General features: G+C 46.6%; 9 protein-coding genes across 16 annotated transcripts in view; 5 read left to right on the top strand and 4 right to left on the bottom strand.

Annotated features, from left to right (window-relative positions):
• emilin2b (elastin microfibril interfacer 2b) overlaps positions 1-3,237 on the bottom strand; it is a 4,491-nt gene extending 1,254 nt beyond the window's left edge. The window contains exons 1-3 of the mRNA XM_037279541.1: positions 3,001-3,237; positions 2,800-2,925; positions 1,479-2,659 (exon numbers count right to left, since the gene is read on the bottom strand). Coding sequence (XP_037135436.1) covers positions 1,479-2,659; positions 2,800-2,925; positions 3,001-3,125 — 1,432 coding nt within the window. The 5' untranslated portion in view covers positions 3,126-3,237. The remainder of the gene's footprint in view (positions 1-1,478; positions 2,660-2,799; positions 2,926-3,000) is intronic.
• A 607-nt stretch (positions 3,238-3,844) lies between these two features.
• Positions 3,845-7,080, top strand: mettl4 (methyltransferase like 4). 2 transcript variants are annotated; one of them, XM_037279969.1, is made up of 8 exons: positions 3,845-4,224; positions 4,389-4,448; positions 4,570-4,927; positions 4,993-5,062; positions 5,145-5,319; positions 5,543-5,637; positions 5,707-5,807; positions 6,883-7,080. In XM_037279969.1, exons 1-8 carry the CDS (start codon positions 3,961-3,963, stop codon positions 7,053-7,055), a joined length of 1,296 nt encoding a protein of 431 aa, XP_037135864.1. In that variant the 5' UTR covers positions 3,845-3,960; the 3' UTR covers positions 7,056-7,080. The 2 variants fall into 2 exon arrangements, with proteins under 2 accessions (XP_037135864.1, XP_037135863.1); XM_037279968.1 differs by having other exon boundaries at positions 4,383-4,448.
• Positions 7,081-19,652: 12,572 nt separating this feature from the next.
• Positions 19,653-22,635, bottom strand: LOC119139228 (glucagon family neuropeptides-like). Of its 3 annotated transcripts, XM_037279738.1 has the most exons (7): positions 22,402-22,633; positions 22,181-22,285; positions 21,447-21,590; positions 21,260-21,364; positions 21,034-21,165; positions 20,655-20,766; positions 19,653-19,923 (listed from the first exon to the last, which is right to left on the bottom strand). In XM_037279738.1, the coding sequence occupies exons 1-7, from the start codon at positions 22,551-22,553 to the stop codon at positions 19,915-19,917; spliced, it is 759 nt and encodes a 252-aa protein (XP_037135633.1). In that variant the 5' UTR covers positions 22,554-22,633; the 3' UTR covers positions 19,653-19,914. The 3 variants fall into 3 exon arrangements, with proteins under 3 accessions (XP_037135633.1, XP_037135632.1, XP_037135634.1); XM_037279737.1 differs by having other exon boundaries at positions 19,695-20,766; positions 22,402-22,635; XM_037279739.1 differs by lacking the exons at positions 19,653-19,923; positions 20,655-20,766 and having other exon boundaries at positions 20,796-21,165; positions 22,402-22,629.
• Positions 22,636-23,646: 1,011 nt separating this feature from the next.
• On the top strand, positions 23,647-30,243 carry LOC119139226 (tyrosine-protein kinase Yes-like). 3 transcript variants are annotated; one of them, XR_005101329.1, is made up of 13 exons: positions 23,647-24,043; positions 26,192-26,501; positions 26,583-26,682; positions 26,765-26,863; positions 26,960-27,063; positions 27,134-27,283; positions 27,357-27,512; positions 27,609-27,788; positions 28,268-28,344; positions 28,435-28,588; positions 28,766-28,897; positions 29,456-29,723; positions 29,781-30,243. XR_005101329.1 is itself a non-coding variant. In XM_037279735.1 (12 exons), the coding sequence occupies exons 2-12, from the start codon at positions 26,207-26,209 to the stop codon at positions 29,662-29,664; spliced, it is 1,656 nt and encodes a 551-aa protein (XP_037135630.1). In that variant the 5' UTR covers positions 23,647-24,043; positions 26,195-26,206; the 3' UTR covers positions 29,665-30,243. The 3 variants fall into 3 exon arrangements, 2 of the variants coding, with proteins under 2 accessions (XP_037135630.1, XP_037135629.1); XM_037279735.1 differs by having other exon boundaries at positions 26,195-26,501; positions 29,456-30,243; XM_037279734.1 differs by having other exon boundaries at positions 29,456-30,243.
• A 198-nt stretch (positions 30,244-30,441) lies between these two features.
• Positions 30,442-32,755, bottom strand: tyms (thymidylate synthetase). Its single transcript, XM_037279736.1, has 6 exons — positions 32,441-32,755; positions 32,281-32,354; positions 31,778-31,952; positions 31,456-31,557; positions 31,084-31,331; positions 30,442-31,006 (listed from the first exon to the last, which is right to left on the bottom strand). The coding sequence occupies exons 1-6, from the start codon at positions 32,646-32,648 to the stop codon at positions 30,869-30,871; spliced, it is 945 nt and encodes a 314-aa protein (XP_037135631.1). The 5' UTR covers positions 32,649-32,755; the 3' UTR covers positions 30,442-30,868.
• A 1,199-nt stretch (positions 32,756-33,954) lies between these two features.
• Positions 33,955-44,697, top strand: LOC119139311 (collectin-12-like). Of its 2 annotated transcripts, XM_037279877.1 has the most exons (10): positions 33,955-34,240; positions 34,838-34,888; positions 40,189-40,311; positions 41,734-41,820; positions 41,896-42,939; positions 43,005-43,478; positions 43,542-43,678; positions 43,770-43,879; positions 43,991-44,139; positions 44,210-44,697. In XM_037279877.1, exons 1-10 carry the CDS (start codon positions 34,234-34,236, stop codon positions 44,221-44,223), a joined length of 2,196 nt encoding a protein of 731 aa, XP_037135772.1. In that variant the 5' UTR covers positions 33,955-34,233; the 3' UTR covers positions 44,224-44,697. The 2 variants fall into 2 exon arrangements, with proteins under 2 accessions (XP_037135772.1, XP_037135771.1); XM_037279876.1 differs by having other exon boundaries at positions 43,005-43,678.
• Positions 44,698-44,734: 37 nt separating this feature from the next.
• LOC119139312 (ADP-ribosyl cyclase/cyclic ADP-ribose hydrolase 1) lies at positions 44,735-47,519 on the bottom strand. Its single transcript, XM_037279878.1, has 9 exons — positions 47,310-47,519; positions 46,611-46,734; positions 46,391-46,517; positions 46,026-46,161; positions 45,868-45,950; positions 45,363-45,436; positions 45,186-45,278; positions 44,999-45,085; positions 44,735-44,936 (listed from the first exon to the last, which is right to left on the bottom strand). Exons 1-9 carry the CDS (start codon positions 47,389-47,391, stop codon positions 44,855-44,857), a joined length of 888 nt encoding a protein of 295 aa, XP_037135773.1. The 5' UTR covers positions 47,392-47,519; the 3' UTR covers positions 44,735-44,854.
• Positions 47,520-48,207: 688 nt separating this feature from the next.
• Positions 48,208-52,832, top strand: LOC119139167 (inositol monophosphatase 1-like). Of its 2 annotated transcripts, XM_037279611.1 has the most exons (9): positions 48,208-48,341; positions 48,567-48,676; positions 48,824-48,957; positions 49,214-49,318; positions 49,378-49,423; positions 49,508-49,616; positions 49,713-49,821; positions 49,996-50,147; positions 50,896-52,832. In XM_037279611.1, exons 2-9 carry the CDS (start codon positions 48,614-48,616, stop codon positions 51,015-51,017), a joined length of 840 nt encoding a protein of 279 aa, XP_037135506.1. In that variant the 5' UTR covers positions 48,208-48,341; positions 48,567-48,613; the 3' UTR covers positions 51,018-52,832. The 2 variants fall into 2 exon arrangements, with proteins under 2 accessions (XP_037135506.1, XP_037135507.1); XM_037279612.1 differs by lacking the exon at positions 48,208-48,341 and having other exon boundaries at positions 48,635-48,747.
• Positions 52,833-55,645: 2,813 nt separating this feature from the next.
• Positions 55,646-58,691, top strand: LOC119139166 (inositol monophosphatase 1-like). The gene is made up of 9 exons (XM_037279610.1): positions 55,646-55,833; positions 56,127-56,210; positions 56,352-56,491; positions 56,857-56,961; positions 57,386-57,431; positions 57,513-57,621; positions 57,718-57,826; positions 58,186-58,337; positions 58,449-58,691. Exons 2-9 carry the CDS (start codon positions 56,148-56,150, stop codon positions 58,574-58,576), a joined length of 852 nt encoding a protein of 283 aa, XP_037135505.1. The 5' UTR covers positions 55,646-55,833; positions 56,127-56,147; the 3' UTR covers positions 58,577-58,691.
• The last annotated feature ends 6,717 nt before the right edge of the window (positions 58,692-65,408 follow it).

Here is a 65,408-nt window from a genome sequence, read left to right as displayed (position 1 = left end):
TGTGTAAAATCCGAGCAAATTGGTGCCAAGAGGCCATGACTCACTACGATACTGCCTGCGCAAAACAGCAACGGGGTCGTTTATGCGGAGAGGCGTGACGCACGTGTCCGAGCCAAAAGGCGTTGCTCAACACAAGTGGACGCCATTCAAAAGTGCAACATATGTGTTCAATCACGCCGCTTCCTGCGAGCGAGTGAAAAGAAAACCTCCCGCTTGTTTATTTTTCCAAACAAACATCACAGCCGCTTTGGCAAAGTTGCTGTTGTTTACGCCAAGCCGGCTTTCGTAAACGCGAGGGACAATTTTCAGACTAATTGACGTTGAGTTTATCTGCAGAGGCTGGAAAGAACTTCCTTTAAATGTTCTCAGGCAAGCTTTTTTTGTCCCGAATCATAAGGGAGCTTGTTGTTGGAGCAATTTAGCCAAAAGGTCAGCGCCTTGATAAGAAGGACGTCCATTTGCTGCCTGGGTAGCTAAAGTGGAGGCCGCCTTGGAGATAAGGCGGCCGAGCGCGATAACCCCGTCAACCTGTGATGAGACTGGACAGCTCGCAGCTCCTTGGAAGGCCTGAAATGGACCCGACATAAGTGACATCTCCTTCTTAAATGGAATCAGTGCAACCGCCTGAAACTATGGCGAAACAAAGTCTTGACTTGAGGCCCAACTTTTTCAGAAACAAAAAACAAAACAGTATGTCCCCATTTTTGTTTGTTGGAAAAATCGCATCTTATGTGATTCATTTTCTTAATCTTTACAAGCTGATTGTAATTTGCAATTTCTGTCTCATGATTTCCAAAACAAGTAGCATGTTGCGAATTGTCCTTATTTTTCATTAGTTGTGGTGACTTTCATCTTGTTGTCGCTCGTGTGATTTGGTAGAGATAGTTTTTACGGCGGATGCCCTTTTTAATGGCCGACCCATGAAACACGTCGCACATGTTCCATTGATTTGTGTCGTTAACAAGCCTTGGGGGGTGGGAGCGTGCAGAGACATGTAGATGGAACATGTGTGCTCGCCTGGTATGCTGCTAGTATGTCTTTAATGTGCTGCTGCTCTCCTGTTTGGTGTGCCCGGGGGTTAGGGTGTCTTATGTGTTGTTGATTAGTTGATATACTCCAGGGTGCATCTGGCCGCCACATGACGGGAGCTGCGTTCGTGAGTGCCACTACAAAAAGGCATGAACATGCTCCCGCAATTTGGGGGCTTGACTAGGACTCGGCAAAAGCCTGAGTAACTATTTTGCAATTTGTGTTTAACTATTGTTCTGCCCATTTTATTTTCTCGGTGTGTGGGGGGGTGTAACTCCACCGTTAACCACTAGATGGTGACTATTCTAATCGAGACTAATTTTGAAAGAATAAAAATCGGAAGCAGCCTAGATTTTGCTAAAGATTATTGAATGTCAAATTCTCTTCAATCCTGCTTTTTACGCTAACAGAAAACAATTTTATAAAGTACACCTGAAAATAAAAGTTACCCGTCCGGATCTGAAGATCCCTCGCTACGTCCACGATTGGGTTCTGGACCTTCCGGCAGCCCTCGATCTTCAACTGCGTCACATCGCTGACTGCCCGGGCTCCGGCCAGAAACCTGCTGCACTCGAGGTCCTCCAGCACCCCCACGCGGTCTTTGACGGCGATCAGTTCGCCCCGTAGGCTCTCCATGCTCCAAACATGGTTCTCAATGTCTCGAAGCTTCTCCCAAGTGGTCTTTTGACTCTTCTCCAAGATTGTCAGGTTTGCCTTGGAGAGTCCAAAGTCCAAGGAGTTCACTCTGTCCATCACAGAACAGTTCGCTAGGCCTTCGACTTTGTCCACAAGCCAGTCCGGAATCAGTCTGGTTTGCGACTCTTTCAGCTCGTTTTTCAGCTCCTGGATTTGTTGGTGGAGTTGGTTTTCGTTGGAGTCTATGCGCTCGGTCAAACTGAGGAAATGCTCCTCCTGGTCTTCGCACTCGTGGTGCATGGACATGATCTTGTAGTCGCACGAGTTCTTCAGGTCAGCCAGCTTGATATCCATGCCTTCCATCAGCTCTTTCCTCAAAGCGCGGATGTTCTCATCCACGTAGGCCCGCAGGTCACCCTGGGACGGGAGGGAAGGTGGTTCCTCTATTAGATGCTGAATTTGCCCGTCATGTCGGTTGACACGTTCCTCCAGATGGTTCCAGGTGTCAATTCTGCTCTCCAAGAGGCTGATCTTGTTCACAAGATCATCCACTGAGAGCAAGTCCATGGTCCTGGTCTCGGCACCTCTGGCACTGGCGGGCTGGGGGGGCTGTCGCGTCTGTTCCAGTAGCACGGCTAGCATTTTGCTTGCGTCCTCCTGGAAGTCCAGCCTCAGGTTGGAGGACATGTCAGTTATCCTGGCCTGCATGTCCAGAACCATCTGGGAGAGCCGCTGCACCTCATCCTCAAGGCGAGGATCACCACTGGGACCTCGCCACGGATGATTCCCTGGGCGATCCCCCTGCTCCGTAGGCTTGGGTGAAATGCGTCCAGATGATATCGGTAGCAGATTTTCGGTGTTTTGCTCTGGTAGCTTGATGCCAATTTTCACCTCCATGCAGTCGTGGCCTTGGTAGCCCGGGCAGCACCTCCACTGCAGCTCTGTCACCGTCTTGTAGTCCAACTTGTACGTGGGCCTGAAGTGAGTCCGGTATCTAGGGAACATGTGGCAGTTGAGCGGGCATTTAATTCATTTACAATAGTTAACAAACAAAAGCGTCAGCATCATCACTCATCCAGGTCCCATCCAAGCACGTGACCAACACCTTACACAAATCATGGCGTTCAGACTTACATGACGTGAGGTGCACAGTTGATCATCTCCGGTGGACAAGGCAGAAACTCCGGCTGCGCAAAACTCTCCGATCCGGCCACCACGGCACAGCTGACGTTCTTGTGCACGACGTGTGCGCACCAGTTTCTGCGGCGGAAAACGCTCTATTAATCACGCTCGCCTTTTATGCAGCATAAAAACAAGGGAGCAAAGTAGACTTACTTGTTTCTTTGGCGCATTTCGGAGGTCGAGTGCGCGCCCCCATGTCGGAAGGGGGTTCCTTGTGAAACTTGTGCGCTTGTTAAAAGCAGGGCAAGAGGCAGGACGCAGATAAAATAATTCTGCATGGCGGCATGAAGTGTCCCAAAATCTGTTTGGACCAAGTGTCCGACGCTCCAGTGAGCTGTGAAGACAATCTGACAACTCCACTCCAGAGTCCGTATGGGGTGTACCGCTGTACCCCCCCACCACCGGCAATGAATGAAGGACACCCCCACATTACACGCCTTTTTCATGACGTCATTCTCCAATAATTCAGGGTATAAATTTATGCATACCGACCCGAGAGCTGCGTGGAAAAAAGAGTTTACAATGTGTTCATGTGACTGATTAATGACCTTTAACGTGACTGTCAGTCTTGTGCGTAAACTCGCCAAATAGCGAGAAAATATGTTAATATTTTTATTCACTCTCTGCAGGAATGTACAAGCCGCGTACATATTTTTTTGAGTTTACAGTGCAATTTTTGTATTTAATATGGCAATGCATTGTTGATATAAAGGTTTCCAACAAAAAACAAAACAAAAATGAAACAACGCGAAAGCCAATGAGCTTGCTTGGTTCCAATGCTGCATTGCAGTAAAAATGAAAAAGTAAAAAGCTCATAATTTTGATGAGTGGAAAGCAAACAAAAACAAGACCTACGACCAACATAAGTATGCTGTTTATCAACAAATGTATTTAACGTCAAAGGGCTAAAAAGTGGCGAATTTCAGAATCGCAAATAGTGAGTTACTAGAGCGAAGGGATGAAATCTCCAATTTCCGAGTGACATAGAATGCAGCATCCCAATGTTGTGTTTGGGGCTAATGGCGGCGCCCTGTGTGGCCCGAAGCAAACCTTAATAAAAAGAACAAACCGAAGGCCACCTTTGCCCTTTACCTAAAGCCGACTAGCTGGACAATGTCGGTGGTGGTAGAGGACACACACGGGTGGTTGTTGGACGCCTGCTCGCTCATCGACCAGGATTACGTGCGCTGCTTTCGACAGCATGGCGAGCTCAAGTCAGAATTCGAGGCACGCTTTAAAAGGCAATACTTCCGGATTTTAAAACGTCATGGCGATGGCAATCATAACAACAACAATGAAATCAGTAATATTATACATAAGACTTCTGTGCATGCAGAAAACCAGGAAGTTTTTCAGCTGCCCAAGAGCGCTACAAAGGTAGAAACTAATAAACCTGTTGACTAGTTCATGTTGATGTCTTGGGGGAGGCAAATAGCAACATTACAATATTCCAGCACTGGGTTAAAGAAGTATAGATATTACTTTCACAAAAACGGCATCGGTCACTATTCATTGAGATTCAGTGTTTGTTTCAGAAGCGGAAGCGAAAGCGCAGTGAGCTCAACCAAGGAGAGCTCGATTCCAAGGCCTTTCATGAGAAGGTACGTAAGCATTTCTCCTAAAATGCCCAACTTTTTGAGAGTGGCGAGTGTAACAATATCAAAGCTCTGCCTTCATTTTGGGAAGGAGAAAGTCCTTCAAAATGTCGTTTTGTTGATGCAGGTCCGATCTGTCATCCTGGACGGAACCAAGTCCTTAGTGGAGTCTGCCACACTTTTGGGCTACCTGCATAAAGGGGCGGATGCTCAGACGGACTCCCTACTCTGTGCAGAGTGCAACCTGGCGAGTTTGTGCGACATGGCCAAAGAACTTCCTCTGATGGACGATGAGGACCCAGAAAGCTGCGTCCAGTTACTTGACGCCAGTAGCGGCACGTCCCATCTGGACTTGTTCTCCAGCGTGACGGAGAACCCAGCAGAACAGGCGGCGGTGACGATGCTGATGGGGGAGGAGTACGTTATCCCGCCGCGTGCGGCCTTCCTGCTCTCGGATTTCTCCCGGATGCACCCGCTCCTCCGATGTGAGTCCAAAAATCCAAATGATGATAAGAAGTTTTTCAAAAGTGCTTGATTTCCCCCCACGCAGATGGACACAAGTTTGACGTCATCGTCATGGATCCACCATGGGAAAACAAGTCTGCCAAAAGGAGTCGTAGGTACATTTTGGACACCCTACACGTAAAAGCAAAAAAAAAAAAAAAGTCCGCCATTTTGAGTCGATGGTTTGTGTCCTGCAAGGTACGCTTGTCTGCCTTCATCTCAGTTGAAAAGACTCCCCATCCCTCAGTTGGCATCCCTCAATAGTCTGGTGGTCACCTGGGTGACCAACCGACCCAGCCACCTGCGCTTCGTCCGCCACGAGCTGTACCCGCACTGGGGGGTGGAGGCCGTGGCCCAGTGGTTCTGGGTCAAGGTAGGTGGAGAAACACGCAAATTGTCCCGCCACTGTGCTTTGAAGGCACAAGTGTCGTTTACTGCACGTTTTCCAAATAAAAGTAACTGTTGCACAATGTGTCCACTGGAGGTCGCACTGAGCACCACTTAAACGACTTGCTCAAGATTTGGCACTTGATTCTGGTCTACTAACAAGGTTAAAAGTTGCAGGAGCCTCCATTGAGTTTTTCCTCCCCTCCTAGGTGACCGCAGATGGCCAGTTTGTCTTTCCGCTGGATTCACTGCACAAAAAACCGTACGAGGTGCTGATCCTGGGGCGATATCGCGGACATTCAAGGTGACATTTCTTTTTGCGGCTTTGTCGTAAGAATAAAACTTAAACATGAATTTGACTGTTTGAAATCAGCCCCTCAGAGCGTTGCGTCGGCGGCGTCACCCCCGTGCAAGATCAGCGGCTGATTGTCAGCATCCCCTCGATTCTTCACTCCCACAAACCGTCACTGGCAGGTAAACGTCATCGACTTGTTGTTGGACATGACCAATAGAGGGCACTGTAGCAGCATCAATGAGCCCCTCCACTCTTCCTTGCTGCAAAACCGCTTTCCCACTGGCTCAAACTTGCATCTTCTTTTCTTGAGTGATGATCCACTCAGACATTTGTGTAACTAATCTTTCGTTTGGGAAATCACTGATCTGTGCAAAGCGAGGCGAGGCTCCAGATATTGTTGGTGAGAAATGACAAAAAGGGGACTAAAACTGACAAAGAAAACGGGCGTTTGCTTCTCGTTCACTTGCCTGGCTAACGTAGTAATCCAGACTGCATTCTTTTTGTTATTTCATATTTGGTCCTTTCTTTGGCCTTTCCTCAGCAGGCCGGATGAGCTAACGCGTATCGATTTGCCAACTATTCTCGATGAATTAGGCCCAAACGCAGAGCAAAGGGGGCGGTAAAGCACGTCACGGCATGGCCAGCGAACGGATCGATCCCCGTCACGATCGGCTTGACGTCACCTTCTGCGCAGCTCGCAGCCACTGGGGGGCGCAGTTGCACCGTATCGCTCTGTGATGAGACACCATCACTCGCACTCGGTCCTCGAGGGAGTGTCACTTGTTTTTTGATGTTTATGTCGTGCCAGCCTGAAGCGAGCTCCGCCCCCTCCCGCCTGGGGGTTCCTGTCAGTGACGCCTTTGCTCGTCACTGGGGGCCACAGAGGGGGAAACTCCGTTACATGTCTGGCATCAGGTCGTCAAAGCTCGCGCTGACACCAAGAAGACCCCCACAGTCCTCTGGTGTTTATTTGCTCACCGCATGTTGGCGGAGGAGGTGCGATTGTCAGGTGCTGAGGCTCAAGGTCAGCGCCAGGCACTGTCCTATGTATGCGATGGGGGAGGGAGGGGGGGGGCTGTGGTATGGCGTCATTTGTTTTCACTTGGAACCTGTGAAGCACAAAATGGGTTGATCAAAACAAGATCCATTGATTTATATAATCTAGCGCTTTTCTTAAAAAGGAATGCAAATGGCAAGAAGTGATTGAAGCTATTTTTGGGATGCTCTAATGACGCCCGCCCATTTGCTCCGCAGAGGTGCTGAAACCGTACATGAAAGCGGACGGCGAGTGCCTGGAGCTGTTTGCCCGAAGCTTGCGAGCGGGTTGGACCAGCTGGGGCAACGAGGTTCTCCGTTTCCAACACAGCAGCTACTTCACGCTAGCGCCGCCCGAGGGCCGCTCCGGACCAGCGACGCGGGACTTTTAACTTTTTAATAAACATTCGCAAATGATCTCAGTGCTTGTTCCTTTTTGACTCCATTCAATGTTTTTCTTTGCCATTTTGATCTCAATGACATCATCTCTTTGCATTCATACAATTTCTGAGGGAACTGACATTTCTTTTTTTCCATCTTGTGAGCCTGCCCTCTTTTTTTTCTTTTTAAAAGCCTTTTTACATTTCCGAGTGATGTCACCGCCGGTCATCTCCACGGCGCCAGAGAAAGACGAATCACCGGTACCCCCCCCAACCCCACCCGCTTCCCTCCGGCTCGCCTTTTAGGGGATGTTTGATTTTTCTGGAGACTTTTCATGATGACACATCATTGACACAAGTGAGTTAGTCCGTATAATGGCGACCGCAGTATGGGATCGGGAAGCGCTAAGAGCAATAGTTAAACCCACATCCCGGGGCCGCAAATTGACCCCATGTTCAATCAACTGTCTCATTAAATATGCAATTGCCCGGAGGTGGACACCACACACACCAACCGTAATTAGCAATTATCTACAGAGAGGAAAACCCGTCCAACTTCTCGAAAGACTTTAGCATTATGGTTGGCTGCCAGTGAATCCCCAAGGAATGGAGGGGGGAAAATAGCTGGCACTCTAGAATACTGTCCTGTATCAAATTAAATTGGAAAGAATAAACTAGCAGGGCTAAACTTATTAACAAATGTTGATCAGATTTGTCACCTATCGCAGGTGCGCCTGGAACGGCAATAAACGCTGTTTCATTTTTATTCTCTTTGTTTTCTACTCGAGGGAGTCCAAAGGGTTATGAAACATTAAAAATGATCAATTTTCGGCACTGTGATGTAATTGAAGGCTTCAAAGTTCCCAATCAAAGCAAACAGTTCTTTTGAAATGAATTTTTCAAGCGAGCGTCTTCATCTAATCTGATTCAACACAGCGGCACAACACTTTGATGGAAGGTTTGGAAAAGAGACGACACGTATTTCTCTGTGCGTCATGGGATGAACACATTTTGCGAACGTAAACAAGAGTGTGGCGTCACCTAGTGTCCGAAAGTGGAATTACATTACCAGGAGGCAGAAGAAAGTCACGCAATGATTTTTTGTAATAATTTTTTGGGGCACAAAAGAATCAGATATTTTTATGTTCTCATAACTGCACGATTATTTACGATAATCGAATCATTCGATTCGAACGGCGCAGCGCATTACGGTACACGACAAACGCCAAGCTATACTGCCGAGATAATTTGATAACTATAACTACACTTTGACGGGTTCTTATCAGACAGCCAAGCCCGACTTTTGCAGTCGGATGGACGGCGCCATCCATATTCATGAGCCTCAACCTGTCAATCTTCGCCGTCGTGTCGGCGAATCCCTCATAAGTTTGAAAAGAAGTCAGCCCAAGTATCTGGGTGGGAGCTGTGAATGGCAAATATGAGACACGGGCACACATTTTGCAGACAGAGCGACAGTTGAATGGGCGCTGGCAGGAAATTGAGCTTTTCAGACGTTTCTATTAAATGTATTCATGGCAAGGATTCTCTGCTGAATTTTCTCAATGGTCCATTTTGAGACACCGATAAGATGTCTTATGACTTGCCCGTATTTCAAAAGCTGCAGCCTGTTGGCATCTCGCCGACGCTTCGGGGGGGACCCCCGGCTGTTTGACGTACGTGACAGTGGCGGCGGGAGCCGTTCTCATCTGGCGTCATCAGGGGAATACCGTCGGGCCGCCTCCCTCCCGCCGACTCGCAAAGGTCGCAATCAATTCCGCGAACAAGCTCTCGATGGCGCTTTCCGATACTTTCCTAGCTCGCCGACTCGAGTGAAATCTTACACTGCAGTCATGAAACGTTTGTTCATCATTGACTTCCACATTTAATGTTATTTCTGTTATTGTTCTTGGTCTTCTTTGCCAACTTCCTGTCCCCAAAGAACTTTACGTGGCCTTCCCAGTCAAATGTGATTTAACACATGAAAAATCATTTTTTGATGAAGCACGAAAACAATTTCTCTCTTTTGTCCCTTCGGACGTGAAGCAACACGTTGGCAATAATCAAAGTTAATAGCTCAAGTGTTCCACTTGACTGGAGAATGCTCATTTTCAAGCACTTTGACGCCAAAATGGGAGAACGCTAACAGGTGGGGGCAAATCAAATGATAAAATTCTCTCCGACAAAAGAAGCAGTTTGACGTGAGCGGGAATAACAGGAAATAATGCCAAGAACATGTGCTGTCAAGTCATAAATCATCTGAGATGTGGACACAACTTAATGAGAAAGTTGCTCATAAACGTGCACGCCGACGTTTTGAACAAACGAAAACTTTATGACTCTTGGAGCGAACGGCGCAGCACGTGGAAGCGCATTTAACGAGACAATCACTTATCTGAGATTGTATATTATCGTGCCTTGTTTGCAATAAAGAAAATAAACATGAAAAGCTTCCTGTTGTAAACACTTTGTAGGAGCCTCACGGGAAATTGCAAGCAAAGACAATAAAGTACGAGACTTCGTTATTTTTCATTCATATCGTTATTCTGCTCTGCTCAATAAGTACACACAGTTGCCGGGATATATAACAATCGGGAGGTCTGTCCAAATTGAAAGTCTCTCGTGTGTTGCTTTAGTGCAAAGTGTGTGTGGGCGGGTGTTGGCACCTTTGGGGTTGACCGCAACGGGGAGCGCCGGCAGGTCTTCGGTGGGCTCTGACGTAGCAAGACTGTGGCAAAACAAAAACATGGCATGTTAGGGGCTAGCTACACTCAAATGTGGCTAGACTTTTTTTTTCTTACTGTTTCGCCACACTGGCTAAGAGGTTTGATGACCATCGTGACTTGCAGAATATTTTTCAGCTCGTGCATGAAATTCAAATTTGAAAATTTGAAAAATCAAAAATTTAATAATAATAGAGTTAGAAAATTTGACATGCACGCATTAAGAAAGGGAAATCACAGAACGTGATTTAAGAAAATGAATCACATTAGACCATCGTGACTTGCAGAATGTTTTTCAATGACATCAGCTCGTGTATGAAATTAAAATTTGAAAATTCAAAAAATCAAAAATTTAATAATAATAGAGTTAGAAAATTTGACATGCACGCATTAAGAAAGGGAAATCACAGAACGTGATTTAAGAAAATGAATCACATTAGACGCTGCCGTTTTGGATCATATGGAAAAGTAGTGAGTATTTTATTCACATTTAAATGACAATGAAGCAGAATATTTGCAAGCCTCAACGCCGATTCTTGTCTGTCTGAAAGACAATCTGAGCGCGGTGCGGGCCGACTACGTTATGAGTTTTCCAGCTTGGCGTCCGCGCAGCTGTTCTCCGCCGAGGTTTGTTTAGTGGCTCGGAGCCGTCTGTCAAATTTCAATGAATCTGTCAGAGGTTATTGGCTTGTCAAGCGCGCGCTGCATTTTAATCAAATCGAATGGCTTTGATAAGCCTTGGCTTTAATTGACACAGCCGGCGATAGATAAACCCGCCTCGATTCGTTCCCTCTTTTTTCCGTCCTCGCTGTCGAGGGCTCTCGTGGCGTTCTCGGCGGGCCCCCACACAGTGGAAAAAAGAAAATATCGAGTTGGGCACCGGCTCGCTTGAAGTGGTCACCGGGGGTCGTGTGCAAAAGGACAGCAACATCCTGACGTGGCCGCCGAGATGACACGTCTCTTTTCCGTCAAAGTGGCACAAGCGGCGCCCCCCGGAGTCAAAGGTCACGTAATGTGTGTTTGGTGGCACGCTAAAAAAAGAGGCAATTTGATGAGATGTTGTACACTTTTGCATCTGACGGGAAGCCAGTGAGTTCACTTTGAAGTTTTGTCCTGTTCTCTGGTGGCTTCCTCATAAATAATCCCAGTGACATCATTGCCTGGATTTGGGGCTTTGAGTTTAATTAGACGGTGGGAAGCCGCGGACCTTATGATGAAATTAAAAAACATACCACAAAAAGTTTGCTCTCTTTTGTTCTTGTTGTGTATCAATCAATTATTAAAATGTGGATTAAACCCCGGTGTTCTTAATGAGATAATGATGTTGCTGATGTCAGAGTAAATGGATATCGCCTATCAATCTTTGTGTATACAGTAATCCCTCGTTTATCGCGGATAATTGGTTCCAAAAACCACCCGCGATAAGTGAAATCCGCGAAGTACGGTCACCAACAAGAAGTACTGGGCAGGCTAACGAGTTAGCGGAAAGATGCTAATTCGCGATCGCGCTAACACGCGAAAACGGACTTCTAAAGGAATGTAAATGAACATTGGAGCAATACTACATTGTCCTAAAGGTTAGACATATGTTTCCTCAGTTTATTTTGACTTTTAAATTGTTTTTTAATTTGGAAAAAAAATCCGCGATGTAGTGAAGCCGCGATAAACGAAACGCAAAGTAGCGAGGGATCACTGTAGCATGGAAAAATTGTAAAAACAAAAAATATTTTGTAGGCAATTCTTCTTCTATTTATTATTATAATTATAAATATTTTGACGCAAACCTTGCAATGTCCAAAATATTGAATTTTTGTAGTAAAAAACATTTTTGTAGAAAAAGTACAAATAGGTAAATTTGTGAATGGTGAACTGTGAATATGTCGAGATTTTGGCGTAAGTAATCTGCTATTTACTGCACGAGTTTGACTTGCTAAACTGTGACTTTGTTGGTTAAAATCCATTGTGGCGTGTTTGCTCATTGAATGCCACATTTGCTGATATGCGCAAATGGCATTTCCTGTCCGATTACCGTCGAAAGCGCAAGGCGATTTGGAATCAAATATTTGAAATTGTAATGAAGCAAACGAGCGAGTGGTCAACGACGCTTGCTAATCCGCCGTGACGGAATGGGACATGATGTTACCTCCCTCGGGGTTCTAGCCAGACTATCACGTGGCACAATTTTTTTCCCCCCTCTAATTTATTTTAAATTTGTTTACAATGAGTACGATACTTAAAAAAGTATAATCCACTCACAATTGACAATATCAACAAATCCAAATAACGATCTAAATAGATACGAGATTGATTTTGTAATTAGGAGACCAAACAAAGTAGGCGATTCATTAAGTCCGTCGTTATTCCCATTAACGATCCGTTTGCTGTCAAGCCGTCCACCTGTCCCCGGCCTGGGGGTTGCTGGGTAATGTAGTCATCCACCGGGGATGTCATTAGACGAGACGCCACCTGTACTTCATCTTCCCCTTGCTACCCGCAGCCCCGAGACATTCCTCATTAGCGATTGGACCGCCACTCGATGAAAGCACGATCGAAATGTGACACTAATTAGCGCCAGCCACATAGATTTGCCATGTTTTCATTGTCCTCTGTTGAAGCAGCAAAAAACAAAAAAAGTGCAGGTTTTAATTAATTGCGCATCAGCAGGACAAAACTGTCAAAACAGCAAAATGATCACAAGGCAAATCTGGTGACTTACTTGCTCATTTTTAAATCCAGCAGGGATTCAAGCAGATGGTGCCAATGTGAACGCAGACATGATTTTTGTCTCCCATGCGAGGAAAAACAAATCATAGCCATGATATAAAACTGCATCAGGACATAAAACAGATGGAAAATAGCGATTGTTGAGTCAACAAAGTCTGTGTGGAGAAAGGGAACAGCGTAAAATGATGAACTTCTTTCATAAATCAGGCAACCTTTAAAGATGAACAACACACACAAAGTGACAACAAATCTTGCTGATTTACAAACACACGGTGTGAAAATATCAATTCATTATCAAAGTTCTTCATTGCTGGGATTGAACATGACTATTTTTTTCTCATTTTTCTCGCATGTTCAAAAAACAACAACAAAAAAAAAAGCTTTCTGGTAATTAGTCTTTTCCTTTTGTTTATATACGATGTTAGCATCCATTGTTAGCATACAAACTGTAGGGGACTTGGATAGGAGCCCTGTGGCACACCACTTCCAAGTGCTTGTGTCGCCTGTCTCATTTAAGAGTGAGAATCATGGATTTAAATGTCAGGTGAACAAATTTGTTATTCCTGAATAAAGAGGCAACATTTGCCCAAATTCAAGCAGCATGTCAAACGTTTTCTTATACTTTCCCGCTTGACAGATTGAATTACGTAATTAATAGCATCATTCGAACTTATTTCCCCTGTTCCACATTGGCCTTTTTCTGTCATTTTCTCATCTTTTATGTCTTTAGCCTTCAAGCGTTGTTATTTCAGCCATTTTTGTCCCGTGCTTCGGACCAATGAGCTGATTTCTGATGTATGACCTTTAGCTAATTGTTTTATGGCTCACTGTCGACCGGCTGCCCCTTGCCAGGGGATGCTTCGCCCTACCCCGCTAAATAATCGGCGTATAGATTTTAATAAGCTGGACCTCCGTTCTTTTTGTTGAAGCAGTCCCATTTTCACCATCTTACACCTCAAATGTCACAATTAATGACTCCTTTGAGAGATTTTACCTGGATTTCTCAACAAGGAAGTTTGCATGACAAGACTGATAAATGTGTTTGGGGTTTTTTTAATAGGAGAATAAATAGTGAGGGATGGTCGTGTTGGCTCGTCAGACGTAAAAAGTAGGAAAGCGTCATTATCACGATCATCAGGGAGGCTGCAGAATTGGAAAAAGATCTCATCTCGGGGGAGATAAAAAGCTTTTTTGAGAGGTGATGGTACACAGGCTGCTTTTGGGAAATAGTTCATCTTTTCCCCGCAGGAAAAAAGAAAAGCTTCTCTTCCGTTTCTGAGAAAGAAACGCTGATGGGTTCGAGCGCTAGCACGGGATGCGCCGCCTCGGTCGTGTCACACATACCGTCGGACGGCGGAACCTGAGAAAACCGATTCGATGATGTCGCCCTCACGCCTCGTATCCGAGCGAAGCTACGCCAAAACAGCAGAGCTGCAATGTCACCTAAAAAATGAAGCGTCACACATTTAAATGTGCGATTCACTAATTCAATATGTCTTAGATAGGAGCCCTGAGGAACACCTTCTTAACCTCTTATTTGTTAATTATTTGCCATTATTTACCTTGCCGGTGAAAAAAAATGAAATACTTTCCTTTAAAAAGCATTGACTTTCTTTTGGCCTGCCTTTTTTATAATTTGATTATTCTGATGGCTAGAGCGTGCAAGCAATTAAGGACAATAAAAATCTCTCTTTGCAGTCTTCACGACAACAAGACGATTAAAGTGCCGGTGATCATTTATGAGGTGCGGTAAATAAGCGGCTCGATAAGCCGCACGTATTCAAAAGGCTTTAATGAACCGCAATCGCTTCACTTTATGGGCTGGTTCTCCTCCCACTGACCTGCATCCTTTATCCAGTCCACATTGAGTCAATATTGATTGTACGTCTCCTTCTTTGTACACACAGAAGACACACGGGACACTTTATTAGGCACACTTGAACGAGGACTGACACGTCCGCGATATTGGCCGGCGGTGTTCCCGCCCGCCGTCGGAGCCGCGCGTTCTTTTGATATGCAAATCAACTTGCTAATTTGGTCGCAGGTTTTACCCGGGAGATTCGGCGGATCGCTACACGGTGGTCAAAGATGAAAAGTAGTAACCGCTGACATTTCTTTCATCTCCTCCAAAATGCCAGCGGCGACTCGGGCGGCAAAGCGAGTAAACGTTTAATTAATGAGTTGCCAGCGATCCACACGTACGCAGACGTCCTCTAAGTTGACACAAGAAAACAAAACTTGGAAGTTTCTGTCTCGCTGTGATTTGGTCATCGAGGGAATTACACTTGCTAGCCGGGTCGACGAAAACAAGCTAGCTTGATTTGACGACATAGGCGAGGGCTCCTTCTTGTTGCCTCCATCGTACAAACTACCGTATTTTCCGGACTATAAGTCGCAGTTTTTTTCATAGTTTGGTTGGGGGGGCGACTTATACTCAGGAGCGACTTATATGTGAAATTATTAACACATTATTACTTGATGATACTAGTATATCACTTCACATGTTATTTTCACACTAAACCGCATAAAGGCGCTCTAGGCCTGTGGAATAATTGGAACTGCAACTGACGATGAGTCTGACGTCAGCGCCGCATCTACTTCCGGAGTCAGTGGAGTTGTTTATGAGTGACACGGAGGACGAAGATTTCGATGGATTTAATGATTTGGAGTGACACAGATGGTTCGATAAACTTATTTATGTTATAGTTATTTGAATAACTCCTAATATGTTACATCAGGCACATTCTCAGTTCCTCTTTCATGTGTTTATGTAACATTAGCATACCGTACCGTTCAGCCTGTTGCCTATTAATGTCTGTTCTTGGTGTTGGATTTTGCGAATGCGACTTTTTTCCCCTTTTATTGTGCATTTTATGGCTGGTGCGACTTATACTCCGGTGCGACTTATACTCCGGAAAATATGGTAATTAAGAATTTGGAAAAAGTGTTTGCGAAAGCTGTCGTGTGTGCGATATCACAAAGAAAAGCTAATTTATGCGGAAAAGGACGGCTAGCATGTTCCAGAGTCAAGCGCGACTGTCGCTACAACCCACTGATGGACATGCCGGACGTCATTAGCGTCGGCCGGCCGGCGCGCCGATCCTTAACCTTTCGAGTTTCGCAGCAAAAAGTCATTTCCACGTTCTTGCTCATGTCTGCTATGAAATAGATCAGAATTATTCCAAGACCAATTAGCGGCAAAAGCTGCGTAAGGTAAAAGAGTCGACGACGCAGACATTGCAGAGTTTTCTGCATAAAAGCTGCGATGAGTCACCTCGCATATCATTTTGTGTTTATATATATATATATATATATATAATATTTGCACAGCAAAATATAAATGTATATATTATTATTTCATTTTGGCTTCGGGTTACCGGATAACTAATCGCGCATAACTTCGATCTGACGTGTGTGCGTGTCTTACATTTTTTTTCTCACTCCAGAACCTTGAGCTTTTGTTATTAGTTCTTATTTGTACACGTATTGAAATGCTTGCAGTTGAATGGCAGAACGGCGTTGCCACGGAAACACGTCAGTACCTGGAAGCTCGGACTGAACTTTGCTCACGGATTTGCTGTCATTAACACCCAACAATGAACATATTTGCTTTTTTTTTTTTTTTAAGGCCTTCTTGTCCAATCTGGCCAAGTTTGAGCGTGTCACAAAGTCGGCGTACATGTCAGCTCTGCCGCCGTTGCCGTGGCGACGTGAGAAAGAAGGACGCAAACGAGGCTCTTGACACTGGAGAGAGGCGAGGATGGGAGAAGACGTGTTACTTCTTTCTCCCCGAGTCGAGTGTCGACACAACTTTTTCTGTTTTCAAGGACTTATTTTATTTCTGATAAAAAAAATAAAGACTTAACGAATAAAGGCTGAATAAAACTGAAGAAAGGCGGCAGCGTCTTTTACGTATTTTAGTTGACTTCAGGGACAGAATTCGGTCGACTTCTAGAATGTATTTTCTTCTCAATTTTTTGGTTCAATTCCGAAATCCATTCCCTGAAAGTTCTGCTTTTTGGACACTTTTGTAAAATAAATATGCCCCCGACGATGATGAGCACTCAGAAGTCAATCATCTTGCAAATTTTAGGAATTTTCCACAAGACCCGTATCCCCAAAGCTCATAAGTCGGGTCATTCGTAAGTGGACGGGTAGACAACAACGATGTCGCTCGTGAAGGACACGCTGGGGTCGGACCCGAGTGGGTCTTTGAAGCTGACGGGATGCTGGCGACAGACGTGAGATTAAAGGCAGCCATTGTGCGATGGCGCCACACGGGAAGCGTGTCAGCATGCCCTTGCGGCCCCGCCCGCCACGTCTCCTTCAATCGTGTTTCTGACACTGGATTCTCTCCTGATGAATTTCCACAGGAAAGGGAATCCTTTCAGCCCATATGCTTCGATGATAGTAAAATCGGTGTTTTTAAAATATATTAAAATGCTCTTTGATTGGATTCGAAACGTATGTATTAAAAATGATGGTCGACCTCATTTTGTTTGTGATCACGACGGACCGCCTGCAGGAGAAAGCTGGCGAGCGTAGCCGTCGTCAATGTGTGCGATGCCAAAGCGCAATTAGCGTCCTGCGGCTGAGCCGCTTGAGCGCTCGTCAACCCGCTGAGTTTTCATTACAATCAGACGGCAACAACACGACTTTTCTTTTACACAGGGCAATATACTGTATACTGTACTTTTTTTTTTTTCAATGGGCCGGGGGACGTGCTGGCAGGGGAAGAAGAGCCTCACCTGGATGACTAAATAAAGACCAAAAATACATTTAATTAGTTTTGGGATTATTATTTGATAATTCAATTGCTCTTTAATTATGTTTTTTCAATTTGAAGTATTTATTCAATGTTTTATTTATTTCATGAAATTCTATTTTTAATGTAAAAAAAAAGTGTACCAAGGGCATTTCCAAACGCAAGTGAAAGATTTTCTGCGGAACTAAACGAAGCCAGCGTGACCGACGGATTGAATCAGGCGTGTGCATGTGTCGCCCGCCACTCCCACTTTAATGAAGCAGATGAGTGGACACCATCCAATTACAAGCCAAACATAACCTTGACGTTTGCAGTCACGTAGTTGCTCAAAAAAGTGACGGCTGGGAAAAAAAAAAAAGCGTGACTTTATTTCGGGATCAGTCAGCAAAGATGAAGTGCAAATGGCTAAAGATAGCCGCGCTATTTGAGAGCAGCAATTAAAAATAAATGAGAAACCAACGACGGTACCATCGTTCATGCTGCAGAAAAGTGGAGGTTGTGGGCAAGCTAATGTTAGCATGTGTTTACCTTCTGCACTTCAAGCCGTATCCTCTGCTGCATTTTCTGTACTTCTTAACCACGGGCAGCATGGACGCAAATTTGATCCAAGAGGAGACTGTGGGCATCTGTGGCAAAGTAGAGAGTGTGAAAATATAATACAAGTAAATGTCAAACAACAGCAAAAGAGAAATATGAGTGTTGGGGTGTACATGTTGGTTAAGGTGAGTTTTTATTCCAGAGGAGATTGCGGGCACATCCTCCTTGGGATAATGTGTCCCAATATTTTTGCTCAACTGTCGACTACTCCCAATACAGTCTGCGTGTCTAACTACAAGTGACAGAAAATTAATTTCTCCCGAGTGTAATGCTTTTTCTCCAATTAGCACTTCCTCACCCGTGTGTGCGCGTGAGACGCTAGTCCCAGGAAGGCGCTAATGAAGACGAACAAGCGCGGGAGCGAGTGAACTGATTCCGAAGTGAGTGACCTCGTTTAGATGATCTTCGCAAGGAAGGAGCAATCGCCAGAAGGTTCATCGATCTTTTCACTGTGACCGCCATCTTTTCTTCCCCAAAGCTAGCGTCACTTAGCTACGGTACATGAAATTTGGTAGGCGTGTCTATCACACATGGAAACGTCAGCCATTTTGTTTTATTATTCTTGCGTGCTTTTACTGTCCACATTCTTGCTGTAAAACTTGAATTTGTCCAGCGTGGCACCAATAAAATACTCAGAGAAAATAAAGCTTTAATTTAATTTTAATGAGCTTTTCCTGTGCAACAGCTGGTTTTTGATTGTGTTTATCACCTTGTGATGTGTTTCACAAGCATCCTGTCCTTGACGGGAAGCCGTCCGAGCGAGATCAACCGGACGTGATCTTTGGTCATCCAATGGCGAACGCATCCTACTGGGAAGCGGTTGCTAGGCAACACAAGTTGATTGGGTTATGGGGGAAGGAGGGACTCTGGCCGCCAATCGAAGTTTGTCTGAGTCGGGTTTTTCTTTTGCTGCCAAGAACTGTAATTCAGACTGACACTTTAGAGGTGCCACTCGTTGCTGCTCACCCGGGTGGGGGTGGAGTGGGGGGCGCTTCCTGGGGGTCTCCACAGGCGTGCGGGAACCCCCGTCCTACTCCTCACATCTTCTTAGATCAGATTGCTGTTGATTTGATCTCCTACTGGAACAAGCATGCGGCTCATCGTTGGCTCGCAATGTTCCATTTGTTTGCCAGTTAGATTGTGCAAAGAAATTATTTAATTTTGAAAGCAGATCTGGCCTAGAATGCAGAGTTTTGTTTTGGTTGTCTGTCATTTTATTTGGACTATCCCAGCAGTCATTGGGCAGTAGGGGGGGGACACCCTGGACCGGTTGCCAGCCAATCGCAGGGCACACTGCGACGAACAAAATGGATGGATGGAACATTATGAACTGGAGTAATGTTTATGCGGCGTGATGACATCATCATCCTTCAACTGCAGCCTCCGCGTTGAACCGAGATTGTGTACAGTGGTGTTTTTTTATTTTATTTTTTCTGACATGAATGGACAATAATGAATCCAACATGTCCACTTTTCCTGTCGTCAGAAGTGTTTTTTTTTTTTTTTACTTGTCGGCCTCCTCGCTGGGAGGTTTGTATTGTGGCGACCCCCCACTTCAGTGCTGTCCTACAAGGACAGTCACGACAGACCAACTGGTGTCGACGTCACCATGGAAACCGGGCGTTAGGACTAACCTTTTGCTTGAACTCAAGTGTTTCACATTCAAACAAGATCAGAGCATTTTTTTTGTTGTTTACAAAAATTTATTCCAACAACTTTTACAACACTTAACCAGATCCTCTACTAGTAATGATCAGAATAATCACACGAAATAGAACTTGAAATATATCTTTGAGCGTCATCTTTGTAAGGCTGTTGGCTCATTTTGAACACGAGGGATTTTTCCCTTGCCTTCGCTTAAAAACACGCACAAAAAAGGGAGGGGGGGGAATTCATGCTTGATGGCCAAACTAACAAAAAATGCTTGACAATGAGGAAAGGGGGGGGTGGAAATGTGAGCTGATCGTGTGCAGCATTGTAGGGCCTCTTAAATAGCCATCAGGGCAATTAGACAAAAAAAAAAGGTCGATGCAAGGTAGCGCAGCCGCTAAAACCGCTTCCTGTGTCACAAAGCCTGCAGAAGAGTGCAAAGCAGTCAGCACACACACACACAAAATAAAAGTCAAAAATTCACTTGCACTTTGTCTCGCTGCTTTTCCTCCACAGTTTGTCTCAGTGCACAATCAAAAAATTAAATTAAGTAAAAATGTCAAGCAGGACATTAAGAGCCACTCACTTGGCTGGTTTACATTCATATTATGCCGCGGTCAGGAGATGCTTGATGTGTGCTGTGTGTGTGTGTTGCAGAAGGCAAGAACATTTCTTTCTCTTATTTTAATCATGCATTTCATTTTTTTTTTTTAAAAAAACATTTTCTTTCTGAGAAAAAGTGAGAAAGGGAAGCACAGAAGTGGAACCAGAAGGTGCAAACTTCATGCGTCTCTCGCTAGGAACAACCATGTAACAAGTATTGATTTTGTTTGTAGTTTGCTCGTAAGCAAAAAAATAATAATTGGGTTCTTAATTTTAGCCGCTTCGTCTTGTTTCTTTAACGGTGATGATACTTGTTAGATGGTCAGAGAGAGGCGGGTGTTTTTTGTTTGCTTATTAACACACACACACAAACACAACATTCGCACTGAACAAGAGCGGAAGGTTTAAGCTCACTTGTGGAAGAAGAAAAGGACCCCAAACGTATTCAAGAAATCCTCACACTGAAGACATTTCAGCAAAGGGGAGAATGCGAGGAGAAAGGGAAGAGGGCCAGAACCAGAAGCCCAGCTTCCCTCTAAAAATATGACTCACCGGGAATTTCGGGGGGAGCCGTTTGAGCCAGTCCCCCCAAAAAGCCTCAAAGTCCTCCCCGTCCAGGAGGGCGTCAAAGTCTACGCCGCGCAAATCTACGTCCTCGAGTCTGCTGTGGATAAACGACACAACTACAGCAGCTTAATGTCACAGACGCTGATTGTCTTTTCAAGCATTTATTCCCCCTTGCAATTGACACACAAAACATCCCCATTTCTCAAGTAGTCCATAAAACGGCATCGTTATCAAAATATTCCTTTTAATGGCTTCCTTCATACATAAAGAAACACGAAAAGCGCTTGACATGTTTCAGTGAGGGTGGGGGTGCTACAAGTAAGTCAGCCGGCGTCCTTTGTTGTTCCTAACTCTCTGTCTGTACCTTTTGCCCAGCACGGCGGCCAGGTACTTCTTGACCGCCATCTGCTTGCGGTAGCGGCTGTAGCTGTCCGTGAAGATGCCGTCCGAGTGACGCTTGGACAGCGGCTCGCCGCTGTCGTCCAGCGCCTTGCCGCTAGAGGAAGAGACGAGCAAAACCGTGACGGGATTAATTCCCTTCAGAGCAAATACGACGTCGTGCAACAAACACAACCACGTTGACATCTTACCCGACCCGCTTGGCCATGAGAGAATTAAGATACTTCCTGGCCGACAACTGTCCCAACGCTTTCCTGTACGCTTTGTTGAACATGCCGTCTGCGTGCCTTTCCGTCCTGAGGAAATAAAATCCAAGGCCCACGTAAAAAAAATAATAATTAGAAAGGGCGGTGAATTTCTGGCTCGGTCCCGTCGTACCTTTTGTCGGGCGGCGGGTAATACAAGGAGAAGACGTCGTGGTCTTGCGTCCCCATGGCTGGAGTTCTCACCTGAAGCTGCTGCCCGTCGTAATCCAAAGACGGCAGCGAGTTCCCGTCTCCGTCGTACAATTCGCCCTCAAGTCTGCAAGCGACGGGAAGACGGAAACAAAAAAAGTCAATCCTTTATTATTTTATTGTTGTTTTTTTGAGCAGGTGGGTTATCCATCCAGTGGTCTGGCATGCGTGTAAATCTCATTACTGTGGCTGCCTGTCCCTGGTGGATGTTTGGAGGCCACTTAGTATGGATTTGTTGCCCGATCGGATCAACCGAAGGAAAAAAAAAAGATCAAAATAAGATTAAAATAGCCAAACAAAAAAGGTGGAATTTGGGGGTGAGAATTTTAAATTTAAACGAGTGCTGAAAAACAAAAAACAATAAAAAAGAATTAATATACTATTTTACAACATGTTAGAATATTTGTAAAAAATGACAAAATTACAAATGAATTTGCAAACTACAAAAATATTAAAAAGCACAATTCTGTCGATAAATACAGTATAAAAAAAGTCTTTAGAATAATTTCAATTTGAAAAATAACTGGAAAGTAGTGGGCTATAAATGTCATGCTCTAAAACTGTCTGGAAACTGCAAACATGATTTTGATAATCATCATACAAATGGCAGGTAAAAATAATGAAAGCTTTTAGAGATTTTTTTTGTTTTCTACATACGTGACTTGGGGAAAGGCGAGCCCCAGGTGCGATCCGCTGCCGCCGCCGTGGCGCATGAAGATGCCATAGATGAGCAAGGCGAGCGTCGCTTTGCTGGACATTTTGCTGCAAAAAACAAAAAGGTAACATGAGCTCAAGCACACTTTTGACATAGCTGGCCCAGCTTCAGACATGTTTATATTAAAAAAAAAAAGAAAGTGTGTCTTTTTGTTTGTACTTACTGGTGGAAGAGCCCGTGTGCACGCAGGCGTGAGATGCAAGCGCCTCTTCCTCTTGCCTCCCCCTCCTCCTCCTCCTCTCCCTCTCCTCCTTCTTCTTCTTCTTGTGGGTGTCTGGTGTCCTCCGTGGCGTGGCAGTGTCCTCCTCCAAACATTTGCGTGACAGACAACTTTTTGGGAGTGTGCGTGTCCCTCCTTCTGCTCTTGCTTTGGGCTGCTTTTTATGGTCGCCAAGGTGGGAGGGCGGGCGGGGGAGGTGCCCACGACATCAAGTCCCACTGGAGCTCGTCCGTCTGTTTGTCCTTCCGTCTGGCCGGTCCGCTTCATTTGTATGGATGTCGCTAATAAGCGGAGTGCGGGCGGTGGGGGTAGGTGGGGCGCTGTCCAAGTGCTGAAATGCAAAAAAAAAAAAAAAAAAGTCCCATGTTAGGATATGAGTCATCAAGTTTTTGTCAGGATATTAATAGTGTTGTTATTAATAATTTACAAGCACTGTCGAGTTTATGTAGCCCGGTAGGAGAGATAGATGCGTTTATGTAATACTATGTTTTGGCTCGTTTTCATAATTTGATTCATAATTGATTCAAATTTTTTTTTTTGTTATCATACTGCCTTGGTTTTTTATACGTGAACGTCTCATGCTCCAACAGCCACGCCTGAAGTCCTTTTTCCCCAAAAGTTACTGATTTCAAATTTGAGGCCATCAAGAGAAGTTCATTCGTTTCATGGCACTCCATTGTAAAGGAAATAAAGGAAAGTGACAGTAAAAGTGAAAGCGCAAAAATAGATGAATGTAGAAAATTACAATGAGTTCACATCATTACGAGATTACGGCGATTCTCAAAATGCATTATCATTCTTGAGAAACATTGCCTCCTAGCGGCCTGACAAGGAATGTGCACTTTATGGCCAAACAATTAGGTTCTCTCAGATCCACGTCACGTCTCCCACGAGACTATATTAAATGAGCGCTCTCCGTGTGCATGAATAAAAAAAAAAAACATTTTAACGACTCATTCAGTGTCAATAGATTGAAAATAAATAAATCTCGTGGAAGCGACGATTTGAGAAGTGCAATTTTAGCAGCGATGCTATTTATAGAGAATCGCCGGCGCTGGTGGCTTCGCTCTTTTCTGACAGTTGTACTAGCACGGAATCTCCATTTGAGGTCGCTGAAGCTCCACTTATGTCAACCAGCGTCCTTTAATCGTTGAGACCCCCTCCCTCCGTTTCTCTTTTGGATGCGTGTGAGCTCCTTCTGTTTCATTGTGCACGTTGTGTCCTCAAGCTGCAGCAGAGCAGAGCGGAGCGGAGCGGCAGCAGCGGAGCAGGCCCGGCCACAAATCTCGGCTCCGCTCGCCCTTCGAGGCCTGTGTCAGTCGGGACATGCTGCCGCCGCGCCGCGCGCGAGCGTCCGCGTCCAAAAGGAACGCGAGCACCAGCTGACGGGGAGCTGACTGGAGCATGCTGCACCCCATCAGCACATTGGTTTCTACTTAACGGTGCACGCATGCACGCGCGATGAGGGCGGATCGCTTCCGCTTGGAATAGCTCTTTTTTCCCCCCCTTTCTTTTTTCTTTTTCCATTTGTGTAACTGTCAGACAAGAAGAAAGGCGGCGAAAAGAAGACTCAAAAGGAAGGAAGGTAAGGACAAATGCAAAGTGGTCTTTGTCACGTGGGTGGGCCTGGCATCAACAAAGAAGTCATCAGTATGCAGCAAACGTGACAAAAGTATTGGGACACGCACACCCATTCCAGGCAATGCTACGCTCTGGATGGGGTACACAAACTGTGGCTCGGGGCCCCAAAATTGGGTTATTTGTCATTTATTTATTTATTTTGGGTCGCCAATTTTTGAGTGCTTTGTTCAAGTCAAGCAATATTTGAAGCTCCAACTGGGTGCCATATACATATATATTATTATTATATTCATTCAAGCTTATGAGAGCAATAGCACTTTTTCACCAAAGCCACCGAGATGGAAATGAATGAAGTGAGGACCTGCAGGCTATCAAAATTGAAAGTGTCAATTAGGCTTTTACTTTTACACGAATAGCCAAATTCATGCTACTTATTCAGCCTGAGTAGAAAGTGAGCACATTTTAAACTGGCACGCATCCAAGTTAGCCTTAATACAATTTAACATCAAAATATAGGAAGGCGCTCTTCCGTACAATTTAATTTGTGTTTGATTACACGTAGGCCTCCTTTCTGGTCAACTCCTCACCTTCCTTGGCTATTGTGTCTTTTGGGGCACGTTTGTATGCGAAGCAGAATAGTAGGTCGAGTTCCCTCGGGCTAACGGGATGTTGTTCCTAATGAAAATGCGTTCCAATAATTAGAGCGAGGCGGGTTTTTCTTGCCGTCCCACGGCTAGCAGCGCTCTTTGACGGAATCGACTGGATTTTTAAATGAAAGATCCTCCGGGGGAGCACATATTGATATTTTGATATGGATGCGCTAATTTGACTTGCATGGGAACCCTCACTTCAGTTAGTCTCAATCGCAATGTAGGAATTTGGCATTCTTTAGTGTTAAAAGTAATTTTCCTTAGGGAGGCGGAGCTTTAAATGTTGTGGTTTTTGAGTCCAACTGGTGGGTTGCCCCATAAAATGGGTCATCAGATTGAAACTCATTGTGTCATGATGAATGAGCTCAGTTTTTTCTTCTTCTTTTTTATGATCCTCTTAAAGCAAATCCTCTATTCTGGTAATCTTCCTTCTCGTTCCATCTGCTGAAGTTGGCACGTTTTTTGCCAACCGACCAACAACCCAACCTACTGTTAAGATTAAAGATTAAGATTAAAGTCCCAATGATCGTCACACACACACCTGGGTGTGGTGAAATTTGTCCTCTGCATTTAACCCATCCCCGTGTGATTTTAATCCATCCCCTGGGGGAGAGGGGAGCAGTGAGCAGCAGCGGTGCCGCGCTCGGGAATCAGTTGGTGATCTAACCCCCCAATTCCAACCCTTAATGCTGAGTGCCAAGCAGGGAGGCAATGGGTCCCATTTTTATAGTCTTTGGTATGACCCGGCCGGGGTTTGAACCCACAACCTTCCAGTCTCAGGGCGGACACTCTACCACTAGGCCACTGAGCTGTTGCCCCTAAAACAAGTCACAATCGTGACAATCGTTTTTTTTTTTGCTGATTTCGATGTTTACTTTTGCAGTAGAGCTGCGAGAACCCTGTGAACTCCCCCTGGCGCTCCTCCCCGAAGTCACCACTTGGCAAATTGATCTCAGAACCAAAATACGAGCACGCCAATTAACCCTCCGTGTCGTGGCTTGCTAATCGATCCGAGCTACACCCACCCCCCCCTTCTAGGCCTTCTTTACAAGCGTGTCAGAGAAGAATGCCGCTAATGCCGGAAGGAGGACCGAAAACCGCGCTGATGTTTTCAATCTGGCGGTGCGGTCGGGCACGAGGCCTTTGGCGACCACAGCAAAAAAACACACTGCAACTGTTCACAGCGACATCAGCCATCTTCAGTTTGATATTGAATGCAGAGCCTCCGTCGAGTCATGTCATTTTCCAAACCGTCCTAAGTTGGGTAGAAAAAGAAACTGAAGCGTAATTGAGAGCATTACGCAGCCCAGTGGCGAGCGGGACTGGTCCAAAGCGGATTTATGGCGCATATGTCCCAGTTGCCACATGGCTTACGGTTTTAGTGACAACAACAGTGATTTGGGAGATAATGTCGGGACACGCACGACATGACGTTTGATTTTAGGACACGATGTGTTACGAAGGCTGCGTTTTAATCCGATGAGCTGTTGCGTCTGTCACAGCAGGGCGCCGCCGCCATGGGCTGCGTCAAGAGCAAAGAGGACAAAGGCCCCGCCAGCAAGTACGGCGCGGACAACACTTTGCTGTCCGACCCCAACGTTGCCGCGGCGACGCCCCACGTGGGCCACTACGGGCCTGATCCCACCCAGCTACAACCCGGTCTAGCACCCTCCGCCTCCTCCTGTTCCGGAGCCACCAACTTCAACTCTGCCTTCACGCCCTTCGGGGTGTCTTCGGCCGGCATGACCCCTTTCGGGGGGGCGTCGGCCTTCACCGGCCCTGTGTCCAACTCCTTCACAGGTTCTGTCCCAAGTAAGTCAAAACATCAAGCACACTGGTGCCTTGACAAGAAACGATTCAGGCTGTGTGTCTCGATACTTTTGCGCGTTGAAGGCGGCGTGACCTTCTTCGTGGCGCTGTACGACTACGAAGCTAGAACATCGGACGACCTGTCGTTCAAGAAAGGCGATCGCTTCCAGATCATCAACAATACGTACGCTCGTGTCCCCCGTAACAAGCGTGCGGCCTCACCAAGCAAAGCGTAGCGCTTGATTGGCGGCCCGTTGCCTCCGCAGGGAAGGAGACTGGTGGGAAGCTCGCTCCATCACCAGCGGCAAAAATGGTTACATCCCTAGCAACTACGTGGCCCCCGCAGACTCCATACAGGCGGAAGAGTAAGTCAGCTGTGTCAACGGCTAGCATCCGCTAGCAACTAGCTCATCTCTTCATCACCAGGATTAAATAGCTTATCGACTTGTCTGTCTGCCCAGGTGGTATTTTGGTAAAATGGGCCGGAAAGATGCGGAGAGGTTGCTGCTGAATCCAGGGAACCATCGAGGGACGTTCCTGGCGCGAGAAAGTGAAACCACCAAAGGTGACGACATGGTCGTCCACTTCCTGCTTTCGTTTCACGTTAATCGTATCCCGACGGTCTTGCTGTCCAGGTGCTTTTTCGCTCTCCATCCGCGACTGGGACGAAAGCAGAGGCGACAATGTGAAGCACTACAAGATCCGCAAGCTGGACAGCGGCGGCTACTATATCACCACGCGAGCACAGTTTGACACTTTACAGAAGCTGGTCAAACACTACTCGGGTAGGCCACCACGTGCTAGCACCACAAACGTAGGGAGACGTGTCAAGAAACGTTTTCCCGTCCGATATGGCAGAGCACGCCGACGGCCTCTGCCACAAGCTGACCAGCGTTTGCCCCACCGTGAAACCTCAGACGCAAGGTCTCGCCAAGGACGCCTGGGAGATCCCGCGAGAGTCCCTTAGATTGGAGCTCAAGCTGGGCCAGGGCTGCTTTGGAGAAGTCTGGATGGGTACGTTGGAACGCAAACTTAAACCGAGCGCTGCACCGATGATGGCACGTTAGCGAGCGCTAACCATTAACGGCCGTTGTCGCCCGTCACCGCCAGGCACGTGGAACGGCACCACCAAAGTGGCCATCAAGACGCTGAAGCCGGGCACCATGTCGCCCGAGGCCTTCCTGCAGGAGGCTCAGATCATGAAGAAGCTGCGGCACGACAAACTGGTGCCGCTCTACGCCGTCGTCTCCGAGGAGCCCATCTACATAGTCACAGAGTACATGGTCAAAGGTACGTGCGCACGCACGCACGTTGAGGAGGGGGCTTCTCCTTTCCCAGTCGGGAGCTAAACTGATATCCCGTGAGAGCGTATAGCGCACGATTGCGTTTCCTGTGCTCTATTTTTAAACGCATCAAGCCCGAGCCTGCCACGTTCAAGAAGTCAACCCTCCCACTCTGCTTGTCTTTTCTTTTCTTTTTCCCAGCAATGTCCCAGGGAAAAATATTCACGGACATTTAAATTCAGTTTGCTTAGAAAAATAGGACCTGGCGGGGTTTTTGCTTGGGACCTTGAAGGGTTTACGTGCATTTGGTGACATGACACTGTTCTCCTCTGCTGCAAATTGGGAGAGACAATAAAACGAGCTTCAGTGACTATGACATGCTAATAAGAGCCCCGCATAGCGGTGGCACATTTGTATGCATTCACTGGTCGCCCTTGCAGCCATTTTAGGAATAAATTTGATTTTTTTATTTTATTTATTTAACAGGCAGCTTACTGGACTTCCTCAAAGAAGGTGACGGAAAGTTCCTGAAGCTTCCCCTGCTGGTGGACATGGCCGCACAGGTGACATCACGTTGTAGTTTAGTTGATCTTTGATTTGATAACTTCACAATGGCTCACTCACGATTTACTTGCTTATTAAATTTTTCTAAGATTGCCGATGGCATGGCGTTCATCGAGAGGATGAACTATATCCACCGAGACCTGCGGGCCGCCAACATCCTGGTGGGCGACAACCTGGTGTGCAAGATTGCAGACTTTGGTCTGGCCAGGTTAATCGAGGACAACGAGTACACGGCGAGGCAAGGTGAGGGGGAAAATATGCCACCACCAATCAACATTTCGTGTCAAGCTCTTCTAATATGGAATGAAAACTCCACTATGGCATTTGGAGGAAATTGAAATGGCCCAATAGAGTTAAGGTTCCAGAATAGGACACTTGGGCGCCCTCCAGTGGAGCTAATGTCAATCACGTCCCATGCAGGAGCCAAATTCCCCATCAAGTGGACGGCACCGGAGGCGGCGCTGTACGGACGCTTCACCATCAAGTCGGATGTGTGGTCTTTCGGCATCTTGATCACCGAGCTTGTCACTAAAGGCAGAGTGCCCTACCCGGGTGAGAACCCCTCCCATTGGATAGTTCATGAAATTAATTTGTGCTTTGACTCTGATAAATAGTCACTGATGGATTTTCACATTTGAAATACAGTACAAAAACATTTGGACATTTTTATGGTTGAAATTACTGCATCATGTGTTAAAAGTTATATAAATGTGTTGGTTCATTTTTGTATATTTAATCTACAGCTATGCATCAGTTAATCGCTGTAACCCAACGACTGGGACACAAAGAGTGCAGCAAAACATGTAGAGAGACAATATAACAGTACTCACATTCATGCGACGTCTCCTCTGCAAAGAATGACTGATATTAGTGACGCACTGAGGAGCTGAAAGGAGTGGAGAGAGCTTAGATGGCTAAGGCGGGCAAACCTGAAAGACCAGCATAATGGCATTCAGTTGTTGGCGTGTGCCAAAAACTATTAATTTTAAATGCATTTGAAGTCATTGCTGTAAGTTTCCATGAAGTGCAAACAATTTGTTTTTGTTGTTGCAAACCGAAAGATGTTTTTCTCACCTCACCAATCGGGTGATGGGCTGGCTTTCCCTGCAGGTATGGTGAACCGCGAAGTCCTGGAGCAGGTGGAGCGCGGCTACCGCATGCCATGCCCGCAGGGCTGCCCCGAGTCGCTGCACGACATGATGAAGCTGTGCTGGAAGGAGGAGGCCGACGAGCGGCCCACCTTTGAGTACATCCAGTCTTTCCTCGAGGACTACTTCACTGCCACGGAGCCCCAGTACCAGCCCGGGGAGAACCTATAGTATGGATCACCACGGGGGGGAGGGGGGTACTGTTAAGTTGGGCATCAAGTTGCATAATACCCTCAGCAATCTCGCTGCAGCCCGTAGCTGCAAATTTGAGATTCGGCTCGATTTGTTGCCATGTTTGACAAGGTAGGCGGATAAATTATGCATTGGAAGCATCAATTATGAATAAAGCTGGAATGGAGAGTCCCGCCGGGGACGGACGGCCTTCTGTCCTAGCATGTTGTCCATACTAGGTGGTTGCTTGCTTTCAGAATAACTACGCATTCAAAGGCCTTTCAAAGTCAGACGTGCTCACAATGGCAACTTTTTCATTGAATTGTATCTTGTTGCTTATTAAAAAAAAAAAAAAAATGCTGCACATTCTGACTAAACCTCTTCAACATATGATTGAACCTTGCAGCTATCTGCAGTACGTGTACGTCAAGACAAGCAAGATACATGAACTTGTTTATGTAGCCATCGTGGGAATAACCTTATTAAGCTTCGAGATACTTTTTTTCATGTAAGCTAACTGCAAATGATCAAAGGGGAAAACTCACCATGGGAATTTGTACAATAAAGGAATGAGTTGGACTTGGTTTGCTTCACACTGCCCCCTAGAGGAGAAGGAACACATCTACGGATTACTGCAGCACGTCAGCTAAAATTGGTAGGTATCGTTTCCAATCTTCATCATTTTGCTTTCAGAAGCCGTTTCTATTATTTTGACACAAATCACACATTGCTTGCCATTTATAGATGCTAGACAATAATAAAAAAAAACACGTATGCAAATCAAAGCCCACCGCACATTTTATTTAAATAACATTTTCAATACGATACAATACAACCCACTTTTAAACATGAGTACAAAGGAAGGTTAGCTTATCTGCTTATTTTTTTAAACACGGCTTGAAAAGCGCAACATTATGGTTTGCCGAATGACTTGAGTTTAGTCGCCAAAATAACCGGAACCACATAAAATTCCCTTACATGATTTGACAGCCAGGCTATCTTAAGGGCAGCCACTTTCAAGCACTTACATATCACCTACATTCTTACCCTTGAACAAAAAAAGAATAATATTCCAACAACTTACTGAGTAGGAGGAGGAGTCTTCTTCAGTTCTGTCTGCATGACTGTCTCCTTTGCAACATGTACTTTATGAGGTGTTTATGAGCCTTTTTTTGACAATTTCTGACTAAAAAAGCAACAGGTCTCACACAGCCATATCCATCTTAATGGCCGGGTGCGGGTTGTAGTCCACGATCTCAAAGTCGTCGGCGCGGAAATCGTCAACGCGCTCCACTTTTCGCAGGATCTTCAGTTTGGGGAAGGGGCGGATCTCCCTCTGCAGCTGCCAATCAAGCGAGAGCAATGTTAATGAGAATCCAGGCAGGCTAGAGACTGATTGGGTGGCTTTCCGAAGGCTACCTGCACTTTCAACGGCTCCACGTGGTTGACATAGATGTGGGCGTCGCCCAACGTGTGGACAAAGTCGCCGGGCTGGAGGCGCGTGATGTGCGCGATCATGTACGTGAGGAGGGCGTAGCTAGCGATGTTGAAGGGCACGCCCAGGCCCATGTCCCCCGAGCGCTGGTACAGCTGACAAGACAGCTCGCCATCGCACACGTAGAACTGGCACAGGGCGTGGCAGGGCGGCAGCGCCATCAGTGGCAAGTCTGACACGTCACACAATCAAAAGGATACGAAGAAAAAGTTGAGCACGGTGAACAAAATTTGTGATTTGTGGATAAAAACAAAATCTACAGCATGCAAGTGTGTACTTGGTGAGTTTGTCTGCACCTTTAGCGTTCCACGCGCACATGATGATACGTCTGTCCTCTGGATTACTCTTAATGGTGTCGATGACCTTCTGTAGCTGGTCCACGCCTTGCCCTGTGTAATCTGAGGCACAAAAAAGACAAAATTAAGCCCACGCAAGGTCTGTTGAGTCACTACAAAGTCTCATTAAAACTATTATTTAAACAGACACGAGGCCATCAGCATCTGGATGTCTCCCCCCTAAAAATTAAATAGATATTTATAATTTCAACTGCTACCACCACCACTGAAGGAAACACTCATGGGAGGCTCTAAAGAATTTAAAAAGTTACGGGAGCGGTACCGGCGTGCATGTTTGTGTACTCGGCGCCGAAGTGGCGCCACTGGAAGCCGTAGACGGGGCCCAGGTCGCCCTCCTCGCGCTCAGTGAAGCCACACTTGTCCAGGAAGCTACGCGAGCCGTTGGCGTCCCAAATCTTCACGCCTTTCTCCGACAGCTCCTTGGAATTCGTCGACCCCTGGCGACACAAATCATGGAACATCCCACCGTTGATAATGAGATATTGACACAATCACACCAGCATCCTGTCAATCATTGCACCCCCCCCCCCCCAAAAACCAAATCATAACATTTATCTTGAAATGGGTATCATTGAAATGCAACTTTGAGATGATAATTAAATGTTTTGTTTGTGGTGTGGTTGTACAGGGAGGATTTAAACTATTAATACAGACAACGTTAAAATTACTCAACCAAATATACTGTCATATAAAAAAAAAAAATTCTAATGAAATGGCCATGTCTGCCTTAAACAAACAATAGTTTACTTCCTCTCGTAGACCCACCTTGATAAACCAAAGCAACTCTTCAAGGATTCCTTTCCAAAATACTTTTTTGGTTGTCAGCAAAGGAAATTGATCTATAAAGCGAAACAGGGGGGCAAGTTAGCAACAAAAACAGCAATGGGTTGAAAAAGAAGCTTGTGTTCGAACGAGCCTTACTTACCGCGGAGGCTGTACCGAGCCTGGGCGCCGAACACAGAGATGACGCCGGTACCGGTTCGGTCTCCCTTCTTGCGGCCATGCTCCAGGATGAACTCCACTTGGTTCAGATAGCCCCGTTCGTCGCAAAGTAAACCCGGTAAGCTCTTCTTCTCTTCCTGTGGGTTATTTCCACTGGGTTCCCCGCTTGGTTGGTCCATCGCGGAGGGCATTTTGCTTACGAATGGAAGAAAGTCGAATAAAAATGTAAAACTATCACTTGTGTTCTTGAATATGTCGCTGCAGAACTTCCCTCCTCATATGCAAATCTCGGGTACCAGCCAATCGCAGAGCGAGAAGTAGTTCCTTGTTTGGGGTGAAGTCTCGCGAGAAGACAAAATGGCGCTTGCCATAAATATCCGGTTGAACTTTATTTAAACTAAACAGTTACACTTGAAAAACTCTGAGATTCCGCGTTTTTATTCTAACATCATGCAGTCATAAGAGAGAATTTTAACTTTCAATTTTAACTTTTATCAGCTGTAATTTTAGTGAATCATCTTCGTTTTAAGTTTTCAAAGGCACTTAGTCTACAAGCTCCAAAGCTGCCACAAGATGTCGCTGTTTCGCAAGTCTAGTCTCTTCATTTGGTAGTGTTTGATCAAATGAAAACACTGCTGTGTGTAGATGACATGTGGATTTTTGTTTTGTTTGAGTGCTTGTTTCTTACAACGTATTCTTACAACTGCACGCAGAGGCTTCTCTAGCACGTGCAAGGACTCAAAGGCGTCATATGGTAATATGCAAGTGCATTCAAAGTCTCATAAAAGCCTACATAAAAAGTGTAGACAACACACTAAACAATTCACACAACTGTAAAAGCAAGCCAATGGAAAATCAAATGTGTAAAACCACAGGAAGTGTGCAGGAAAATGTCGCTCGATCCGTGTTTAGTGAAGCCTTTTAAGAAATTAACTGTAATGAGCACCAGATTTTGAGGGAGCATGGCGACGCGATTGCCATCACCGCCTGGTAACCTAATCTCATCTCCGGCTGATTTGGAGCAGTGTCCCCCCCAGGGGTGCGGGGGCAGGAAGGAGTTGAAAGCACCTGGTGGGAGAGTGATGCTCTGGAATGGGTCAACTCAGCCTGCAGGAGGTGGGCAAACGTTTGCGCTCGAGGAATATTTTTCATTTTTGAAACGAACAGATGGGCCAGCTCATTCGTGGATGAATAGAAAAATCAAAAGTAATTAAAATATGAGGAGACAAATGTTTAATATTCCATATTTTAAAAATATTTTAAAAATAATTAGAAAATGCATGTATGTGCATGAAAAACAAAACATACGTTCATGTTTTCTAATGTTAAAATTTAACTTTCACAAACATATACACGTTTAAACCCATTTTCAACAATATATCTGCCTTTCATAGCTTTTGACGAACTAATAAATGTCAAACACCGAATTTCCGTTTTGGACTTTAATTTTGAAAAGAACACCGGAAGTTGTAACGCCTCGCTTGACTTCTCCTCGCAGTCAAGAGACAGCGAGAGGAGACAGAACCAGAAACATCCCATCAGTGCCGCAGAAGTCGAAAGCATCAGAACGATGGGATTTCAACGACAAGTGTAGATGGCTATTACCTCTTTGGTTTGATTTTATTATTACTGTTATTATCATTTTAAGGAATAGTCGTTCGTAAACTTGGGAAACTTTTACTTTTGTTCCACTCTGTACCTGATGCTGAGATGCGCATGAAGTGACGGACAGCGATCCTCGTGTCTTCTTCTGTCCCAGCGAGCTATCAAAACGCAATGAAAGGTAATATTTCCCTTCATCGTGATCATCGTCATTATGTGGCATCAGTCTATTTACGGTACATTTGCATTTCGACTTTTTAGGCACTTATTTGGGTAAATTTTTATTTCTATTATGTGCAATACATTTCACTGAGGTCTGTAGACTTTTTCCGTGTATTTACGGGCAGCGTTAATTTTCCAAATGTGCGAAATGTTACAGTGATTTACTGTGATTTTAACTCAAAACTTTTGAGTGATTAGTTATTGGTGTCTGAAAAAATGCACGCTAGCATTGTTAGCACCTTTTCTGCAATAGTGCCACAAAGTGATGCATTCTTGACATCACTACGAGTTTCATAGTAAAGTGACTCTCCCTCCCTCACCAAGACATCTCATCAGTCCCTTCCCCATGAGACCCCCCCCCCCCCCCCCCCCCCCCCATTCACCCACACACAAACCATCTGTTTACCATTAAACCATAATGTTCTAATCCTGGTCTTGGGTTCCAGCACACACATAGAGATTTTTACAATCTTAAAAGATTGTTTGTCATCACAATGTATCATGTAAACATTTCAGTTTCAGACAATTTATGTGACGTGTTTCTGATGTCTTGCAGACGATTTTGCAGACGAGGAGGAAGTACAGTCTTTTGGATACAAGCGCTTTGGTGAGGAAACTTCTCCGGGCCACATTTTCTGCACCGATACACGCAATATGTATTTTCTGATCCACAACTTCTCACCAGGATGCTCCGTTGCAATGTTTGGAGCAAGGTCAAATATTCTTGTCATTCACACAATTGGGGTTCACGCTTCGGCGGCGTTACGTCTTTTGGGGGAGGTTGTCAGAGCCAGAGGAGCCCTCAAACGCTTTTCAAACGCATTCCCTGTCATCCGAGTCAGCCGAGGAGGAGCATCCTGTTTGTTTTTGCCAACCACAGTCGGAGCCGCGGCTTAGATTAGAAAGCCATGAGGTGCGCGGGGGAAGTCTTTTATTCTGACAAACTCTGGACAGGATTGTTTTGCTTTGCTGTTGTTCCTCCACCTCCGCAATTTTCAGCCTCCGAGATCTACGATTAGGTCGGCGACCGCGCTAGGTTCTCATTCTCTATCTTACCCAAACATCATGCAGAAGGTATGCGCACATGAGGTAGATTTACGCAAATGCACAGAAAGACATTTGTATGACTTGCATGCCAGATGAAACACACACACACACACACACACACACACACACACACACACACACACACACACACACACGCACACACTGTACGTGCACTGAGTGAAATCATCTGGCAGGCCTGGACGGCTGCCATGGTACTCAAGGTCCAAATGTGTTTGTTATTCTCTGCAGGGGGCGTCGTTGAGGTAAAACGAACGCTCTCCACCTGACTGAGCCTTTTCATATACGTCGCACGCTCAACCTGCTCAGCCATTTGGAAATGAAAATGTTAACACACCACTCACTGCAACTGCGTGGAAGAAGAGGGCTTCTTATTAAGCCACGCCCACTTAGACGATCAATCAACATTTTCTGTCGTACTAAGAAATAATAAATACAGTAATCCCTCGTTTATCGCGGTTCCAAAAACCACCCGCGATAAGTGAAATCCGTGAAGTACGGTCACCAACAAGAAGTACTGGGCAGGCTAACGAGTTAGCGGAAAGATGCTAATTCGCGATCGTGCTAACGCGCGAAAACGGACTTCTAAAGGAACGTAAACGAACATTTGGAGCAATACTACATTGTCCTAAAGGTTAGACACATGTTTCCTCAATTTAGAAGTTTTATTTTGATTTTTAAATGTTTTTTTTAATTTGGAAAAAAAATCCGCGATGTAGTGAAGCCGCGATAAATGAAACGCGAAGTAGCGAGGGATTACTGTACAAAATAAAATAGAAACAATATATAATAAGAGTATTACTCAACAGCAAACATTGATGCTACGAAGCCCATCGGGTTCTATAGCACGGATATTCGCACGTCAAAAATCATTTTATTCTTGCCGACCCCTAAAACGCAACAACTCGTCCATCCAAACATTCTGTCGTGTTGTTCCCATCACTCAGCAGCATGATGAGTTTAACACAGGCGATCATGTGATGCTCAGCCGTGTTTGATGGCGTGCCAGGAATTTGGGATTCTCTCTGCAGTGGTTTTGTGGTTGTCTTTTCTAACATACAGTGTTTTGTTGTGGTCTTCTTTAGTTCTGCCTCGCGGTTGTTTATACATTTGAACGCTTTAACTCGTTCACTGTCAGACTTTCCCGTTGCCGTACTCGCCGGACAGCGGAAAAAAAAAAAAAAAACAGAAACGAGAGAGCAGAAACAAATCCTGTTCAACGTCAGCCGCATGTCTCGTATGTCATATTTGGGTGTGAATGTGTGTAAACAAAAAATGAGATGATGTACAGCCCGGCGGCGGGGAGGCGAGACGGGAAGCCGACGAGGCGATATTTCATCCCGGGGAGACGGGAAGGGAGTCAAGTGGGGGAAGCTGGAAGAGATGCAGCCGCTGTCGGAGGAAGTGGAGCCATCAGCTCCAGGCTGACAAGATTAGAGATTGGACGTTAAAAGAGTCAGCTGGAGCGAGACACCCGGGAAGGAAGAAACAGGAAGAAACCTGAGATAAAACCGTAGTCTGTCAGTCGGCAAAGAAGGCAAAAACCAGATGAGTCAATTGTTTCCCGTGTGGCCTTCCTCTTCTTTCATATTTTCTTTTGCGACTGATGAAAAGCAGCACTCACGAGCTCTCCCGACCCACCGGGCCTCCGTCTCTGCGACTCGCATTGTAACGACCTCGCTGTCCTTGACGTGACCCGCATGCAGATGTCAGGGGAGCCGTTGTTTTTTTTTTTTTTTTATCCCTTCCAGGGTCTGACTCATCGATCTGGTACAGCGGGAAACAATCCGAGGCACCTGTGTTCTTTTAGCGTCTCCTATGGAAATGCGATAAAAGTGTTGGCAAGCTAGGACTCGTACTCGGTGCCTCACCTGACGTAATGGCTTTATATTTGCGAGCACTAAAATGGCTTCCCAGCAGCAGAACACACAGACGCACTTTAACAATGGATTTGGGGATTCGTTTTCATTTTACTACAAAAATTGCCAGGCCAAAATCAACGCTGGTTTGGAAGCTGAAAAGTTCTGTCCTGAGTGTTCTGGTGTGGGTTCATCCGACATGCTCGTGCTCTTCAAGGTGGCGCCGCACAGTTCCAGCTCGCCTGCCGTGGTTCCGATCGGGAAGGCCCCGCCCCCTCGTTGACTCCCAGACCGCAGACATGCCAGGCCACCCAGAAGGCACCCACGATGCCTCTTAACTTTTCCATCGTCGCCCGGCCGGTCGCTCGTGTTGCTTTTGGAAGCTTGGCCATGTCATTGAAGGTTCCGCGCTGGGTCCGAGTTGTCGTCGGTGAGACATCCGTAATGATGCCACCGTCTGCTCTAAACACTTTGGCCGGTCTTTTCTGCTACTCCACACGGCCGTGAATTCTCACTTATCATTTGACCTCATCTTCTTGTCTTGAGTGGACGACAAGAGCCGAATATAAACTTTTTCGCTCGGTCACATCCGAGTTACTCAACTCTGCGTGATTCTTTTATGACTTCCTGGATTCCGCAGCAGGAGAGGAACTGTAGCTTGGCATGTTTACATTCGCTTGGAAGAACATGAAAAATCGAGATGAGTCAGCTATTTGAACTCCGTATCTTGAATAGAAAATTGTTCCATGCTGGACTCTGTTTTTGGACACGGAGGTAGCTTGCGTTTAGCATTTCGAAGGCCGAGAGAAACGGGTAGGTTTTTTTTTTTTCTTTAATGTAAAGTCCCTTGGTGATTCAAGAAGCTGAACTTGATCAGAAGAACAAAATGTTTCCATCAGCCAAGCCATGCCGCGAATTTGGCTTTTTCCTGGGGAGGAGGTCGTCCTTTATTATCCCAGCTGCTCATCAGAGCGACCATGTTATTTATTTGATTCCATCTTAGCGACATGAAGCTGTTTATTTGACTTTGAAGCACTTGCCTCGGCTTTGGCTGCATCGGGACATTTTTCACTTTTTTTCGATTGGGACCGTTGCCTTCGAGATGGTCTAAGTTGCCTTTTGGACCACAAAGATGTTTTCCAGGCTTTTGTACCTCAAAGTTAAAGAGTGGAAGCCGCGAGAAGAACAGCAGCTTTTGAATTATGTTGTTTTTAGTCGATTAAATCATCCCGAGTCGGCTTTTTATGCTGACCTCGTTTTGCCGGTATCGCATTGCGTTCTGTGTTGTCGTTTTCTAGATGCTAATGAGGCGCTTTTCAGCCAGTAGGCCACACACACACACACACACACACGCACACACACGAGCCTCGGAGTGTTTCAACTGCTATGTTTTGCTTTGTAACCGAAGCCCGAGTCACTCGGCGGGCCCCCCAAATCCCCTCCGCTTCCCGATCCCAACTCCGCTGTTGATGTAGTTTTTTGGAAAGTCGACTTGTTTGTCTTTCGAAATCTTTGCAGAGCCCAGCGAGGCCTCCTGGCTTGAGGGAGGTGGCGGACTGAAAATGGAGCGAGGGAGTGTTGGATGCTGCTGGGATGCTTACTAACTTTTTATTGATTGATATTTTTTTGTGGCATTTTGTGTCAACATTCTGCTGCTCTAACTGCATTTTTTGACACAGCTTGTCCAAAAGACCTTGTACTCGTCTTCCTCGTTCCTTAACTGGATGATGTCACAATCTTGGCGAATCTCGTCTTGATGACTGTAACAGGCTTCAACAGCTCATCCATCACAGTGTTCTATTTCTTACCTTCCAGAGATTTAAAAAAATATATAAAAATCGGCGTTCTCTGGCAGTCGTTTTTTTGACGCTCACTCGCAACCGCAAGCCCACTTGATGCAAGCGTTTGGTTTCCATCAAGCTTCATAAAAACGAAGCCACACTTTTTTTTTTTTTTACTAAGACCCCAGAGCCCTCCCATGAACTTGGAGGAATTTGGACCCTAATTCCACGTTTCCTCTCATTGCGTCATTGGCAGGTAGAAAGAAATGATCAACTCCATTCAGCAAGTTCTGACCAGAGCGTCAGAACTGAGAAGCAAAAATGCAAACCACTAGTCCACCAGTTTGGGAATCCCGGTTGTGGCCAATTCTACATACGTGGAAGCTGTCTTTATTTGGAGTTTGTTTTTGGAGCGAGGCCACCCTGCGAGGTCACCGAAAGTCAACCGTGCGAGTCGATGCGCGCACACACAAAACTGACATGCCATTGTGAGGCAGCGCAGGCAGAAAACCAAAATGTGTATGAGTCATCATGGGGGCCTCACAAACTTGCCAAATGTTGCGCAATCCCCCCACGTTGAGGTCTGAGGTTGCATAAAGTCGGACTGGACGTTTACTCGCTAATTCAATTACTTTTCATTGTCATGCTGGCCTTAATTCATTGATTTGTCCTTTACGACTCGATCCGGCTCCTGCATGTCTGTTGAGGGCGTTATAAGGGAGGCCCGGCGCTTGTGACCTCATCGCTTTTATTACCGCGGAAACCCTGACAGCTATTGCCGGTAAATAAACGTTTGAAATGAATAAATTGCTCCTCCTGCGCTTAAAGGTGAAGCAGGAAGTTAAGACTCGTGGTCGCCCCCTAGCGGTGCAACTCCTTGGCCCTGAAACCCCGCCAACATTTTTTGAAATCTTTTTACTGGCGCTGCACACGGGGGGAAAAAAACAGCATTTGTGTAAACAGCTTTGCGGGGGAGGAGTTTGTTTTGGTGTCCCCTTGCCCCTTCGCCGCCCGGGAGGGGGGGGGGGGGCAAAGGGGAACCGTTTCATGTAGACCCCAGGCCCTCGTATGTCCAGATGTGGGAGTCGTGCTCATGACACAAAGCTCGTGGCTGCTTTTGGGCTTTGCTTGTCTTTGTGTAAAAGCACAATGTAATGAATTGCATTCCCCCCCCCCCCCTTCCCCTGCCCCTCCCCCGACAGCCATCCAGGAGGGCACCCAGTGCACCAAGTGTAAGAAGGAATGGGCACTGAAGACCTCCATAGCCTTGCTCTACGTGCTGTGCACCCTCCTCACCGTGGCCGTCGCCGTTCTCGGATATAAAGGTAAGATCCAGAATGTTTCACTTGAAATTGGATCGCCGTTTTTTAAAGAAGAATTCTTGTCCATCGCTGGCGATGTTTCTTGAGCTTCGTTGAAAGACAGTGAAACAGCGGTGGGGAAACTTATCGCTGTGCGGTAAAAAGTCAAGCTGGAGTCAGCAGTCTTGGCCCGGTACAAAGGGAACAAAAGCCAACCTTCCAAAAGCTTCCTAATAAACACATTTCATTTGCTTCGGTACCAGGAAGAGAAGTTAAAGCGGATCGAGCACGCCTGCCTTGTGTCCTTTGAATCCACCAAATTGTTGCGAGGCCGGGTTTGACCTTTCAGGGAACTGGACTCTGAATGCCCCGACCATAATTGTCATAAACATTACCATATGCATCTGCCCCGCCCCTTGTATGTTTTTTTTCAGATGGTGAAGTTAGGTTAATATGTTCAGGGGGTTATCTTTACGTCTCCGTGTCACCCTCACGCTCTCTGCTGCACGCTTTCATGCCGAGCTAATCCATCCCAGATGGGCCGTGAGCGAAGGCAGTGCAACTCGGGCCAATTTGGGTTTTTACTGGCACCGGAGCAAAACCGTCAAGGGAACCTCGGCTCGGCCGACGCGAGTCCGGATGCTCGCGTAGCAAGATCCACCATGCTTCTCGCTAGGTGACCTCTCTCTGACCGGATTGACACAAGCAAAGGCTAAATAAGGTCAGCCTGCCTTGTGGCCCAATCGGTTCTGGTTCGGAAATGAAAGTGGCAGAGGGGTCAGGTTTTTACCTCGTTTCACCTTTTGATTTGAGGAATTGTTTTTTTGGTGGGATCCCATCAGCCGCAACGGTAGAGAGAAGCTAAGCTAACTAGCCGGATTTCCCAGGCTAATCTCCTGTCTGGTCCTGTTTGGCAAGCGCCCATCTCCCGTCATCAGAGCAAAGAGACCCAAAGTGGTCCCCGGTTTTAAGAGCACGGCCTCCCGGCGAGGTTGGCGCTGGCAGCGGGCTGCCTCGTTGCAATCCCAGACGCATTCCAGAGGAAATGAACGCCCGTGTCGCCTGTGGGGGCGTGAAAAGGCCTCCCCCTGGCTTGTCTTTGATCCCCTGCCCCCCTTGTTTACTAAAGACTCCTCCTGGCAGGTCACCTCCTGTCTTGGGGAAAGGTCCTCCATCCTCCGTCTCTGTCACCGACCCCCCCCCAGGCCATCTTTGTATCTCTTTACAAAAGTAAACCTCATTAAACCTGATGTTATTTACTTTGCTTGACTTAATCCTGGGACTTGGACTAATCACTTGCACCGTTATTGCATGTCTACGAGAAATGCGCAGAGATTTGCTCCAAAGTTGCTTGGGTCTCCGCTGATCCTTTTTCATAACTGATGTCTCGACGAAAGTACACCGAGGCCCCGGCCGCGCTCACCTTTGACTTGTCTTTTGGGGCAGTGGTGCAAAGAGTGGACAGCGTTTCGGAAGGCATCGCCAATTATGGCGGGAAGATTATTGCCGTGGAAACTGACTTGAAAAAGCTCGGTAAGTGCTAATCATCAGTGTGTATCGTAAAGATTTTGCAAGGAGGCAAATTTCTGATAGAAGAACCCTCTTCAGATGATCAGAGTGGAGAAAAGTCGGAGAACGCCACTACGGCGATCCATGCCTTCAAGAGTAAGGTGTCGGCGCTCCAGAGGCAGCTGTCGGCCATGGAGGAGCATCTCCACAGCGACCAGTTCAAACTGAGCCAGCTGCAAAACTTGGGCTCAGTAATCCAGAGCAGCCAGGCCTCCGTGCGGGCTCTGCTGGACGGCAACGAGGCCGCCCTGCGCTTCGTCAACGGCACCCTGCACTCCTACAGCGGCGTCCTCGGGGGTCTGCGTGATGACACGGGCCGGCTGCAGAGGGAGCTCCAACGGCAAGCCAAGCTCCAGAACCAGGTCTTGCTGACCATCGGCGGGCTGAACCTGACGCAGGCGCAGCAGCGCGGCCTCATCGAGGCTCTGCACCGCTCCGTGGATGACACCGGGCAGAACGTCCAGAAAGTCCGCAGCGACTTTCAAAGTCTGGAGCAGACCGCCAGACAGACGCTCAGCGACACCGAGTGGCTTCGGGTTAAAGTGTACAACCTGCAGGTTCTGGCAACGAACGCCTCGGTGCTGTCCAAAGCCAACAACGACAGCTTGGAGGAGGTGGCGTCCCAGCTGGCCTCGGTGTCTGGCCAACTGCAGAACACCAGCAGCTTGGCCGACGTCCATGACCAGTCCCTGAAGCAGATCCTGGACCAGCATAGGGACTTCAGCAATCTCACCTCATCCAAGTTGGAGCGTTTGGAGGTGCGGCTGGACCAATCGGAGGAGGGTCTGGACCGCGTGACGGGCAACGTCAGTTTCACCACGCAGCTCCTGGGCGCCATCAACCTCAACCTCAACGCCCTGCGCAGGTGCTCCGAGACGGTCGCTCGCCACTCGGACTTACTCGTCGGCCTCAACGGCAGCGTGGTCGACATGAGGGTGGATGCGGCCGGACTGCGATCCCAGCAGGAGGACCTGGCGGCACGCTTGGATAAAGAGGTCACCAGCCTCTCTATCATCATGGAGGAGATGAAGCTGGTGGACACCAAGCACTCCCAACTGATCACTAACTTCACCATACTACAAGGTACGATCGGCTCCAGCCAAACTGGGACTTGATGTTCCTTTCCTAAGACTGCATTTCTTTTTCAGGTCCTCCTGGTCCCAAAGGGCCACGAGGGGACAAAGGACCTCCAGGACCAATTGGTCAATCAGGCCAGAAGGGTGAGAAAGGGGACAAAGGTGTCGCTGGGTTACGAGGGACAAGAGGAGAGCAAGGTATTCCGGGCCCGCCGGGTCTTCCGGGCATAAGGGGCATTCCGGGCGTCCCAGGCAACCCAGGGTCCAAGGGCCCCAGGGGATCCGGTGGACGGGCTGGACCTTCTGGAGGTAAAGGCGAGCCGGGCACCGCTGGCCTGCCCGGTAGAGACGGCCAGCCTGGTCCTCAGGGGGCGCAGGGGCCCCCGGGCATCCGGGGTCCGATAGGCCCCGCTGGAGAACAGGGGCCCAGGGGACTCCAAGGACCAGTGGGGCCTGCGGGGCCACCTGGACCACCGGGAGTTTCCATCCCCGTAAGCCCAGTGTCGCTCCAAGATGAGGCGCTCGCTCCGGCAGCAGGGGCCTCAGGTATGACCGCAGTCAGCATCTGCGACTGTCAACGATGCGAAGATATGATTGATTGTTCTTCAGGTTGTCCACCCGAGTGGCTTCACTACAGGCACAAGTGCTACACATTCTCCAAATACTTGCACAGCTTCGATGACGCAATGACCGCTTGCCAACGAAGCTCGGCGTCGTTGGTGATTATCCACGACGCGGATGAACAGGTGAGCTCCGTTCAGTCTTGGAAAAAAAAGAGCATTGTTCAAAGAAAACAAATAAAAAAAATAGTAAAATATATATTTGTCTTGTCTTCAGGAATGGCTGCAGAAGCAGACGAGCGGCAAGGGCTACTTCTGGATCGGCCTGACGGATCGGGCGGAGGAGAACGTGTGGCGCTGGCTGGACGGGAGCCACCCGGCTTTCACGTCAGTACTCGAGGATTTCACTTCTGGACAGAACGGAACCCAGCAATGGACGCAGCTCGACTGTCTCTGACCGCAGTGTGTTTGCGTTTTGATGTTGTGCGCCCCCTGCAGGAAGTGGAAGCCCGGTCAGCCCGACAACTGGGGCCACGGCCACGAGAGCGGTGAGAACTGCGCCGGCCTCACTCACAACGGCCTGTGGAACGATTTCTCCTGTGAAGACCTCATTAGCTACATTTGCCAGAAGCCACACACGGATACACGTACGGCCACCAATTCCTCTTGACAAATGTGGCTTTTATTTTTCTTATTAATATTATTTTTGTGTTTCAGCGGTGATCTCGTAGCAGCGAAGGCAGGACAGGTGAGGGCGGCAGCTAGGCCGGACACCACGCAGGTTCTGGTCCACACAAAAAAGGGACGCCTTGAGTGCAATACAGCAGCAGCCAAAGGAAGGACAATATTTTTTTTTTTTATATACTGTATAGTTTTTACAAATCTACCACGAGTTTGAGCTACATTTTACTGAATATCTGAATGTTTATTTCACTATGCAAACATTTTTTTCTTTTTTTTGGAAGAGATTAAAAGGTAAATCTGTTACCTTCAACTCAAGTGCTATCTACAGTGGGACACTTTTTGCCAGGCTGCCTTTTAAAGACACACAGTGACCTCGAGTGGACGAAAATAAGAACTGCACCTGACGTGCATTTGTTGGTACAGTGTACTAAAACTACAAAAATTCTTCTGTATTCCAACAATCTTTTTAAATACCGATATCCTTGTCAAAATGTGACACTTTTCACGTCATTAAAAAAAAAGCATACATTTATCTTTCCTAAGATTTAAAAAGAAACATTTTGTAAAAATTCAGCTTTATTTTGAAATCTTTATATAAAAAGACATGAAAAACACTTGACTATGATTGTCAGAATATGATTCTCTTTCACAAAGTTTGTCTCGGGACAGCAAAATATGTCACTTGACTGCCTGGCTGTTGGCGCGGGTCCGGCACGCCGAGTGGTCCGGCTCGCGGACGCATTGGAGGATGGTCAGAATGCTGCGGAGGCATTTTCCCAAGTTAGGCCGTGAAAAGACGAGAGTGAGACGATGGTGGCTCACCGGTCGTTATCGGAGCATGTCCAGCGGAATCCGCGGGCCTCCAGGATGTGGCTCAAGTCAACGACGGAGCCCTTTGTGCAGGATTCTCTACGGGAGGAAAAATCGAAGCCTGTGAGTATTGCGACACCAACCGTGTTTTTTTTTTTGTGTATGTTCGAAAATCACAACACAATTTGAATGTGCTCACATAAAGGGGCCGTCCAGATTGGTGACCACCTTGATGTTGACATAGCGGACCCACAGTGGATTCAGACTGTCCAGCTCCACGCTTCCGAACATGCTGCATGGCAAAAGGGAAACAAGGACAACTTGGAAATTAAGCGGGAGTCACGCTAGAGTTGGAAGGTAGCGCAAATGAGGGGACCTCTCCCTGTTGAAGGCCTTCTCAATGGAGCCATTCAGCAGCACGGTGACGTTGCCGCACGCCATCTCAGCAAACTGACAAACATCACAAGAAAAGCACAAAGATTCTTAGGAAAAATAAGACCTTTCAATCTTTTCTCAGGAAAGAAATCACACGAAGAAAGCATGACTGTTCTCGCAACTTTCTGACATTTATAAGCTTTTGACCTAACCCTCTTCTTAGAAAGAAAATGATTCATGTTGACATTTTTATGACCACGTGTCTTCTGCAAAAGTAAAGATGCACAAAAATCCCCTAAAAAATAATCATTCAAATTCTTCTCCCCAAAACAGCTTTTTTTAAAAATGTTTTTAAAACACCACTTCATTCTCTGAAAAAAAAAGGACAGACAAATTGTTGGTTATTTTCCAAGATTACAGCCAAAAAGTAAACGATGCCCCCAAAAATCCAATTAAAATGTATATTTTTTTCTAGGACATCACATGCTTGCTGATGCCAAACTCACATTTTTGGAGGCTTGCCTCCACAAGGAGTTCACGGGATGATGCAAACACGCCGACCACTCGGGACACGATCCGAAATCGAAATCTGAAAGAGATGGCGGTGAGACGGTGCGGTGTGGCGATTGCCTGCGTGGCGACCACTTGACAGGAAGCGGCGTACCCGAGTCTTCCCGCTGGCCGCACCAGACGAGGTCGTTGAACATGTAGCCCGCTAGCGTGTCCTCCAGCGTCCACAGGTCACGCGCCACTGCCGTGTAGTCCTGAATCAGCATCCTCGTCTTGCTCCACAACAGGAACTGAATTAAAAAAAAGAAAACATTTGTCAACATTAGTAAACATTACTTTGACATTCTCCTCAACTTGCTTCAATATAGATGCTGTTCATGCAGTAAGATGGCGGCAAAGCACTACTTTTGCCTTAATGAACCTACCCAACTCTGTTTAACAAAATTACAGGAGGCCACAAAATGGCGATTATAGGTGCGTAACCTGACAAAAGTACGCGGAGCATCAAACTCTTGTTACCCGGTCGCAGGCCCCCATTTGCGGCATGGCTCGAAACATGCGGCGGTAGCGCTCGGCGGCTACATCGCACGACGTCTGCCCCAATACCGCCTCCTCGAACGCTTGCCAGATCTCCTCGCAGTCCGACCTGCGAGCGCACGCAAATTGGCACCAATCAGTTCTCATGCAAATTTCAGTCGGTCGAACTGTGAGACGCTTTGGATGCTGCAGGTCGGCTTACCTGATGCCGGGGTTGACGAGCGTGATGTAGTTGAAGCACCTGCCCATCACGATGTGTTTGATGTTGGGCGTGGTGCCCGAAGGGGTTCGCAGCGGTGCCACGCACATGCAAAGCGCCAGCACCCCTGCTGACATCAACACCTTGACAATTGGCAACTCACTCGCGGCACCTTTCATTCAATGATCAGCTGCAAGCTATATTATCAAAATGAAGATGGAAACGCTCACGAAGAGCAATCAAAAGTGAATTTTATGCTTGCAACACAAAGTAAAGTACAGTAATGCCTCGTTTATCGTGGATAATTGGTTCCAAAAACCACCCGCGATAAGTGAAATCCGCGAAATATGGTCAGTTAGCAGAAAGATGCCAATTCGCGATCGTGCTAACACGCAAAAACGGACTTCTAAAGGAATGTAAACGAACATTTAGAGCAATACTACATTGTCCTAAAGGTTAGACACATGTTTCCTTAATTTAGAAGTTTTATTTTGACTTTTAAATGTTTTTTAATATGGAAAAAAAAAAATCCGCGATGTAGTGAAGCCGCGATAAACGAAACGCGAAGTAGCGAGGGATCACTGTAATTGCAAATAAACAAAAATCGACCAAGTGACAGCACTACAAGTAGGGTACAGCATGTTTTTGCTGTAGAAACATGGGAATAATATTTAAAAAAACAACAACATCCGAATAACTTACATGCAGCCACGCTGATTCTGAAGTTAGTCGCCATGGTAACCCGCTGCTTTGCCCTCTGCTCAAGACAGCGTCTTCTAACCATCAACCACCAAAGATGATCCGTTTTAAGGAAGCTAAAACACAAGTCAAGTGATGCGAATCCTTTGACTGGTTGATACTTTGACGAGCGATGGTCTCTTTTCAGGCTAATTCACTGAAGAAGAAAAAAACACGTGCGAAAAAAAAAGAGCGTCGTTGCAGACACTTCCAAGCACAAAACGCAGACGCGCGATGGTGAGAAGGACGGTTGTTTTCCTCCAAAGCCTTGTTTGCATGTTGGGCCTCCGCGTGACTCCCATTATGGTGGCATGACCAATTTCCCCAGTCACAAAGTCTGGGCTGTTGGTTCGCTACAAGGCAACAAGAATTGTCAGCTAGACAAGGAAGAGTATACAAAAAATTGCTGTCATATAATAAGATGGCCTTTCATGATGTAGGTCGTCGCAGAAAGAGCCAAAAGCATTCGAGTGGCTTGGGGATTTTTTGTGGAATACAAGTGGTTACTTTAGTATTGCTTTCCAAAAATTCAAATTGGAGATTTTCCTAAAGAGAGTGTAACAAACACTATTTCACAATTGTAATGCGCAAAAATACAATTTTTAGTAAGGCGACAGGCTGCGTGGTGTTGCTCCCATCTACTGGCTAGAAATAAAAGTTTAATTTGGAGATTCATTCAACGACTGTAATTATTCTGTAGCTTTTCAAGAGTTTAAAAAGTGTTTGTTTTGTCCACCTTTTAAGTTACCTTTTTTGTCATCTAATGGAATTATTAATAACGATCTTATGAACCGTCCAAATCGTTGATCAAATCCTAGCCAATGTGAATGTTGAATGAACATCATGTGATATCAGATGACCAATCAGAGCACGCACGGTGCTAAACGCGGAAGCTGTCGAAGTGTCACGGACACGCGACTTTTTAGCTGATGTGAAATCGAAAGTTCAAGACTTTAAAACGACGTCCAAACGGGGGACACGACAACGTATCACGAGGTTCGTTTGGGATATCGATCTAAACACTCCAATGTTTATTTTGTCGACATTCCCGCAGGCCATCTTGAAAAAGTGTAACCCGACTGGTTTGCTAGCTCTTATCGGATATCGAATGTTTTCTTAAGCCTCTCCCAACCTCTGAGTGCTACATTGTTCCGATTACATATAATTATCGTAGCGTGACGTTGATGTTGACACAGAGTTAGCATTTCTTTTGTGTTTCAGCCAGGAGAGTTTGCGTTTGGTCTTAATCGCAGTATTGACAATCAGCGATGGATGATCCTTGGCAGGACTGCATGGAGCACTGCGTGGAAGTAGCCAAGCAAGCTGGCAAGGTGACTTTATTAAATGCAGCAACTGAGGTCAAATCACCTTGTTTTGGCTTGAAATGGACATTATATTTGGGGTAGGAAGAGTGTTGCATATTCTCTGTTATGTCACTGTTCATTCATGTGGTGCTTGTTGTGGTGCTCCCCCATCAGGTGATCCGTGAGGCCCTCCAGGGCGACGTCGCCGTCATGCACAAGAGCTCGCAAGTGGACCTTGTAACCGAGACGGACCAGAGAGTGGAGCGCCTCATCATATCTTCCATCCAGGCAAAGTTTCCCACGCACAGGTACACTACTTCTATGTCTCCACACAGGAGAACAAGCGGAAGATTTTGTCACCCGCTGCAGTCGACCAAAAACGCTGATTTTGGTTTTTCAAGCCATGCTTTATTATCTTATGTTATGGTTTCTTATTACATATTTTTATTTTTAGACCCTTAAAAGCTTGCACAATATGGATTTCCTTATGCGTTGTCATTTATAGCGTCACTTTTTTTTTTTTTTTACTATTACTAAATATATCGTATTTTCTTCTTTGTGAAGCTTCATCGGCGAGGAGTCGGTGGCGGCGGGTGCCCCGAGCATCCTCACCGATGAGCCTACTTGGATCATCGACCCGATCGATGGCACCACCAACTTTGTGCACGGGTACGCCTCGCATGCTCAAGTTTTGCCTCAAGCTATGGCCAGTGATTTTCTGTTTTTAGGTTCCCTTTTGTGTCCGTGTCCATCGGCTTCACGGTGAAGAAAGAGGTAGGTCACGCTGCTTGTGAGTCAAGTGTCAAGTGTTTTTCTTTTGCCGGTTGTGTTCATTTGTGATGATTTTGTTGTCGTCAGATCGAGTTTGGGGTTGTGTACAGTTGCATCGAGGACAAAATGTACACAGCGCGCAAAGGCAAAGGCGCCTTCTGCAACGGCCTTCCCATCAAAGTGTCGGGACAGGAAGGTGAGGAAATCCCGGCGTTTCCGATTCTAGCCAGCAGGTGGCGCCCGTATCTCAGCAGCCTGCCTCACCTCTTCCGCTTTTCTCCGCCCGTGGCAGATGTCAGCCGCAGCCTGGTGCTGACCGAGGTGAACTTCAAAAAGGATACGCAAAGTTTTGACATGATGTTGGCCAACCTCAGGAGCATCCTCGCCATCCCTGTGCATGGGTAATTACCTGCGCCAAGGAGGTTTTCTTTCATGGCTGCTTGTGTTAGTAATCAGGACCGTGCAAATAAAAAATAAAAATAGTGGGTAAAATAGTGTGCATGAAGTCGGGATGTGTGAAGTTGTACAGTCCAACCAAGTGCTGTTGAAAAGCTCCCGACCTCTTGCGTCCTCAGCATCCGCTCGCCGGGCAGCGCCGCCGTCAACATGTGCCTGGTGGCCAGCGGCGCGGCCGACGCGTACTACCACCAGGGAATCCATTGCTGGGACATGGCTGGCGGCGCCGCCGTGCTCACAGAGGCCGGAGGAGTCGTGTTGGATATTTCAGGTGAGGGCCGATTGGCAGTCACACTTTGGCCTCGTCACCGTAATTTTCCATTGCGAGTCGGTCGTGTCATCGCTTGAGTGCAAACGCGAGTCAGGACAGGAGTCGGGCGGAGTGATTTCTCAAAACGAGAAGTTGGAAGGTGGTTAAAGCTTTGAGCAATCCCGCCGCTAATGCACGCGAGCGTTTACATCCGGTGCTATTGCGCAACATTGGCCAACTACAACCACAGCGTTACCCGCTCAATTCGGCACCTTTTTACAGACGTAGAAGAGGAAGTAGCCAACATGGCGTCCTCATTTAGCTCCCATCAGCTCGTGATTTTGAAGCTACGTTTGAAGGAATCGCTAGTTTCCCCCCAAAGTAAATGTTTTGTTTTTTTCCACATGAATATAATTTATCATTGCAGCTGGCAAGTTTTAAAAGGACATTTTCCAGCGGCATTTCCGCTCCTAACCACAAAATTAGGGACATCCGCTGGATCGAATGAGCTTGATCTGCCAACAGGAAGACAATTATGTCCGTTTTTCAAAAATCTTTTTTTAAATCTCCCCCTCCCCGAGCGTGTCCTTACTTAACACAGTGCGTGTCGAGGACGTGCGCCGTAAGCCATAATGCTTTTCTTATTCAAATCGGAGCTTGTTGGTCAATCTCGACCACGGCATCGCTTGACACGGCGGTGGCTCGAGTGAGCGCACATTTCCTGGCGATACGGCTGACGCTGTTCGTCCTGTGGTCTTCTGTCGCCCAGGTGGGCCCTTTGATCTGATGTCCCGTCGACTGATTGCGGCCAGCACCCCAGCGCTGGCCCGGCATCTCGCCGGGCACATCGCAGAGTTTCACGTCGGCAGGGATGATGCAGATGGCTCGTAAAAACAAAAAACTAAAATAAAATAATCGAACGCTTGCGTTTGTCTTGTGACGAGTAGCTTAGTTTTGAATTGGAAGTGTTTTTCCTCATGTCGTCCTAGAAGGGACGCTCATTAGGAATGTGTGTGCATTCTGTGAACAAAAGTATTGGGACAGCTATTAGTAGTTAAGGAGGCCGATAACAGATATGGAGTCGATTATCCGTTTCTCGTCAAATCTTTTTAGAATTGTCCAATCAGCGATTCCACAGACTACCCGAGTAATCTCGTAGATTTGCGAGCACATCTCAGGAGAAACCGACGTCTTCTGAGATGTGACTCGCCGAGACGGAATGTCGCTGATCAAGTAGGCACCCGAGCAAAGAACGAGGCGTTGTTAGCGAGCGCCCCTCACGTTCTTCGCATTTTCTGTACGCAGGAAAATGTTTGGGCAGCGTTCATTTGGAGCGACAACAAACTTTCTCAAAGAGAAAGATGCGAGCCAGAACCTTGTTGCTCAAAGGCACCCCCTGAGCTTATAAACCGTTTCCAGATGTCCCAATCAAAAGCTTCCCACAGTCTTCTGTCAAAACACACAATAGAAGACGAATTGCAGAACACTCGAAATCCCCTTTGGTTGAAATGGCTCCATTTTGGATTTTCAGCGGTTCTGTCGCAACGCAAAGGCAAAGGATGTCTTTCGTTTTGTGACAGAGCGTTGTGGGACGCTAGGGCTACTCCGCGCTGTCAACTTTGCGACCTCCTCTCAAAACTCGCCCCGACTATGAATGAATCACATTTGATGACATTTTCAATCAGGAAGGCAGCACTTCATCGCCAAGCTGCAGAAACACGTTTTTAAAAAGCAAGCACCAGCTGTGCACTCATGAGCTGATCATTTGCGTTTTTGCTAATGCTAATTTGGGCTAACGTTGCTTAGCGGGGGAACTTTTGGCTGGTGGCGTCTTGCACATTGTAGTCTGCCTGTGTCTTGAGAGTGGCGGATGTTTGTCCAGCCGAGTCATGGCTGAAGAAACTCACTGCCGGGGGCATTAATCGTGTCAATAAGTTCAATTGCGACATCACTACAACAAAAGTTTGACACTCTTGTTAAATTTCACACTTGACTGGCAGCCTTGCTGGCACTAGATGAGTGCTCGTCTTGGAGCAAATCAAAAGTCCCTTGTCCATAATGCGTCCCTTTGAAGCGACGGAGGGGGTGTGACTGAATACTTTTGTCCATATGGTGCATTTCAGCCAGCGTGAGTCATGAGCTTGTCAGCTGCCTGGTATGATGGGCGGCCAGCATATTGCGTAATCGTCACATTGTTGGCAAACCCGCGTGGCCTCGTGACGTGTGTCAGCGATGTTCCGCCCGTCAACAAGCCTTTCATGCGTTCGTGCCAGACTCATGTCGACGATTGACATTGTCGATCCCACAAACAATTGTTGGTTTTTCTCCCACCTAGTTCACGTGAGCCGTGCACGGATTTGCTTGCTCTTCAAATTGCTGCATCAAAATATGACTATTATTAGCACCTTTTTTTCTTATAGAGGAAATTTGGAGAAACAATTGGTGGTTTTAGAAAATCCCCTCAAGCTGAAACTTTCTTGGCGCCAAAATGTTTAATTAAATTAGCGTTGTTTCTTCCTGTTTGTCACTGCGATTTATTCAGCCCCAAATAAGAGAGCACTCTTGATGTGTATCTTACAAGCTTTAAATAAACACCTTCCCCCGCCGCCCACCTCGTTGATGATGTTGGCGCTCCTTGTTGCTACATGTCTCGTTTGACAATCGGGAGACCAATCGCCTTTGTGGGAGGGGAGACCAAAAAAAAAACTGCCCAAGGCTGTGCGCTGTTAGACCTCATGTGCAAATGCTTCGAATTATCATCCAAAGTCAGGTTTGGTTGAAATATGAGCTTGCAACGTATAGTGTCACACCAAAGCTAATAAGTTGTTTTTAAATAAGCATAGTTCAAACCGGCTTAAGTCGACCTGGCTAGTTCGTGTGCACGTGAGGTTAGAACCGGTTAAAAAAATTTCTGTATTTTTGTCCCTGAAAATTTGCCAGCAATTTCCCGTTCAGGCAGGCATGCTTGCACCTCCTTTGTTTCAAGGTGTTACTTCTTTTTTTGATGACATAAATGATCTACTTGCTGTTTGTTTATGGTTATTTACTATTTTGGAATAATTGCTCCCGTTTAACCTTGTCCTGAAGCCACACGAGTAAAAATGAAGTTTTAGTTAGCGTGCACCTGATAACCTACCCGACCAGTTGTGTCATTAAATACTACAGCAACATCTGCTGTTAACAAGAAACGCCTTCTATGGATTTCGCGAATGGTCGTGAAACAATACCCTTACGTAACAATGGGAAGATGAAACCCGCGGGCGCCTGCGATTAGCAGGGTGTCGGCTCATTCTAGTCGTTCTCCGGTGAACGAGCGGAATCGGAGGCCGTCGCCATGGCAGCGACCATCGTGTACTTGCATGTTGCGCTTGGTAAAGATTTGCTGCCAGCCGCTGGAAAGCTACGACTGCACGCTCCAAGCCTCTTAATTACTATGCTAATAGGCTATAGTTGGTTTAACATTGGTAAACGATGCTAAATGCGAAGCTAGCATAATGACCCTTGTTTGCTGAAATAACATCACAAACAAATGTTACCTAGACATGCTAACTTAGGCCAACAGTCAATTGGACAAGCTAACGCTCACTCTAAAACCTAAGCTGGCCAAATAATTGCTTTGCAGAGAAAAATGCTCAGTAAAACGAGCGAAACAATTTTCGCAGCTGTGATCGTAGCGCGTGTGGTATTTTTGAAAAAGATTTTATTGCGCGTTCCTGTGCGCCTGCAGTGCCTGTCAGGAAGTGCGCACCATTGTTCTGCTTCCACATCTTGAATGTCCCGCACGCCGTTTATTCGCAGCAAAGAGCTCTGCTACTACCCAAAGTGTCACTCTTGTGTGTCGCTCACATAGAAGAGTGAGGCGGGAAAAAGACTTTGGGGGGGCATTGCACTTTGGCTCGCTTGAACTCCAAATTGCTTGACTTTTCCGAGACCTCCGTGACGAACCAAGCGGCCGTCGTTGCCGAATCGATCGAACGCTTCCTCCCGTCCGTCATGATTTTGCCCTTTCGGAATTTTACATCTCCCGCGGGAAATTTCACTGACAACAAGCCTGAAACAACCCTTCGGATCTCTCCCTCCACCCCCGCCCGCCCTTTAATAACGTTTTCAAGTAAATGGCTATGGATAGCAAGAAATATTCTGGAGCGACCGCACTGACATTCAAGTGCAATTCCGGAGCCATTGTCAGACTTGGCCAATAATGTCTCTTTGTACATCACTTGTATTCGTCGTGTAGTGTGAGGACAGCAAAGCGGGCATGACTTCTCTGCCAGGAATTATGCAACCTTCTTCTTCTTTTCGATAGTTTCAAATGACAGGCACTCATTAACGTTCCACCCTGCCTTGTAAAAGCCACTGCTCATGTGCCAGAGCCCACTGGAATGCCTTCTTTTGGTTAACAATCAAGTGTAACCGCACTATGCTGATGTTGAATTCAGAAGGGTAAACAATAGTCTGTTTGTTTGTGACTTTGGGCTCCTACGTGGGGCCGCCGCTGCGAGTTTCTCTCGGGATTTGTTTACCACCGTATGCATGCCCGATTGCCGGACGTCCTTCCTGACACCACCCGAACGTTTATCCGGGATTTAGCATATGCAGTTAGCCAATCTGCGCTAATTCACACAGCCCATAGCAGTCAACGGACACGCTAACATTGCTAACATTTTGCATCACATAAGTTTGTTAGCTAATAATGCTAAACTGTGTTAGAATTCTGGAGTTTAAACAAATTTAGCCCTCTTTAAGCCACTTCATTAAAAAGTTACACAAAGGAAACTTCATTGGAACGTTCTAGAAGGGAGCATGTTTCTTCAGCCCTGCATGGATGCTAGCGCGTCAGCCGTTAAATAATACATCTTGTTTGTGGCTCCACCGGGGAGAAAAACGGGGCAGGGCCCGCTCATCTCTCAAGAGCCGACCTTGACCGACGTCTCGGCCTCAATTACAGCTGCGAATCCCGGGAGGTCGGCGTCCAAATCATCAGTCATTGCCGATCAATTATTCATGGTGGGACAGCAAGACGGATGTATTTGTTTTGCCCCTCCTATTACCTCGCTGGAACTTTGCTGAAATCGCTGCTGAGATCGCTCCAATTTCTCAAAAGTCGAGCGAGGAGACAGTTGCCAACGGGCGAAGCAAATGCAACAAAAAACGTTTAGCAACCTAGCCTCACGTTTGACTTAGCTCGCTGAGCATTCGTGACAAAAATTGTACATGCTAGCCAAGCCGCAGCCAAATTGGCACATGGCACAATGCCTTCCCGCCCGATGGCACTTCATTTTAACCTGCCCCGGGCAGTTTGAAGCAGCCTCTAATCACTGTGGTACAGCTTCGTTGCGACGCAAATTAATCTTTGCAAGGCTCCGGCAGGTTCGGACCTTCATCTGCTTTTCATTTGATTTGAATAGAGCCGTGCAGATTGCATCCCAAACTTGCCAAAACGTGCAAACTTCGTTTGTTGATTCAGTGGAAATTTTCCACTGGCTTACATTTAAATGTGCCATCATGTTCTTGCATGTCTTGCTGAAGAACGTGTTTTTTTTTTTTTTTTTTTTTTGTGGGTGAGTGAGGCGGTGCTAGTACTTTTCCTACTTTGACAGCACGAAAGAACCCACCCTCCTTTTTGGCATTTTAGCTTTTCTTTTTGCATACGACACCACGGCACAAGTCGGCAAGGTCTCTTCCTGCTCTTCCATCACTTCTCAAGGTAAGGTGCTCGTTGTTGTCGCTTCGCATCAGGGTCAATAGCACAAACCTACCGCAGATGTTATTCTGTCGTTTGTTGTCCTTTTTTTTTTGCGCGCGGCTGCTCCAAGAGGAAGGCAGTTTGCCTTAGGATGTTTGTTACATAAGTCATTCTTTTGTGACACATGCTCTGCTCGGCCGGCCCGAGGAGAGGGAAAGCCCCCGCACGCGCTGGGTCTTCCTCGCTCTTCTTTCGTGCCTTGCAGTTGCTTGTACACGCCCAAACAGAGTTGCTTTGCATGTGTGTGAATGCAGGTGAAGACAAAGCAGCAAGAGATGGCAGACCCATGGGACAGAGCGTACGATTTTGCCGTCAAAGTGGCACGGAGAGCCGGTGAGGTATGTTTGTGAGTCACCTGCAAAAAGGAACTCTGACAGCGGGGCCAGAGGTGGGGTGGGGTTGAGGAGTGAGATGGTAGCAGCGATGATGTCATCGCAAAGAGTTGCCCCAGCCAATGTTGCGTGTGTGCTTGCGTGCAGGAAATTCGGAAAGCCTGCGAGAGTGAAATCAAGGTGATGATCAAGAGCTCTGCCGTGGACCTGGTGACCAAGACAGATGAGAGGGTGGAGAAGATCATCATCAGCATGCTCAAAGAAGAGTTTGGAGCCAACACTTACAAGTGAGCCTCGTGGGCGGCTCATGCCGGGCCCGCACGTGTTTTAATTGGCCGGTAATTGCGCCGCTGCAACTATGAGCGGCCCATATCAAAGGTGTGCTGCGAGCGCCGGCTCTGCAGCTGTAATGGCTCGGCCGTGTTCTAATTTGGACCGCACCATGATTGAGATTGTTTGCAAACTTTTCCAACTGTGGTGCGACTGTTCGTCAAGGCAACTGATAATTAAGGCAAAAAAAAAAAATCTGAGGTAGAGTAAGTCCTCCTTGGCAGTAGTTGGCGCTGGACTGCAGCATCATCGGTGTCAACGACCAATTTACAACTTTTCCATTTGCGCCGACTGACTTTTCTCTCTGTCATATCCACTGCAGCTTCATCGGCGAGGAGTCGGTGGCAAACGGCAAGCCGTGCATCTTGACCGACAAACCCACGTGGATCATCGACCCGGTGGACGGGACCACCAACTTTGTCCATGGGTAAGGAAGACCTTGTCTTTGCACATGCAGCCTTAAAAGTATTGCCATGATGCATTTGTGCCGGATGCCGACTTCACTGACATGATGGCCTTTGTGGTGCTGTAAAGTGACACAACATTCTTTTCCCCAAGCCCAAAACCTGGCCCACTATGTTCCCCAACATGTTCTGGTCAATATTGCGTTGGTGGAATAAAATTTAAACAGATGACTTGCTCAGTTTTCTATCCATCGTGTTGTGAAATGTCGCCCTCTGCTGTCGAGCGAAATTAACGTCACAAGTGCTTGCGTTGTTCATGTCACGTGACCAAACCCGCAAAACAAGATTTCAGCTTAGTCAAATCATTGTCATCTTTTTGTTTTGTCCTTGTGGCCCATCTCGTGTTGATCAATGCAAATTGTCCGCTTTTGTGGGCGCTGTTCACAGGTTCCCATTTGTGGCAGTGTCGATCGCCTTTGCGGTCAAAAAGCAGGTGAGTGCACACAAAAAGAAAATCGACTCCGTGCGCCGATGGTGCTCCAATGTTTGTTTGTTTTTCCTGCCGATGTCGCAGTTGGAGTTTGGCGTGGTGTACAGCTGCTTGGAGGACAAGATGTACAAAGCCAGGAAAGGCAAAGGCGCTTTCTGTGACAACGACCGCCTCCAGGTGTCGGATGTGAAAGGTAGCTCGCCGCCACACTTTTTTGTGTGTGTGTGGGGGGGGGGGGGGTTCCCCGCCAGCCGGCAATGGCAACCGCTAAGCGCTGTCTCCTTGGCAGACATCAACAAGTCCCTCATCATCTCAGAGCACGGCACCGACAGGAGCCCCGAAAAGGTCACCAAGATCTTCTCCACCATGCAAAGGATCCTGCGCATCCCCGTGCACGGGTGAGTCGGAGCTTAACGGAAAATCACCATTATTCAAAGTTACTTAATTGATTTGATCTCGTTTTCATCTAGAGTCTTTTTGTTTTACTTTTCGCCACCATGTTGACTCCTCTAGGTGGCACTCTCTGTTCAACATTGCGTTGAAGGCACGCTGACTGGCCATTTTTGAAACCGGTGCTTCTCAATCAGTGGGCCACTTATTACATTTTTATTGACAAATTACTATTTAATTGCGAAGCAATGTCTTGGCAACCAACAATGCCATCTAGAGGAGTCCAAAAATACAACTGGTTCACGAAGCTAATGGGAAGCTTCATTTGCATCTCTCTGTAACAATTGACACCAATGCGTGCACGCAGTTTGCGCGGCTCCGGAACGGCCGCCACCAACATGTGCCTCGTGGCGTGTGGGGCGGTGGAGGCCTTCTTTGAGATCGGGATCCACTGCTGGGACATCGCGGCGGGGGCGGTGATCGTGACAGAAGCTGGCGGAATGCTGCTGGACGTGGACGGTACGTACGCTGGTGCTGGACTGATCTGGGCAGGCCAGGGGAGGCTTTTCATACCTCCGTGAAGACGTTCTTGGATAGTAAAGATGCTTTTTTGTACCGGGCAAAATTTAGGAGGGCCGTTTGACTTGATGTCCCGGAGGATGGTGTCGGCAAACAACAACACTATCGCTCAACGGATCATTAAGGAAATCGAAATATTTCCCGTGGAGAGGGACGACGCCGAGATCAGTAAGAAATGAGAGGATCCTCGCACACCTTGTTTTTCCACACACACGTACATTCACACACACGCACAAGACCGTCTGCCTTGTCTTCAAATTTTTTTCCACAATAAAACAACTATGCAACAAACCACTAGTGACTTCTTCCTCAAGAAAAAAAAGTGTACGTGTATATGTGTGTGTGTGTGTGTGTGTGTGTGAGTGAGTGTGTGTGCATGTATGCATTAATGTGTATATATGTGTGTGTGTGATATGTGTGTGTATATGTGCGTGTGTGTGTATATGTGTGTGTATATGTATACGTATGTATATATATATGTGTATATATATGTGTATATATATATATATATATATATATGAATGTGTATGTATGTATATATGTGTGTAGGTGTATATATCTATATTTAAATGTGTTTATGTATGTATGTACGGTATGAATGTATTTATGTTTTTGGAAGCATTTTGAATGGGACAGTCCTAAAACATCAAAACAAAATATAACAAAAAACAACAACACTACTTTATTCTTAGCACCTCGTGTCATCTGCAAAACAATTCATGTGGATACTTTCCATTTTAGCATGAACGAGCAATCGCCAACACAATTTTTATCCATGGCGTGCTCAATTAAAACAGCACAAAGACAGCGAAGTAAAAAAAATTAATTAAAAAAACAGCAATGAAGTACAACATAATTGTCCATCATTACAGCAATTATGAGAAACAATTGTATCAACTAAGTGGTTATATTCAGAGGAATAATGACTATTAGTAAGTCTTATTTTGTTCCCATACTCAACAGTAAGATTTCATTGTAATCATCGAGCCTCGAAAGCTGTCGTTTTTCTTTCCGCTCTACCTGTTTGACCATTCTCATTATGAACACCAGGGGTCAGTAATACACTAGCTAGGAGGTCTTCTTTTTTTTTTTTTTTTTTTTTGCATTTGCTACATTTCGGTCGTCTAATCTGGGTAAAGAATTTTCTTTTTATTGGTGAACGTTGAGTCAGTTTCGTTAATTCGCCTTTTCCGGAAGTGACTTTCTCATGTCTGATTGGTTAAAAATGGTTATGTTGTTAAATTCAATGACTTCACAGGTCATACATTTAAAATGTCTTTTTATAATAATAATAATAATTATTATTATTATAATGTGCACTTTAAAAAACAAAACAAATCACTTTCAGGTGCGTGTAGGCACGTGTAGGCTATGCAATGGGACGAGGTCGAGGCTGCCTCGTTAAGCAAGTGCAACGGAGGAGGACACGCCAAAGATGAAGTCATTTGGATTCAAGGATTCTCTTTTTGGTGCTGGCGAGAAGTACAATAACACCATTCAAGGTTTGCAACTCAAGGATAAGAAACACAAGCAACAGACGACGTTTCCCTTCAGCTGTCAGATATAGGTAAGCTTGCGTGAACTCTGACGCTAAGGTTAGGTTATCGCGACAGCTTTGCTCTTCCTGTAGCTAGCCTAAACTTCATGCTAATTGTGCATTTAAGTGAGAAGTCAATAGTGTTGCAATTGTGTCGTGGAGGAGCGAGCTGGGAAGGCAATTCGCCATGGACGTACTGTTGGATAGCCGAAGGAACACAAATTAAAGAGGCGCCAGCCACTGTGTGGCGTGATACCGTACGGTACAGGTGTCAAACTCAAGGCCCGGGGGCCAGATACGGCCCGCTACATCATTTTATGTGGCCCGCGAAGACAAATTGTGCATTAAATTCATGTGTCATTACTAGAATAGCAAATTGTCTTCACTTTTAATAATATCTTTTTTTTTTTTTAATTTGACCAGTTTTTATTCGTCTGATTTGAAAACGAGTCAGTTTTGTAGCTTTTACTGTATACAATATGAGGTGCTCATACATTTATTTGGGTTGATAGTCATAATGGCCCTCCGAAAGAAGCTATGACTACAATGCGGCCCGCGAAAAAAGTGTGTTTGACACCCCTGCCGTACGGCCATAAAAAATGACGGCGGGTCAAGTTTTGTGTCTGAGTTGCAAGCACGCGGAGGTAGACCCCAGCAGCACAATTTGCAGCAGCAATTTTAAATATGCTTTGACTTTGCCTGCCGGATGAAAAAGGTGCTTGTGCGGTAAATGGCCTCAAAAGGTAAGTGGGGCACGCGCAAGATCTGCTTTTAGGACTGGAGCGGAATCATAAGAAGGATTTTGCCCGTGTTCTGTGCGAGGCCATCGGAGGAATGTTGAGAGGGAACTTGGTCAGTATGCATGCGAAGTAGTGATGAGGAATTAATTGGAAGTGACGAGAGCAGCATATTGTCGACCCCCCCCACCCACCTGCAGACATTTATTTGGACTTTCTGTCTCGCTATCTGCACCTCTTTGTTGAATTTCACTTCCCAGTTTCTTTCTTTTTTTTTCAGTCACAGTGCTTCACTCCTGTTATGTAAATGGCTCGGAAAAGCCGCCAGTGTGCCCAAGCGGTCCTGACTGACAGCCATACTGACTCGGAACTGGTCCCGGCCTTCCCCGCCGTCCATCCTCGATGCCAGCGCTTTAATTTGATCGGAATCGACGCGCTCGGAAGAAGACGAGGAACCCGGCGCTACTTTATCTTTCTTTTTTGTCTATCAAAATCTGCTCGGTGTGGAGAATCAATGACGTTATTAACATGAAAGTCACTCGTTGGCATCGGGAGCCAATCGATGACGATAATCCCGAGTAACGGCCCTCCGAGCTGTTCTTACATTTATGTTATCGGCTTTCCCCTCGCTTCCTTTGACATATTAATTGAACGCCTAAGTGCTACTTTTCTTTTTTTTTTTTTTTCCCTGAGCCCTCCTTTCATGGCCGTCCCATCTGTCCGTCATTATTGATCCATTAAACACGCACGTTGGCCTTAATTACACCTGACCGCGTTGTTCTTTTGCGACGCAACTGCCGGGTTGTCGCGTCCTGGCCTGTCTTTCAGACGCGATCGATATGCGGCGCGCCCGTGAGCAATTAGCAGTTAGCGGCTTTAACTAGCGGCTGGCGCATCCAACTGCCCGTAAAAAGTAAATCTCTCACGTTCAGTCGAGGTGACTTTTGTGCACATGTCTGTATGTTCCTAGGTATGCATTATACTGCCCCCTAGCGGCCAAATGATGCAAGGAATTACAGTGATCCCTCGTTACTTCGCGTTTCGTTTATCGCGGCTTCACTACATCGCAGATTTTTTTTACAAATTAAAAAAAAGTTTTAAAAGTCAAAATAAAACTTCTAAATTGAGGAAACATGTGTCTAACCTTTAGGGCAATGTAGTATCGCTCCAAATGTTCGTTTACATTCCTTTAGAAGTTCGTTTTCGCGTGTTAGCACGATCGAGAATTAGCATCTTTCCGCTAACTCGTTAGCCTGCCCAGTACTTCTTGTTGGTGACCGGACTTCGCGAATTTCACTTATCGCGGGTGGTTTTTGGAACCAATTATCCGCGATAAACGAGGGATTACTGTACACTGAATGATCAGTTTTGTTGGTGTTTCAACTGATGAATAGCATGTCTAAATATCTCGGTGGGTGTGATTACGCACGCCGACTGACCGCGTCTCGGCGCTAGCGGCAGCGGGTGCGGCTAACCCCAAAGGCCCCATGCATTTGAATAATGTAGTGCACCACAGTAAACATTAGCATATGTGGGTACTTCCAAGCCACCGGGGCGCCATGATTCACTCGAACAACCTCCCACCCCCCGCCTTGATGCAGGATGGATATTAAGCCTGTTCGAGTTGCCCATGAATCTTTACGGCTGAAAAAGAAAAGTACGCTGCAGAACGACGCCGCAGACAGACGAGAGGGGTGCGCTATCGAACATGTGCCAGTTAGCGCAGCGGAGCGGTGAAGCGGGCAGGCGGGGGCCCCCTCTGCTGGAGCCCCTAATGGCTGCGGGCTCTCGAGGGTTGCCCGCTGAGAGTCGATGCGAGTGCAGATATTTGCTAGTCGCAGTCCAAGTCCACACTACCAAGCGTTTGAAAGAAGGTCCTTTGGCGGGCGACCTTCTGCCATCCGCTGGCACTTCTTGGAATTGCACCGGTTCATCTTTCGCCAAGTCCCATTTTCACTTTTCCAACTTGCAGGCGTGGCCAAATGGCCGACGGGTCATTTGTCCAAAGCGCAAAATGTTTTCTTTGCTTAGCAGACAATCTTACTGACTGATGGAATTTCTTTTCATTTTTTCAGGTTTTTCAGTGCTTAATTCACAAATTGTGGCGATGGCCCAGTCTGGCCATCATCTGCCACACCAACAGACACCAACGTTGTACCCAACCCGGTAAGTTTTCCTTTTTTGTTGCTTTTTTGATTGCGAAATCAACCACGGTGGTTTGCACAATGAACGAAAGTTGCGTTTTCTATCCTTGTTTATACGAACAAGAAATTCAGGATGAAAGTGCCGACGATAGCTGTGCATCACGTCCTCTTTGTCCTAGGTGAAGGTCTTCCGCCCGTGTGCGTGTGCTTTTCGTTCTGTTAGCGAGACGAGCGAAATGAAACTAAGCCATCTTGTAAGTGTCCGCCCACGCTGCGCGATTCTCACAATGTTCTCCGGCCTGCAAATTACAACGGCGAGAGCGCAGCCGGGTCATCGACGGCCAACGGGAGCCCTCGCGGTGCCCCCCCCCTCGGCCCTTCCCGACTGTTGCTTGGATACGCTGCGGTTTTAATTAAGGCCCGCGATCCCCTGCGCTAACCTTCATTTCCATTAAACTCGATGAGGCGTCCTCAAGTGTTGTCCAAACTTCAGCAAACAAACAACCAACGCGAAGAACGTCCTTGATGGAAGCTCAGCCGGCGGTCGGGTCACGCGCGGCGTCTTTCGGGGCGGCCAAGCCACGCGGGTCGGACTCCGCCGCTGCTGCTTATTTGCGCGTCAGCGTGGGGCGCGCTCGCGTTATTCTTCTCTTTCTTACTTGCTGAAAAGCAAAACTGCGGGACGGAAGCTCCTTTGGGTGATTTGGCACGCCTGGGCTCGCGGGGCTAATTGGCCTCGGGGCCCCGATGAGCCGGGTTTACGGGCAACCTGCTGGGATGTGGATGAACTGGAGGGACAGAAAAAGAAAAAAAGATGTGGAGACGACACGTCTGAGCTGAGGGTGCCGGTCCCAAGTTCCGTTTTCACATTTAATGAATTTGAATCGAGCCCAGGACTGCTTTGTTTGCCTCGTTGGCGCATTCCGGTCACAGGATGCATGAGCACAACTTTTTAAAGTCGCCGCTTCCAAAGTGAAATATTCTCATCACAGTTGACACAAAGTGGAGGAGGCGCGAAGAGGCTCATCTGTCACTTTGGGCTCTCGTCTCAGTCCAGACCGCCGACGGGCGAGTCGGCGCCTCCCGAAATTCACGAGCTCAACAGACGATGAGCCCGCGAGGCGGATTCAATTTTCTTCCTTGTACGACTTTTAGTGTGCCTTGGCGTATTTTTTACTTTTGACATTTTGAACGTCACTAGCCAATTAGGGAGCTGATTATTGATGACACTGACACTAATCGCCGTTTTTGCGGGATGAGGTGATCGATGGGCGAGTGCGATAAGCCGAATGAGATTTGGACTGGATCCATATTCGAACGGGCGCCCTTATCGTGTTTGTTTTCTTTGCAATAATGTCAGATAGAGAAAATAATGCATCTGGCAGCATGGAGTCAGTGTACTTTTTTCTTTTTTTTTTCTCTTCCATTTCTTGGCGCGGCTGTCCTGTAAAACATAATTTACAAACAAGCTCCAAACAATGCGTGTGTGCAGAAAATGTCATTTTTTCAGCTGGCAGCTTGTCGTCTGTCTTGGCCTGCCTGGCTGCTTTTTTTTTTTTTTTCTTAACAAACACGACTCGTAGACAGACCCGCTGCCACCAATCCGACCGGTGCGTGCTAATAATGTTTTTTTTTTCTTCCCCCCAACTGGTCCAAAATGAATGGCGCACTAGGTGATGAATGACAGAAAACGTAGAAACTTTTGGGATGTTTTTTTTTTTAAACAAACAGACGATGAGGTTAACAACAGCAAAAAAAGGATGCAAGTTCAAACACACACACACACACACACACACACACACACACACACACACACACACACACACACATCCTTGTTAACCTCCCTCTGCAGGACCCAAAGTACTTTACTGATTTGTGGGGTCCACCTTTTCTAGTGGTCCAAGAACTATGAAAAAAATCAGGCAAGTAGACATATTTCAGAAATCTGTTATTATGTGTGTGTGAATGATTGGCTTGGTTGGACCCCCATGGACGCACGTTTCAACAAAACAAACAAACAGGTGTGTGTGCCACTGGTTCGTACGGGCTCCATGAGGAGAACCACTAAAACCGTGTGATCCAATGGTTGGCTGAATGCTGTTTAAGGTACCTTCTGACTAAAGAACAGCTTTCCAACTAAAAGCTGTAAACTAAGGGAACAAGAAAAGGTCTACAAGGTTTATTTCTTACAACAAAGTCTAACTGAATGTTACCTGTAGGCTGGCATCTTGTTTGATGCTATCATCAGGGTAAGAGTTCTGCAAACTTCTGGGTTAGGGTTAGGGCTAGGGTTAGGGCTAGAGAAAGAGCTAGGGTTAGGGTTAAGGTTAGGAATAGGGTAAGAGCTAGGGTTACGGTTAGGGTTAGGAATAGGGTAAGAGCTAGCTAACCCTAACCCTAGCTCTAACCCTAGCTCTAACCCTAGCTCTAACCCTAGCTCTAACCCTAACCCCAGCTCTTACCCTAATCCTAACTCTTACCCTAACGCTAACCCTAGCTCTTACCCTAATCCTAGCTCTTACCCTAACCCTAACTCTAACCTTAACCCTAGCTCTTACCCTAATCCTAACTCTAGCTCTTACCCTAATCCTAA

The sequence above is a fragment of the Syngnathus acus genome, chromosome 20 (assembly GCF_901709675.1).
Source record: "Syngnathus acus chromosome 20, fSynAcu1.2, whole genome shotgun sequence".
NCBI classification, from domain to species: Eukaryota; Metazoa; Chordata; class Actinopteri; order Syngnathiformes; family Syngnathidae; genus Syngnathus; species Syngnathus acus.
Note: the sequence above shows the minus strand (reverse complement) of the source record. Positions and strands in the feature narration are given on the sequence as shown.

Coding starts and splice junctions, on each gene's coding strand:
- mettl4 (XM_037279968.1), top strand. CDS start 3,961: ATGTCGGTGGTGGTAGAGGACACACACGGGTGGTTGTTGGACGCCTGC. Junction 4,449..4,569: donor CCAAGGCCTTTCATGAGAAG/GTACGTAAGCAT, acceptor TTGTTGATGCAG/GTCCGATCTGTCATCCTGGA. Junction 5,808..6,882: donor CCACAAACCGTCACTGGCAG/GTAAACGTCATC, acceptor TTTGCTCCGCAG/AGGTGCTGAAACCGTACATG.
- tyms (XM_037279736.1), bottom strand. CDS start 32,648: ATGCCCTCCGCGATGGACCAACCAAGCGGGGAACCCAGTGGAAATAAC. Junction 31,953..32,280: donor AGTTGCTTTGGTTTATCAAG/GTGGGTCTACGA, acceptor TTGTGTCGCCAG/GGGTCGACGAATTCCAAGGA. Junction 31,007..31,083: donor TGGAGCCGTTGAAAGTGCAG/GTAGCCTTCGGA, acceptor CTTGATTGGCAG/CTGCAGAGGGAGATCCGCCC.
- LOC119139167 (XM_037279611.1), top strand. CDS start 48,614: ATGGATGATCCTTGGCAGGACTGCATGGAGCACTGCGTGGAAGTAGCC. Junction 48,958..49,213: donor GCAAAGTTTCCCACGCACAG/GTACACTACTTC, acceptor TTCTTTGTGAAG/CTTCATCGGCGAGGAGTCGG. Junction 49,424..49,507: donor GCTTCACGGTGAAGAAAGAG/GTAGGTCACGCT, acceptor TGTTGTCGTCAG/ATCGAGTTTGGGGTTGTGTA.
- LOC119139226 (XM_037279735.1), top strand. CDS start 26,207: ATGGGCTGCGTCAAGAGCAAAGAGGACAAAGGCCCCGCCAGCAAGTAC. Junction 26,502..26,582: donor CTTCACAGGTTCTGTCCCAA/GTAAGTCAAAAC, acceptor TGCGCGTTGAAG/GCGGCGTGACCTTCTTCGTG. Junction 28,898..29,455: donor AGGCAGAGTGCCCTACCCGG/GTGAGAACCCCT, acceptor CTTTCCCTGCAG/GTATGGTGAACCGCGAAGTC.
- LOC119139311 (XM_037279876.1), top strand. Junction 40,312..41,733: donor CGCCGTTCTCGGATATAAAG/GTAAGATCCAGA, acceptor CTTTTGGGGCAG/TGGTGCAAAGAGTGGACAGC. Junction 43,880..43,990: donor GGGAGCCACCCGGCTTTCAC/GTCAGTACTCGA, acceptor CGCCCCCTGCAG/GAAGTGGAAGCCCGGTCAGC.
- LOC119139166 (XM_037279610.1), top strand. CDS start 56,148: ATGGCAGACCCATGGGACAGAGCGTACGATTTTGCCGTCAAAGTGGCA. Junction 57,622..57,717: donor CCAGGTGTCGGATGTGAAAG/GTAGCTCGCCGC, acceptor TCTCCTTGGCAG/ACATCAACAAGTCCCTCATC. Junction 58,338..58,448: donor AATGCTGCTGGACGTGGACG/GTACGTACGCTG, acceptor GGCAAAATTTAG/GAGGGCCGTTTGACTTGATG.
- LOC119139312 (XM_037279878.1), bottom strand. CDS start 47,391: ATGGTTAGAAGACGCTGTCTTGAGCAGAGGGCAAAGCAGCGGGTTACC. Junction 46,162..46,390: donor AAATGGGGGCCTGCGACCGG/GTAACAAGAGTT, acceptor TTTTTAATTCAG/TTCCTGTTGTGGAGCAAGAC. Junction 45,951..46,025: donor CGGCCAGCGGGAAGACTCGG/GTACGCCGCTTC, acceptor CATCTCTTTCAG/ATTTCGATTTCGGATCGTGT.
- LOC119139228 (XM_037279737.1), bottom strand. CDS start 22,553: ATGTTTGGAGGAGGACACTGCCACGCCACGGAGGACACCAGACACCCA. Junction 21,365..21,446: donor TACCCGCCGCCCGACAAAAG/GTACGACGGGAC, acceptor TTATTTCCTCAG/GACGGAAAGGCACGCAGACG. Junction 21,166..21,259: donor CTCATGGCCAAGCGGGTCGG/GTAAGATGTCAA, acceptor CTCTTCCTCTAG/CGGCAAGGCGCTGGACGACA.